The following is a 72,089-nucleotide window of genomic DNA, read 5'->3' on the forward strand; positions in this document are numbered from 1 at the left end:
AAAGAAGAAAAAAAACTAAAAAAGGTAAAAACTACAAAAAAAACTAAAAAGAAAATAAACTAAAAAAATAAAAAAGCTAAAAAACTAATTAAAAGTAAAAAACTAAAAAAGAAAAAAAAAACCTAAAAAATGTAAAAACTACAAAACTAAAAAAAACAACAAAAAATGTAAAAACTACAGAAAAAAACTAAAAATAAAGAGACTCCAAAAGGTAAAAACTACAAAAAAAAACTAAAAAGAAAAATGAAAAAAGGCAAAAACTACAAAAAAAACTAAAAACTAATAAAAAAAGTAAAAAATCTAAAAAACTAAAAAAACTAAAAAAACTAAAAAAAGGTAAAAAAATAAAAAAAAACTAAAAACAAGGAAAAAACTGAAAAATAAGCTAAAATAAAGGTAAAAACCAATAAAAAACTAAAAAGAAAAAAAGGAAAAAACTAAAAAAAAATTTCATCTAAAAAACTAAAAAAAACTAAAAAAGGTAAAAACTAAAAGAACTAAAAAAGAAAAAAATAAATGACGAAACTCAAAGAGAAAGCGACCAGGACAAAAGGAATGTTCGATTAGCAATCAACAAAGCACCGGGACACAGGGAGTATAAATGACGACCAGGACATAAGTAAAAAAAAAAAAACTATCTATATATATAAAAATAAGTTGTCTGTGGATCTGTGGATCGTGGATCAGGTGACGTCACCTGAAAAAACTGGATCAGGTGACGTCAAAACTGAAAAAACTAAAAAAGGCAAAAACTACAAAAAAAACTAAAAACTAATAAAAAAAATAAAAAAGCTAAAAAACTAAAAAAACTAAAAAAAGGCGAAAGCTACAAAAAAAACTAAAAACTAATAAAAAAGCTAAAAAACTAAAAAACTAAAAAAAGGCAAAAACTACAAAAAAAACTAAAAACTAATAAAAAATAAAAAAGCTAAAAAACTAAAAACTAAAAAAACTAAAAAAAGGTAAAAAACTAAAAAAACTAAAAACTAAAAAAAACTAAAAAAAAGGAAAAAACTGAAAAATAAGCTAAAATAAAGGTAAAAACCAATAAAAAACTAAAAAAAAAACTGAAAAAACTAAAAAAAGGCAAAAACTACAAAAAAACTAAAAACTAATAAAAAAAGTAAAAAAGCTAAAAAACTAAAAAAAACTAAAAAAACTAAAAAAACTAAAAAAAGGTAAAAAAATAAAAAAAATAAAAAATAAAAAAAACTAAAAAAAAAGGAAAAAACTGAAAAATAAGCTAACATAAAGGTAAAAACCAATAAAAAACTAAAAAGAAAAAAAGGAAAAAACTAGAAAAAATTTTCATCTAAAAAACTAAAAAAAAACTAAAAAAGGTAAAAACTAAAAGAACTAAAAAAGAAAAAAATAAATGACGACACTCAAAGAGAAAGCGACCAGGACAAAAGGAATGTTCGATTAGCAATCAACAAAGCACCGGGACACAGGGAGTATAAATGACGACCAGGACATAAGTAGAAAAAAAAATTAACAAAACTAAAAAGAAGTTAAAAACTACAAAAAAACTAAAAAAAAAAAAAAACTAAAAACTAATAAAAAATCTAAAAAATCTACAAATCTAAATAAACTAAAAAAGAAAAAAAAAAGGAAAAAAATAAAGGAGAAAAACAAAACTAAAAAACGAAAGTATATACAGACCGGTACACCGGGATACAAATGACGACCGGGACACAGGGAATATAAATGACGACCAGGACACAGGGACACAACTACAACGGGGACACCGGGGGAAACAGGGGGATATAAATGACGACCGGGACAAAAAAACTAAAAAGAAAAAAAAAAACTAAAAACTAATAAAAAAACTAAAAAATCTAAAAATCTAAATAAGCTAAAAAAGAAAAAAAAAGGAAAAAATAAAGGAGAAAAACAAAACTAAAAAACGAATGTATATACAGACCGGGACACCGGGATACAAATGACGACCGGGACACAGGGAATATAAATGACGACCGGGACACAGGGACACAACTACAACGGGGACACCGGGGGAAACAGGGGGATGTAAATGACGACCGGGACACCGGGACAGGGAATGGTCGATTAGCAATCACCATCAACAAAGCTCAAGGGCAATCATTAGAATCATGAGGTATAGATCTGAATACAGATTGTTTTCCCATGGACCATTATATGTTGCATGTTCAAGAGTCGGTAAACCTGACAATCTATTTATATGCAAAGACAATGGGACAGCAAAGAATGTTGTATATTCGCGAGTTTTATGTAGTTAAAACCATATATATATATATATATATATATATATATATATATATATATATATATTATATATATATATATATATATATATATATATATACATATATATCTATCTATATTCACAGGTGGGACATAGGGACACAACTACAATGGCGCGTAACTATTATGGCGCGTAACGACTTACGCGCGCGGGGGGGCTTGGGGGGGCGCGAAGCGCCCCCACTAACTAGGTGTTGGGGTGGCGCGAAGCGCCACCCCAACAGCTAGTATATATATATAAATAAGTTGTCTGTCTGTGGATCTGTCAGGTGACGTCATGTTTCTGTGTTGACTGACGTCATGTTTTCGACCGACGAAATTACAGACCGGGACATCGGGACACAAATGACGACCGGGACATGGGGAATATAAATGACGACCGGGACACTCAAAGAGAAAGCGACCGGGACGCAAGGAATGTTCGATTAGCAATCACCATCAACAAAGCACCGGGACACAAATGACGACCGGGACAAAGGGAATATAAATGACAACGACTGACGTCATGTTTGTCAACTGATGAAATTACATACCGGGACACCGGGACACAAATGACGACCGGGACACAGATAATATAAATGACGACCGGGAACCTCAAAGAGAAATTACAGACTGGGACACCCGGACACAAATCACGACCAGGACACAGGGAATATAAATGACGACCGGGACATAGGGACAAAACTACAACGGGGACGCCGGGGGCACAGGCGGGATATATAAATGACGACCGGGACACCGGGACACAGGGAATATAAATGACAACCGGGACACTCAAAGAGATATTACAAACTGGGACACCGGGACACAAATGACGACCGGGATACAGGGAATATAAATGACGACCGGGACACAGGGACATATCATTAGAATAATGAGGTATAGATCTGAATTCGGATTGTTTTTCCCATGGACAATTATATGTTGTATGTTCAAGAGTCAGTAAACCTGACAATCTATTTATATGCACAGACAATGGGACAGCGAAGAATGTTGTATGTTCGCACGTTTTACGTAGTTAAAAACTATATATATATATATATATATATATATATATATATATATATATATATATATATATATATATATATATATATATATATATATATATATATATATATATATATATCTATCTCTATTCACAGGTTGGACACAAGAACACAACTACAATGGCGCGTAACTAATATGGCGCGTAACGACTTACGCGCGCGGGGGGGGGCGCTTGGGGGGGCGCGAAGCGCCCCACCACCTAGGTGTTGGGGTAGCGCGATGCGCCACCCCAACAGCTATTATATATATATATATATATATATATATATATATATATATATATATATATATATATATATATATATATATATATACTAGCTGTTGGGGTGGCGCTTCGCGCCACCCCAACACCTAGTTGGTGGGGGCGCTTCGCGCCCCCCCCAAGCCCCCCCGCGCGCGTAAGTCGTTACGCGCCATAATAGTTACGCGCCATTGTAGTTGTGTCCCTATGTCCCACCTGTGAATATAGATATATATATATATATGGTTTTAACTACGTAAAACTTGCGAATATACAACATTCTTTGCTGTCCCATTGTCTTTGCATATAAATAGATTGTCAGGTTATCCCCCTGTTTCCCCCGGTGTCCCCGTTGTAGTTGTGTCCCTGTGTCCCGGTCGTCATTTATATTCCCTGTGTCCCGGGTCCCGGTCATCATTTGTATCCCGGTGTCCCGGTCTGTATATACATTCGTTTTTTAGTTTTGTTTTTCTCCTTTATTTTTTTCCTTTTTTTTTCTTTTTTAGCTTATTTAGATTTTTAGATTTTTTAGTTTTTTTTATTAGTTTTTAGTTGGTGGGGGCGCTTCGCGCCCCCCCCCAAGCCCCCCCGCGCGCGTAAGTCGTTACGCGCCATAATAGTTACGCGCCATTGTAGTTGTGTCCCTATGTCCCACCTGTGAATATAGATATATATATATATATGGTTTTAACTACGTAAAACTTGCGAATATACAACATTCTTTGCTGTCCCATTGTCTTTGCATATAAATAGATTGTCAGGTTATCCCCCTGTTTCCCCCGGTGTCCCCGTTGTAGTTGTGTCCCTGTGTCCCGGTCGTCATTTATATTCCCTGTGTCCCGGGTCCCGGTCATCATTTGTATCCCGGTGTCCCGGTCTGTATATACATTCGTTTTTTAGTTTTGTTTTTCTCCTTTATTTTTTTCCTTTTTTTTTCTTTTTTAGCTTATTTAGATTTTTAGATTTTTTAGTTTTTTTTATTAGTTTTTAGTTTTTATTTCTTTTTAGTTTTTTTGTCCCGGTCGTCATTTATATCCCCCTGTTTCCCCCGGTGTCCCCGTTGTAGTTGTGTCCCTGTGTCCCGGTCGTTATTTATTTTTTAGTTTTTTACCTTTTTTTAGTTTTTTTAGTTTTTTAGCTTTTTTATTTTTTTTATTAGTTTTTAGTTTTTTTGTAGTTTTTGCCTTTTTTTTAGTTTTTTTAGTTTTTTAGCTTTTTTATTAGTTTTTAGTTTTTTTTGTAGTTTTTGCCTTTTTTTAGTTTTTTTAGTTTTTTAGCTTTTTTATTTTTTTTATTAGTTTTTAGTTTTTTTTGTAGTTTTTGCCTTTTTTTAGTTTTTTCAGTTTTGACGTCACCTGATCCAGTTTTTTCAGGTGACGTCACCTGATCCACAGATCCACAGACAACTTATTTTTATATATATAGATAGTTTTTTTTTTTTTACTTATGTCCTGGTCGTCATTTATACTCCCTGTGTCCCGGTGCTTTGTTGATTGCTAATCGAACATTCCTTTTGTCCTGGTCACTTTCTCTTTGAGTGTCGTCATTTATTAGTTTTTTTCCTTTTTTTTTTAGTTTTTTATTGGTTTTTACCTTTATTTTAGCTTATTTTTCAGTTTTTTCCTTTTTTTTAGTTTTTTTTTATTTTTTATTTTTTTTAGTTTTTTACCTTTTTTTAGTTTTTTTAGTTTTTTTAGTTTTTTAGCTTTTTTACTTTTTTTATTAGTTTTTAGTTTTTTTTTGTAGTTTTTGCCTTTTTTTAGTTTTTTCAGTTTTTTTTTTAGTTTTTTATTGGTTTTTACCTTTATAGTTTTTTTAGTTTTTTAGCTTTTTTATTTTTTTTATTAGTTTTTAGTTTTTTTTTGTAGTTTTTGCCTTTTTTAGTTTTTTCAGTTTTGACGTCACCTAATCCAGTTTTTTCAGGTGACGTCACCTGACACATCCATCCACACATCCACAGACAGACAACTTATTTTTATATATATAGATATATATATATATATATATATATATATATATATATATATATCTATCTATATTCACAGGTGGGACATAGGGACACAACTACAATGGCGCGTAACTAATATGGCGCGTAACGACTTACGCGCCGTTACGACTTACGTAAGTCGTTACGCGCCATATTAGTTACGCGCCATTGTAGTCGTGTCCCTGTGTCCCACCTGTGAATAGAGACAGGTATATATATATATATATATATATATATATATATCACCCCAACACCTAGTTGGTGGGGGCGCTTCGCGCCACCCCAACACCGAGTTGGTGGGGGCGCTTCGCGCCCCCCCAAGCCCCCCCGCGCGCGTAAGTCGTTACGTGCCATATTAGTTACGCGCCATTGTAGTTGTGTCCCTATGTCCCACCTGTGAATATAGATAGATATATATATTATATATATATATATATATATATATATATATATATATATATATATATATATATATATATATATATATATATATATATATATATATATGTTTTTAACTACGTAAAACTTGCGAATATACAACATTCTTTGCTGTCCCATTGTCTGTGCATATAAATAGATTTTCAGGTTTACCGACTCTTGAACATGCAACATATAATGGTCCATGGGAAAACAATCCGTATTCAGATCTATACCTCATGATTCTAATGATTGCCCTTGAGCTTTGTTGATGGTGATTGCTAATCGACCATTCCCTGAGTCGCCATCTTATATTATATTTATATTTATCTTTTTTATAAAATTTTTTTTTTATTAATATTTTTTTAGTTTTCTTTTTCTCTTATTTTTCAGTTTTTTCCTTTTTTTTAGTTTTTTCTTTTTAGTTTTTTTTTGTTTTTTACCTTTTTTTAGTTTTTTTAGTTTTTTTAGTTTTTTAGCTTTTTTAGTTTTTTTATTAGTTTTTAGTTTTTTTTTAGTTTTTGCCTTTTTTTAGTTTTTTCAGTTTTTTAGCTTTTTTATTTTTTTTATTAGTTTTTAGTTTTTTTTGTAGTTTTTACCTTTTTTAGTTTTTTTTCTTCTTTTGTATTAGTGTGAAATAATTCAGACGTCATATGCGGACAAACACGACGTCACTCGACAGACAGACAGACAGACATAACCCACAAACAACTTATTTTTATATATATTTATTCATATTTTTTTAGTTTTCTTTTTCTCTTTTATTTTTCAGTTTTTTCCTTTTTTTTAGTTTTTTTCTTTTTTAGTTTTTAGTTTTTTTTAGTTTTTTACCTTTTTTAGTTTTTTTTAGTTTTTTTAGTTTTTTAGCTTTTTTAGTTTTTTTATTAGTTTTTATTTTTTTGTAGTTTTTGCCTTTTTTTATTTTTTTCAGTTTTTTTTTAGTTATTAGATTTTTACCTTTTTTTTAGTTTTTTTTTAGTTTTTTAGCTTTTTTAGTTTTTTTCTTTTTAGTTTGTTTTTGTAGTTTTTATTTTACCTTCTTTTTAGTTTTGTTAATTTTTTTTTTTACTTGTGTCCTGGTCGTCATTTATACTCCCTGTGTCCCGGTGCTTTGTTGATTGCTAATCGAACATTCCTTTTGTCCTGGTCGCTTTCTCTTTGAGTGTCGTCATTTATTTTTTTCTTTTTTAGTTCTTTTAGTTTTTACCTTTTTTAGTTTTTTTTTAGTTTTTAGTTTTTTTAGTTTTTTACCTTTTTTTAGTTTTTTTAGTTTTTTAGCTTTTTTATTTTTTTTATTAGTTTTTAGTTTTTTTGTAGTTTTTGCCTTTTTTTTTAGTTTTTTGTCCTGGTCGCTTTCTCTTTGAGTGTCGTCATTTATTAGTTTTTTCCTTTTTTTTTTTAGTTTTTTATTGGTTTTTACCTTTATTTTAGCTTATTTTTCAGTTTTTTCCTTTTTTTTAGTTTTTTTTTATTTTTTATTTTTTTTAGTTTTTTACCTTTTTTTAGTTTTTTTAGTTTTTTTAGTTTTTTAGCTTTTTTACTTTTTTTATTAGTTTTTAGTTTTTTTTTGTAGTTTTTGCCTTTTTTTAGTTTTTTCAGTTTTTTTTTTAGTTTTTTATTGGTTTTTACCTTTATAGTTTTTTTAGTTTTTTAGCTTTTTTATTTTTTTTATTAGTTTTTAGTTTTTTTTTGTAGTTTTTGCCTTTTTTTAGTTTTTTCAGTTTTGACGTCACCTAATCCAGTTTTTTCAGGTGACGTCACCTGACACATCCATCCACACATCCATCCATCCATCCATCCACAGACAACTTATTTTTATATATATAGATATATATATATAAGTTGTCTGTCTGTCTGTCGAGTGACGTCCGTGTTTGTCTGAATTATTTCATCATATACCAATTCAAAAACGAATGTATTCAAGCCGATGTAGCTAAATTGGTAGGGCCTTATGTTCAAGGTTCTAGGCTCAAGAGGTTCCAGGTTCGAAACTACAAGGTAAAAACTACAAAAAAAAAATAAAAAGAAAAAAACCGAAAAAACTAAAAAAGCTAAAAATCTAAAAAAACTAAAAAAGGCAAAAAACTAAAAACAAAAAAAGAAATAAAAACTAAAAAAACTGAAAAAAGGTAAAAAACTAAAAACTAAAAAAAAGAAAACTAAAAAAAACTAAAAAAATGTAAAAACTACAAAAAAAACTAAAATCCAAAAAAATAAGAAGGAAAAACGGAAAAAAACTAAAAAACATCATATACCAATTCAAAAATGAATGTGTAAACAGAGCGGGACACCGGGACACAAATGACGACCGGGACACCGGGACACAGGGAATATAAATGACGACCGGGACACAAATGACGACTGGGACATAGGGAATGTAAAAGACGACTGGGACACAGGGACACAACTACAACGGGGATGCCGAGGGATACAGGGGGATATTTTCTAATTTTTTATATAAATGACGACGGGGACACAGGGAATGTTCGATTAGCAATCACCATCAACAAAGCTCAAGGGCAATCATTAGAATCATGAGGTATAGATCTGAATACGGATTGTTTTTCTCATGGACAATTATATGTTGCAAGTTCAAGAGTCGGTAAACCTGACAATCTATTTATATGCACAGACAATGGGACAGGAAAGAATGTTGTATATTCGCAAGTTTTAAGTAGTTAAAAACATATATATATATATATATATATATATATATATATATATATATATATATATATATATATATATATATATATATATATATATATATATATATATATTTATATATATATATATTTATATATATATATATATATATATATATATATATATATATATATATATATATATATATATATATATATATATATAAGGACACAACTACAATTTCACGTAACTAATATAGCGCGTAAGGACTTACGCGCGCGGGGTGGCTTGAGGGGGCGTGAAGCGCCCCCACCAACTAGGTGCAGGAGGATAACTAATGCGGAGAGAGAAGAAAAAAAGTCAATAAATGAAGATCTGTAAGAGAATGAAGTAAGTAGAAATTTATGCAATTTTTAATGTCCTTGGTACTCTAAGGTTGTAAAAAACAACTAGTTGTCTATCTTTTGTGAGATTTTGTAAGAATTCCAAATTTCCATTATTGCACTAAGCTACTAGATATCTTCTAAATTGCTAGCCAAATTGGCTTCTATCTTGAACACAGAGGCTGACTAGCACACATCAAAATCTTAATTGTAAGTCCACAGTCCCAATTGTAATTAAAGTAAATCAAAATAATAATATCTAAGCAGGGTTTTTATTTGCAGGTCACGCGGTAGTTCATCTGTGACCGTTTTAGAAAGTTGGGTTAGGTGTCACTTAAGCCATTACTTGAGAATTTTCAATGAAAAGTATTCTGAAAAGTCAATTATCGTCAAAAATAATTAATTTTTGTGATTCTTTCGTCCCGCAATGAGAAGTCTTACTAAAACTAAACATAAGCAACAGAAAAGAAATGTATATTATCAGGTTTTTTGGAATGGAAATTGCACAAACAAAAACATATGATGGAGATGTCTAAAGGAGTAATATTTTGGCGACGAATAAATTTAGTGTCTACGCTGGTATATTCTTCCAAGGATTCTTCCAAAGTCAAAAATTTCTTTCAAATATTATATTATTACCGCCTCCTGTTGAAATCAAGCTTATTCAGAGCGTTTGATAGTTATAAAAACATTTCAAGAGAATTATATAATGCTTATGTTATGAGTATATAAATACAAATTTACTAGTGATTTTTCTTCTTTAAAAAAGATATAATGATAAAGAAATAGTTTTCTTTACTAATTAAAAAAAAATTGATCTTTCGCATATTCTGGATTATAACTTGGTGCCATTCGAGTTCAATTTTAGAGTATCCGAAAAAGAAATGCTTATTAGAGGCTGTAGTTGAAATATTTTTGGAAAACATATTAGTTAAAGATATTCATCCTGTTGCTGTTGAAAGATTGATAACAAAATTGGTGCATATTCGGGACAGTGATTAAGATGCAAGAGGAAACGCGTGAAACTCATCACTACAAGGACATATATTATTCTATTGTAAATTTAGATTATTCTTTCCGCTAAAATGAAAAAAAAAATCAAAAGAAAATTCAATTATGGTAAGATTGACCACAAAACTGGTTTACATTCTAGGCAGAGAGTAAAATGTGAGAGCAAACGCGTGCAACTCATCAGTAATAAGACATAAATTACGCTGTTGTATAACTGTTATTTTTTCCATAAAACAAATTTTTCTAAGAATTAGAGCTCCCAAGTCAAACTAACGAGTAAAAACAAGCCTGAATAGGGTCTACAACATCCAGGCAGCCTCAAGACCAGAATATAATTTGCACTTCACTGATAATAAAATAAATTATAAATATGTTCGCTTTTTCAACTTTAAGAAACAAAACTTTTAAGATCTTAAAGACTAAATATCAGTACACAAAAACTACACCAACAATCCACTGTCATTTTTTATTTCACTCTGAATTTGGAACCCGAATGCACTTCTGTAAATTAATGGCTTTTTTGGAGTGGCCAGGTTACAAGTACATGCTACTAGGCTTCATGCTTAATTTTGTTAGTTTTCTTGTGAATAAATTATGTCTTGATCAATATTTTTTTTTTTCAGTAATTGCAAATAATGTTCTTATCTTGAGAAAACATGAGGGTTGTCAACCCTACTTATGTTAACTTTTGCTTGTTTTGAGTTTAATTCGGTCATTTGTTGCAATTTCTTTTCCTTTTGGGTTTCATTGTTTTATTGATGGTGAATGGTGGTATTTTTACCCTTGGAAGGCTATTCGGCCTTGTTATGTAAATTTTTCTTCTGATGGATCATTTACTTTTCTTTGAAAAAAATTATATCGTGGAACATTTTTTTTCAAATCTGTTTCTAATTTGTACACTATTTTGTTGACCATTTTTTGTTGACACTATTTTTTATAGAAGAAAATAATAATTCATACCTATTCAATTTTTTTTGGGACGTGCTATAGTATGCTGCCTACGCAAAGAGTAGTGTAAGCATAAGTCATTATTATTAAGGGGCTAGACCGGAGTGATTTTTCCTAGAATCTTAGAAAGGGGCTCATTAATTGTAAATTGAAAGGCCTATTGCTCATTTTAATAGACGATAAGTTCCCTGTATAGAGGTCTCAGACAAGACGATTCTAATAGTGCAATTTGGTTGTTGATCTGGTTCATGTTTAAGGAGTTCTTGTCTATTTCATTTTTTGTTCCGGGGCATGATCGTCTCTTCGTAGGTTGTTAGATACCACTGCAACCAGGTTATCTTCTCTTATTAGGTTGCTAGCTACCGCTGCAACTTGGATATAACTACAGCCGTAATATTGATTTAACTTACATAGTTCCTATTTATAATTAAAAACAGGAAAAAGCAAACGGTTTACTCTTCTTTACAATATTAAGTGACAAACCTCATGGAACAAGGCAGCTAACTAAGTTCAATATATAGAATGGTTTGTTTATCGATTGCCTGTCTTTTAATGCAAAGTCCCTATTTATAGTGGACTATATCGACTGTAATAGTGTATAGCATACATATTAACTGTAATATAATATGTTGACTGTAATATTGTATATTATAAACTATACGTACGTTGCCCGGGCAAGGTGAAGTGTTTTGGCAACCTTTGTCTGCTTTGCCGACTAAAATGTTGCGAGAGCAACACTTTGGTTTTGGTTTTTAGCTATTGATCAGTAGTCACATGATCAAAGGCTATTCCTCAGCGTTGAAAAAACAACAACAAAATGGTATCGAAAGAAGGGACTAAATTGACTTTGTAGCCAGTTGGACTTTATCCTTTTCAATCGTAGACATCATGACGGATAAAAGCTTGGAACAACATCTTATATAATCTAGTTGGTATTATAAAGCTATCCATAATTTTTCAGGATTAAAATACCATAGGTGACACTAATTATTACGAAACTACCCTATTTTTTACGTTATCGTTTGTACCCGTTGCGTAAACACTTAATTCTATCAGATTTAAAGAGATCAAATACAATTTGCACCAATTTGTACAAATTTCTAGCCCATAGTGAACAGATTCTTACTTACAAGTCCCTCTCCCGTGTTAGACATCAAGCTTACCGGAAACAAACAAATGGGGTAGCTACACCAACTAGCAAAGGTTGCAAACCCTCATCGCTGAGGCTGATTGAAGCCCAACAGCCGATTATTACTTACAAGTCCCCTATATGTCTTACCACTGGAACCAAATTGGTTTAACCATCAAATACGTCGGAAACAAATGAAGGTACACCAACTAGCAAAAGTGGCAAGCCTTCATTGCCGAAGATTATTTTGACCTAACAACCGTTTCTCGCCCAAAGTGAACCGATTCTTACTTATAAGTCCCTCTCCTGTGATAGGCATCAAGTTCACCGGAAACAAATAAATTTGGAACACCAACTAGCTTAGTTGCAAACCCCTCATCGCTGAAGTTGACTTTAGCCTAACAGCAGACTACTACTTAAAAGTCCCCTACAAGTCTTACCATTGGAACCAAATTGGCTTTACCACCAAATACAGTAGAAGCAAATAATAGATTCACCAACTAGCAAAAGCTGCTAGACCCTCACTATTGAAGGTGATTATTACCTAACAGCCGACTGTTGCTTACAAGTCCTCTATATGTATCACAATTTGTATCGGCCTAGAGTTGGTTTCAGTTTGTACCTTACTACTGAAGTTGTCAACCCCTTAAAAAGTTCAAACTGGTATACCTCATACAGGAATGTTTTTACCAATAAATGAATGCCATATACTTTGATCAGCTCATCAAGAGCTATTGATTGCCGTCGAAAAAAATTATATCTGTCTTAGTTCAAAAGTAGATTTTTTTTGCCGTAGGCCAACTTTCTACCGTCACCACTTAGAAACAAGCAAAGGATAAGCTCCAATTTCTCTAGCAATGAATGAACTTTTAAAGTTTATTTGGCACATCTAATACCATTTCTCTACCGCAATCCCAAGTCCAAAAACTGAATGATAATCACGAACAGAAACGGGTAGAAACACTGGATGGTAGCACTTTCGGACCCGTGGGAAAATTCCACATTTTTGAATTTGTAAATTTTTCTATTTATCCCTCAAAGAAGATATTTTGGCTGTGGGGCCAGGTAACTGCCGCCTATATTTAACACTTATAAATTTTATTCCGTCTTCAATTTGAAAGTGGTGCCTGCCTGCTTGCTTACTAGAACGGAGCTTTCCACTCAAAAGCAGAAAAATGGTTTGATAAAACGAAAGCTTGGTTGCATATTTTCAGATACTCCTCTCTGACATAGGCTATGTAATTCGAAAAAATAAAAATGGTAAAAAACTAAAAAAAACTAAAAAAAAACTAAAAAAAAATAAAAAATTAAAAAAAGAAAAAAAGAAAAATCTTAAAAAGAAAAAACGTAAAAAAATAAAAAAGATAAAACTAAAAAAAACTAAAAAAAAGCTAAAAAACTAAAAAAAAAGAAAAAACAGAAAAAGCTGGGAATTGCACAAATATTTCAATATATTTTGACAATAGATTAAAATAATTCGAAAACCTTAAAAACAGATACCCCAAAATTTGAGGTTTAATATAAATTATTGGAGTTTTAGCATGCTTGGCACGTAAATATTTTTCCAAATGTCAATGTTAGAATGAACATTGACAAATTGAAGAAAACAAATCAATAAAAAGAAGAAACTAAAAAAAGGAAAAAACTAAAAAAGAAAAAAACTAAAGAAGAAACTCTATCTATATATATAAAAATAAGTTGTATATATGCATGTTTTGTTTGTTTGTGGGTTTGCATTTGACGTCATTATAAGTGTATAAGGCTTTGTATATGACGTCATTATAAGATGACACTACAGACCGGGACACCGGGACACAAATGACGACCGGGACACAGGGAATATAAATGACGACCGGGACACTCAAAGAGAAATTACAGACCGGGACACCGGGACAGAGGGAATACAAATGACGACCAGGACACTCAAAGAGAGATTACAGACTTGGATACCGGGACACAAATGACGACCGGGACACAGGAACACAACTACAACAGGGACGCTGGGGGCACAGGGGGATATATAAATGACAACGGGGACACAGGGAATGTTCGACTAACAATCACCATCAACAAAATTCAAGGGGAATCGTTAGAAAAATGCGGTATAGATCTGAACACGGATTGTTTTCCCATGGACAATTATTATGTTGCATGTTCAAGAGTTGGTAAACCTGACAATCTATTTATATGGACAGACAATCAGACAGCAAAGAATCTTGTATATTTGCATGTTTTACGTAGTTAAATATATATATATATATATATATATATATATATATATATATATATATATATATATATATATATATATATATACATATATATATATATATATATATATATATATATATATATATATATATATATATATATACATATATATATATATATATATATATATATATATATATATATATATATATATATATATATATATATATATATATATATAAAAATAAGTTGTCTGTCTGTGTGTCTGTCTGTCAGGTGACGTCATGTTTCTGTGTCGACTGACGTCATGAAGTTAGTTGTCGTCATTTTTGCTATGACGGTGACGTCATTAATGGTATTTAAGACATTTGTTCACGGAAAAATGTTTAATTGTAAAATGACTGAAGATCCTACAATGGCAACAGCCGAGGAAGCTGCTCAAAGAGTTTATGCCAAAAAACTTGCTGCTGATAGAGAAAGTAAGAAAAGAAAGCGTTCCGAGGAATCACAAGAACATCAAGAAAACAGGCTTGCAGCTGATAGAGAAAGTTTCGTCGATATGTACTTCATAGTGACGCTGAAAAATAAAGAAGAAAAAGAAAACTGAAAAAAGAAAAAAGGTAAAAAACTAAAAAAAAACTAAAAAGAAAAAACACTCAAAGAGAAATTACAGACCGGGACACAAATGACGACCGAGACAGAGGGAATATAAGTGACGACCGGGAACCTCAAAGAGAAATTACAGACTGGGACACCCGGACACAAATCACGACCGGGACACAGGGAATATAAATGACGACTGGGACACAGGGACACAACTACAACGGGGACGCCGGGGGCACAGGCGGGATATATAAATGACGACCGGGGCACAGAGATTGTTCGAATAGAAATTACAGACCGGGACACCGGGACACAAATGACGACCGGGACACCGGGACACAGGGAATATAAATGACGACCGGGACACTCAAAGAGAAATTACAAACTGGGACACCGGGACACAAATGACGACCGGGACACAGGGAATATAAATGACGACAGGGACACACCATTTGAATAATAAGGTATAGATCTGAATACGGATTGTTTTTCCCATGGACAATTATATGTTGCATGTTCAAGAGTCAGTAAACCTGACAATCTATTTATATGCACAGACAATGGGAGAGCGAATAATGTTGTATATTCGCATGTTTTACGTAGTTTAAAACATATATTTATATCTATCTCTATTCACAGGTGGGACACAGGGACACAACTACAATGGCGCGTAACTAATATGGCGCGTAACGACTTACGCGCGCGCGGGGGCTTGGGGGGGGGGCGAAGCGCCCCACCAACAGCTAGTATATATATATATATATATATATATATATATATATATATATATATATATATATATATATATATATATATATATATATATATATATATATATATATATATATATATATATATATATATGTATATATATATATATATATATATATATATATATATATATATATATATATATATATATATATATATATATATATATATATATATATATATATATATATATATATACATATATATTGTGTTGCATTAGTCGTGATTGCTGTGGTAGCGGTGCCCTAGTAAAAGACGAACATGTAAATTGGGACTATAAAAGTTTCGTTGGATGTGCTGAAACCTAGTAAGGAGTCTGGGTTGCAACAGTAGCTAGGAACCTACAAAGAGATGATAAAGTCCAATAGTAAAGAATAAAATAGCCCCTAGCCCCCAAAATAGAGTCAGATAAAAAAAAATGGTGTTCACTATTAGAAAGACCTGGTCCAATACACCTATGTGGGAAAGTAACTGTCTCTTGACTTGAGTAACATGGAAAACATATTGGTTTAAAAATCAAGAAAAGTGCCTGGGATCACAACATTCTGCTTTGAGGGCAAGCTTTTTTTTTCTTTTCCCTGGCAGATAGCTGGGACATGTAACGTCGTAGAAAGCTATTTAATGAATTATTTTATAGGAAATTTTATTTTAACGGACGAACCCTAGTCCATAGTGACTGAAATATTGAATTAAAATGAGATTTTTAATGTAATCATAGTTGCAGCAGTTGCTAAAACCTAGTAAAGGACGAAACACCGCCCATAGTAATCAAAGGTTCAAAAATGCGTTTTTAAAAAACTAGCTATTGAGAAAAAAATTTCCATCTTAGACTTATTAAGAAATGGTAACTATTTTTGGTTATTTTGGTTAGATATATTAAATGAAGACTCCAGGGGATCAGTGAGAAGAGTCAATCAAATGCTAAATCATACCAAATACAACACTATCTTTCATATGAAGATTTAGTTTTCACTTCAATTATGGGCTGCAGTGGTAGCTAACAACCTAGTTAGAACACTTCCTTCAAAATCTTTCTGGAATAACCAGGATCGAGCCCCGATTCCGTTTGTAGTTTCAATTTTAAAGTAGTGGATCAGAAATATTTGTCTCGTATGGTATTTTTTTTTTTAATGTGACTAAGATTGTTATTCGTTTTGGCCAATATGGTTTCAAAAGTCAGTTTACCCTCTTTGATCACGACATTTTCAATGTAGTCCTTAATACACTTTAAATTTTGGTTTTCTTTTTTGATTTTGACAAAGAACGAATATAAAGTTATTAAAAAGGGCACTTAGATAAAGGTAGATGAAGGATCTAAATAGTTCATTACAAATTGGGACTATGTAAGTTTCATCCAACATATCTAAAACATAGAAAACAAAAACCATAGGAAATAGGTATAAATGATAAAGAATGAACGTTGGCCTATAGTAAATAATATATTTTCTAGTGAATATCTGGACTCAAATAATTAGGAGCGAATTATAGCCAATTGTAAAATAAATAACAAACCTTAACTCATAGTAACTTTAATATTCCTTCATAGTAGAAACCTTAGATTTAGTGATAGTATTGTCGTCGGTAATTTAAAGACGAAAAAGATGTAGGCCTTATCCTGTCTATAATCAGGCTTTCCTAGTTGCAGCGGTAGCCTTCCTGAATAACCAGGATGGAAAAACCAGATCCTGGAATAACTAGGATCTAGGCCTATTTCCGTATGTAATTTCACTTTTAAAGCAGCGGATCAGAAATACTTGTCTAGTAAGATACCTTTTTTTATGTGACTAAGTTTGTTATTCGTTTTGGCCAATATGGTTTCAAAAGTCAATTTACCTTTTTTGCTCTCGACATTTCCAAAGTAGTGTTTACTAAGCTACAAAATTTTTCTTTTCTATTTTTGATCATAATAAAGAACGAATATACGCTTTTTTTAAAAGACACTTAGATAAAGCTAAATGAAGGATCTATATAGTTTACTATAAATTGGGGCTATGTTAGTTTCATCTGACATATCTAAAGCCTAAAAGAACTACTGCAAATGGGAACAAGAAATTAAAGATAATAAAAGGAATGATAAAGAATGAACTCTAGCCCATAGTAAATAATAAATTGTCTTGTGAAGATCCGGACTTAAGTAATTAGGATCGAATTAGGAACGCAATCTAACCAATAACACAATAAAGAACGAACTCTACTTAGTAGTAACTGGAATATTCCTTAATAATAGTAGCATTAGATTTAGTGGTAGTATTGTCGTCGGTAATTAAGAGACGAAAAAGACGTAGGCCTTAACCTGTCAGTAATCAGGCTTTCCTAGTTTCAGTGGTAGTCTTATATGCTTCAAACTTTGTTTTCTTTTTAAAATTTTTTGTACTGTTGTAATTCTTTTTTAAAATAAAGAAAAATATTTTTGCCATTACCAGTTTTTTGCTCTTTACCCAATTTAATGTCTTTTCGTAATAAATTTTTTTTCAAATTAACATTGAACAGAAAAGCATGTAGATATAATTATTCAAAATACAGAAATTCTCATAGGGTGTTAACAAAAAATCAAATTGTTGAATTGACACTAGAGTAATTCCTCACGAATTTAAATTAAACAATTTTATTTTTCAGTTGAAAGCTATAAATGTTTCTTGAAACCAAACTTTTATTGGCTTTAACTCCTAAAGTGCTCATCTCTGTAGCGTTGTGCTATATTTCATTAGCAAAAATAAATTTCAAAATATTTTTTCATTTTAGTTCTCAGTTTAGGATCAATAAATTTATTACGTAAACTGCAAAAACATTCATGGTGTCTGAGCAATAATTCTAATTTATAAATACGAACTAGAAAAACACAGAAAAATTTTAAAATTACATTTGCTTTTTGTTACTTTCTAGCTACTCGACATGTGTCAATGCGTCACTGATATTGAAAATAATAACATGGAAGATAATATATTATCTATTAATTTGACCAGGCTTATGAAACCTTATGAAATTGAGAAGTGTATCTCTGAAAACAAAAAGATCATAATAGAAAGAAATGAGGCAGCAGAAAAACATCTTAATGTGGAAAAAGAGTTGAAGAGAGAGATAGATAGAATAATCATGAACTTATGGCCTAGGGCCACAGAGCCTTCGACAGAAATAGGGGAGTTAATAAGAGAATATATCGAAGAAAATTTGCACAACCGCAATATACTGTTGAAATGGTAGAGTTGACGGAAGTGACAAATAAGAGGTTATTCTTTTTCCTCAATTCTGCTGTTATTTTAATCGGATTATATTTCTGAAGATTGCTGTGGTAACTAGCAAGCTAGAAAGAGATGATAGCTTCCAGTCCTAAGAAATACAATAACCCATTCCTCCTGTTTCAAATTGCACTTTGGAATTTTTTCGTTATAAACGTATGACTTCGGATCTTTTGATGTGCTCTTTCATGTTTTATTGTGTCTTTGTTAGCTTGGTTGCTGTTTCATAGTGTATTTTGGAAGTTCTTCAATTGAAATGAATGGCTTAGGATCTTTTGTTTTGCTCTATTTTGTTTTATCTTGTCTGTGATAGCTTTGTTGCTGTTTCAAAGTGTATTATGGAAGTTTATCATTTTAAATGTATGACTTAGGATCTTTTCTTGTTTTCTTTGATGTTTTACCGTGTTTGTGTTAGCTTTGTTGGTGTTTCAAAGTGTATTTTGGAAGTTTTTCTTTAGAGACATATGCCCTAGGATTTTTGTTGTGCTCTTTCATGAATTATCTTGTCTGTGTTAGCTTTGTTGGTGTTTCAAAGTGTATTTTCGAAACTTTTTGTTTGATACGTATGACTTATGATCTTTTTTTGCTCTTTCTTGTTTTATCTTGTCTGTGTTAGCTTTGTTGCTGTTTCAAAGTGTATTTTGGAAGTTTTTCGTTTGAAATGTATGACTTAGGATCTTTCGTTTCGCTATTTCTTGTTTTATCTTTTCTGTGTTAGCTTTTTTGCTGTTTCACAGTGTATTTTGGAAGTTTATCATTTGAAATGTATGAACTGGGATCTTTTTTGTGCTTTGTTGGTGTTTCAAAGTGTATTTTGGAAGTTTTTGTTTGGTATGTAAGACTTAGGATCTTTTGTTTTGCTCTATCTTGTTTTATCTTGTCTGTGTTAGATTTGTTGATGTTTCAAAGTGTATTTTGGAAGTATTTTATTTTAAACGTATGACAATTTTTGGTTTCACTCTTTCTTGTTTTATATTGTCCGAGTTGGCTTTGTTGCTATTTCGAATTGTATTTTGGAAGTTTTTTGTTTGATACGTATGACTTAGGATCTTTTGTATTGCTCTTTCATGCTCTATCTTGTCTGTATTAGCTCTTTTGATGTTTCAAAGTGTATTATGGAAGTTTTATGTTTGATTCATATGACTTAGGATCTTTTGTTTTGCTCTATCTTGTTTTATCTTGTCTTTGTTAGCTTTGTTTCTGTTTCAAAATGTATTTTGGAAGTTTTTCATTTGAAATGTTTGACTTAGTGTCTTTTGTTGTGCTCTTTCATGTTTTATCTTGTCTGTGTTAGCTTCATTTGTGTTTAAAAGTGTATTTTGGAAGTTTATCATTTGAAATGAATGGCTTAGGATCTTTTGTTTTGCTCTATCTTGTTTTATTTTGTGTGTGATAGCTTTGTTGCTGTTTCAAAGTGTATTTTGGAAGTTAATCATTTTAAATGTATGACTTGATCTTCTGTTGTGCTCTATTATGTTTTATCTTGTCTGTGTTAGATTTGTTGGTGTTTCAAAGTGTATTTTTGGAAGTTTTTCGTTTGAAACGTATGACTTAGGATCTTTTGTTTTGCTCTATCTTGTTTTATCTTGTTTGTCTGTTCATTTTCAATTATTGGTAATGTTGGTCTCTCGTCACTATATGAATATAAAGTAGACAAATCTTTGATAACTACAGCATTTCGATGCATTGGACATGAGGCTTTTACTTGTAGCCATTCCTTAATGCAATAACCACAAAATACATGCTTATATTCTGAAATCTGAAGAGGATCCTTCAGTTCATTTAAACAAATCGGGCAAAAGATTTCCATACTGTTCGATACTTCTTACAAGAATTAGCTTCATTGTGATTCGATTTAGCATTACTAATGGCTATAATTCGTTCTTTAATATAAAATTAAAGAGTTAATTAGAAAGAAAAAAGAGTTATTAAGAAAAGAGTTATAGTTAAGGAGAGAGAAACACGGAGCACTACAGCAAGATCTCGCTGAAATTGAAAAGTTGAAGAGAAAGAGAAATAGTATGTTATTCTCTATGCTCCGTTTTTCTGCTATTTCGATTGAACTAGGATGTTTTAAATCGACGGCATCTTTTTTTGTTGTGCTACATTTCAATATTATTAGAAATAAAATTTCAAACTATTTTTATCTTAGTTTTCAGTTCAGGATCGATAAATTTATTACATAAACTGCAAAAATATTTATAGTGTTTGAGCAATAATTCCAATTTTTACATTTAAACCAGAGAAATACCGGAAAATTTTAAAATTACTTTAGCTTTTCGTTAGTTTCTAGCTACTTGACACGTGGCGATGTGTCACTAATATTAAATGAAAAACATGAGTTTTACAAAATTAATAGAATATAAATTTAGGCAGTATTTGACAGAGACAACAGAGTTAAATAGAAAGAGAAATAAAGCAAATGAGCAACGTTATGCATTGATAGAAGACTCACAGAGAAGGTGCATAAAAGCATATGAGTACTATTATGCTAAGAGGGAAAAGTTTTTTGAAGATAAAAAAGAGTTATTAAGAAAAGAGTTAGAGTTTTTGAGAGAGAAAAACGGAGAAATACAGCTAGACCTCGCTGAAATTAAAAAGTTGATGAGAAAGATAATTGGTATGTTATTATTTTTGCTCTCTTTTGCTGCTATTTCATATCAACTGGGATATTTTGGATCGACGGCATCTTTTTTGTTTTTTTGGCAGCTTTTTATATACATCTTTTTGGATCAGCTAGTTGGACCGCAATTCATCCGAAAATTAATAGATTTTGTTTATGAGAAACAATGGGTGATATGAGTGAAACAATGGGAATGTGTTGCACCTCAGGAAAAGTTAAACTTCCTCAGCTGGCTACACCACCAGAGCCATTAAAGACTTTGCTTACTGTAACTAATTCAGAATCTAAGCGTTTTTTTCCAAACATTAGAAAATATAAATAATGTTTCCAAATGACGTCGTTTGGTGCCCAAATAGAAATTCAAGATCAATTTATGCCTAATTTCAAAGTAAAAGGGCAAATTTATCATAGAGCAGGGTCCCTTCTACTATTCTCAGGTGAGAATCATAAATTTTTACAACTGTACTTCATCAGTGATAGCAATTCTGAATTGAATTGTTTGTCTGAATTGAATGCAACGGAATTTATTTTCACCCCAATCGAATTTGGAACAGGAGCTGCTCCTCTGTAAGACCAGCAAAATTTACAGCCTTACATTGTGCTGCTAGAAAAGGCAATTTGGAGATTTGTCAACTACTAGTTTCAAAAGGTGTCACTATAGTTGCCTTAGATTCGGACAATAGGACATGACGCTGAGATTGAGAATCAAATACACGTGATTGAATATCTATTAGAGAAAGGGGTCTACCCAAATGCAAGGAGTCATAAGTGCGTAACAGTCTTACATTTTGCTGCTTTGAAAAGCAATTGGGAGATTTGTCAACTACTAGTTTCAAAAGGTGCCACTTTAGATGCCTTAGATTTGGACAAAAGAACAGCCTTACATCCTGCTGCTCGGAAAGGCAATTTGAAGATTTGTCAACTACTTGTTTCAAAAGATGCCACTCTAGATGCCTTAGATTCAGGCAATGTGACAGCCTTATATGATGCTGTGGGAGAGAGTCAAATGCACGTGATTGAATATCTACTAGAGAAAGGGGCCAACCCAAATACAAAGAATCATAAGGGCGTAACAGTTTTACATGATCCTGCTTTCATAGGCAAAAAGAAAAAAAAAGAAGGAGTGTCGAGGAATCACAAGAGCAATGTGAAAACAGGCTTGCGGCTTCAAGAGATAATGCCACATTAGGAATGTGCAATTTACGTCAACAAAAACGTGTCGAGGAACTACCAGAGCAACGCGAAACCAGACTTGCTGTTGAAAGAGAAAGTAAAAAAAGAAGGCGTGTCGAGGAATCAAAAGAGCAATGTGAAAACAGGTTTGCGGCTTCAAGAGATAATGCCAGATTAGGAATGTCCAATTTACGTCAACGAAGGCGTGTCGAGGAACTACCAGAGCAATGTAAAACCAGACTTGCTGCTGAAAGAGAAAGTAAAAAAAGAAGGCGTGCCGAGGAATCACAAGAACAGCAAGAAAACAAGCTTGCGACTTATAGAGAAAGCAAGAAAAGAAAGCATGCCGAGGAATCACAAGAGCAACCTTAAAATTATTGCCTGGCATTCAGGTACAGCCCAGTCGATGATTATAGTAGTTGTGTTCAAATCGGGACTATGTCTAAAATTTATCCCTATTGCAAGGCCTTGAAAATCAATGGTGAAACAATGGGAATGTGCTGTTCCTCAGGAAAAGCTAAACTTCCTCGATTGGCTGCACCACCAGAGCCATTGAAGACTTTGCTTACTGGAAATACGTCAGAATCTAAGCGTTTTTTATCACAGATCAGAAAATATAACTCATGTTTCCAAATGACGTCATTTGGTGCCCAAGACGAAAATCCAGATCAATTTATGCCTACTTTCAAAGTAAAAGGGCAAGTTTATCATAGAGCATGGTCCCTTCTACCTTTCTCAGGCAAGAATCATAAATTTTTACAATTGTACTTCATCAGTGATAGAAATTCTGAATTGAATACACGTTGCGAAATTTCTCCCAACATTGAAAGGACAATCGTTTCCCAATTGCAACATTGTTTCCAAGAAAATAATAATTTAGTGCGTCTGTTCAAAACAGCCATCGATTTTATGCCTACTGATACGCATAAAATTGTTATTTCCGCTGACAAAACGCCTCCTGGCCAACATTTGCGTACATACAATGCTCCAACTATCGACGAAGTGGCAATCGTTATGGCTGGTGAACAGTTTTTACCTCGAGATATTATTCTACATAAGCGAAACGCTCAGTTGGTAAGAAATGCTGAAACTCATCGATGCTACGATGCCTTACAATATCCTATCATTTTTCGGGATGGAGCCGACGGCTATCACTTTAATATTAAATTGATGAATCCAGCCACTATCAAAGAAATGAATAAGAAATGCAGTGCAATGCATTATCATTCCTATAGACTAATGATTCGGCAGGATGAAGACATTTATATTTTAAAATGCCGTCAATTGTTTCACCAATACGTTGTTGATATGTATGCAAAAATTGAATTAGAACGTTTGCTATTTATCCGTCTGAATCAGACCAAGCTCCGCTCTGAACAATACATTTATTTGTGAGACGCAGTTGTAAATGACGGTAATACCACAAAAGTTGGAAGATTGACGATTTTACCTTCGTCATATGCTGGCAGTCCCCGTCATATGCATGAATATGCTCAAGATGCTATTGCGTATGTTCGTCTCTATGGTCGTCCATATTTATTTATTACATTTACATGTAATCAATCTTGGGACGAGATGGAGCAGCTTTTACTTCAAGGACAATCGGCGGTTGATAGACATGACATTATGGCCCGTGTCTTCCGGCAAAAGTTGAAATCACTGATAAACTACATAGTAAAACTTGAAGTGTTTGGGTCAGTGCGATGCTGGATGTACTCAATGGAATGGCAAAAACGAGGTTTGCCACACGCACATATACTAATCTGGCTACATAATAAAATTACTTGTAACGAAATTGATGAGGTGATTTCCGCTGAAATACCTGATGAAAATGCCGATAAGGGGTTATATGATATTGTTGTAAAAAATATGATACACGGACCTTGCGGTGCACTGAACGGAAATTCACCATGCATGGCCAGAGGAAGGTACACGAAGCAATATCCTCGACTTTTAGTGTCCAACACAATTACTGGCAATTATGGTTACCCACAATATAGAAGAAGATCTACTGAAGATGGCGGTAAAACAGCAATAATAAAGAAACGTAACGGTACCACCATCGAAGTAGATAACCAGTGGGTTGTTCCATATTCCCCATTATTATCAAAAATATTTAATGCACACATAAACGTTGAATACTGTAACTCCGTAAAGGCAATCAAATACATATGTAAATACGTCAACAAAGGCAGTGGTATGGCAGTTTTTGGCTTGCAGTCCGAAATCAAAGATATCGACAAAATCGTACAATATCAGGCTGGAAGATACATAAGTAATAATGAAGCTGTTTGGTGAATTCTTTCATTTCCGATACATGAACGTAGTCCAGCAGTTGTTCACTTAGCGATACATTTATAAAATGGTCAACGTGTTTATTTTTCGGAATCCAACATGCAACAAAGAGCCCTGAATCCACCAGATACAAAGCTAACTGCTTTCTTTTCGCTATGCAAAAATGATTCTTTTGCAAAAAAACTGCTGTATGCTCAAGTGCCTTCGTATTACACCTGGAATATTAAAAATAAAGTATTTGAATGTCGAAAACAGGGTAAATCAGTCGACGGCCAACCTACCATCTTCAAAGATACCACGATATATATATATATATATATATATATATACATATATATATATATATATATATATATATATATATATATATATATATATATATATATATATATATATATATACCATATATATATATATATATATATATATACCTTATATATATATAATATATGGGTTGGGCATATATATAATATATGGGTTATATATATAATATATGGCTTGGGGGCGATTTGCGCCCCCCAAGCCCTCCCGGTCGCGTAAGTCGTTATTACGCGCCATATTAGTTACGCGCCATTGTAGTTGTGTCCCTGTGTACCACCTATGATTATAGATAGATTTATATGTGTTTTGAACTACGTAAAATACTATCAATAAAACTAAAATGGACAGTTTTTCAAAATTGTCCCAGCATCCTTACCTCAGCGAAGTTCAACCAGGACTCTATTTATACTCTTATGAAAGTAACGCCGATTTTCGACAATACTTATGGAAGCCTGAATTGTTCTTGCATTAGAACTTGGCCTTTTTTTCGTGTAAATAAAACGTATATAAAGATTGGGAAAGTCTTCCCAGATTAGTACCATTGAGGCCCATCCCAATCCAAAGGATTTACTGCACTAAGAGTCGAACCTTTGTTTCTAGAATATCTAGTCTAGCAGGCCATCTTATTGGCTAGAATGGCTTCTAACAAGCTGGAAATGATGCTTCCAAGATCAAGAAATGGTACTATTTATTGTAATTTATCCTGTACCCTAAGGTTTTACGAGTGATCCTATGGTCCTACATATCTCCACGATACCATCCCCTCGGAAACGAGCAACGCTACCTAGAATAAGGTGAATATATATAAGGTTTTGATCTTTTAAGAATGTTGGAGAGGAAGAACTGAGTCAGTAGTAAGCCCTCCGATGCTTTACATACCCATTTTTATTTCCAAAACCTACCACTACAAGAGCTCATGGCGCTAGTGTTGCTAGTATTTATTGTACCTTATTTTTCGGGGACATACTGCAATATTTTCTTGTATGTGTTTCCCTACATAGCATTTTCTTGTTTCTATGAGATTACTGAGTGTTTACGGATTCAGAAACTTTAAATATTTTTCAGAAACCCTTTCTTGGACATCAATCCTTATGGAAGAAAAATAATATTAGATGTTTATTTAAAAAATATAAAGATGAGAATCCCCTAAAGTTTCATCTTACCCCTTCGTCTAAAATGCACACGTACTATTGGTCTAAAGATTTTGTTTTGTCTTTTTGCTCTAAGATTAGTATTATGGTAATCTTAACTTATAATTACAAATTCACATTTCCATAGGGCCTACTATTTAAGAAATCCGGCCTTTTAAACTATTATTTTAAGCTTGAGCTTGCTTTAATAAACTTGTATTTTCCCAAATTAAAACAGTTTAAGGTGGCCAAGCCCTTTGGGTTAAATTTCCCTAATATCTCAGTTTAGTTCCACAATCTCTCAATATTTATCTAATATGAAAAATTTTATTATTATTTTTTTTAATCTCACTCTACAAAATTTTCAAACTTATTACAAGCTATAACATTTAGGCTTTTGATATTCTTCATTTTAAGGTATTTAGGTTTTTCACAGCCTTGAATTTAAGCGTTTGGGTAGCAAATTAAGTGTTTAGCTGCATTAAAATTCACTGTTTGGGTTTTGATTGTATTGTAATTCAGGCATTTGCATTTTTGACATCCCTTTATTTAAGGCCGTGATTAAGTGCACTTGGAAACATCGAGATTCAAAATTGAAGTTAGGGTAGCTTTGTGTCTCTCAATTCTCTGGAGACCGTCGATTGTCATAAACCTTTCAAATAGCACTTATTCATTGGCGGAAATAGCAGGTTAATTATACCAGCTTGTCAATCTGGTCTCTAGGGATGTTACCGACGATCTGAAACAATTCTTTTTGGCAAAAACTTGTCAAATTTCAGGTGGATGAAAATATTCTTTGGGACTGTTTGAAAACAGGAAAATACATCGAAAAATGGTTGCAATCATCTTACAGGTTATTGTCTTCTGCTCATGATAGTACCGATTTTGTTCTAAAAGCAATATACTTCATAGAGTACATTTGTGAAAAAGAGCTAGACATTTTCTAAGATTTCTAAGCAATTAAAGGAAATGGAGCAAAATCCTAGCAAACATTTTGTAGCATCTTCAAGAAGCTACAGCCTGATATTAAAAGCGGTGTCTTCCACGAATAAATACTTGAGTACTTTTTAAACATAAATTTTCAATTTTAACATGGGACTTTCGAGTTCCATCAGTTAAATTAATCACGGCTTTCAGCCATTAATTTTTTGCTATGGACTTACGCCTTTAGGCTTTCGGATTTTGGTTAGAAAAAAACTGGGTACTTATAAATTAAACGAAACACACTCAAAAATTACACTTCGATTAGATCTGAGAAAACTAACGATGAAGAACACACTGCCTTTCCATCACAAACACCAAAAACAAGAAGAACAATACGGAATTTCTCACCTGGTTGAACTTCGCTGAGGTAAGGATGGTGGGACTGTTTTGAAAACTGTTCATTTTAGTTTAATTGATTTTATCCTCTTAAAAGTTGTTTTTTATAATGTATTTTTGTATTGCTGAGGACGGCCCTTGGACACAGGGCCGAAATATTCATTCTAATTTGTTTCTCCCTGTCTTGAGAAATTCCCTATTGTTCTTCTTGTTTTTGGTGTTTGTGATGGAAAGGCAGTGTGGTCTTCGTCGTTATATACGTCTCGCTTATGGGGATCAGTTGACCAATTATATATTTTACTTCCATAGCTTAGGCAAAAAAACGCTAATAATATTAACCAACAAAAATTCTTGGAATCTTGCAAATTTGAAAATCTTATTCCCAAGTCCTCAAGATTCAGATTACACTTAAATACCCGAAAAGAAGAGCGATTTGCTCATACATTACAATTAAAAATATTATTACACATTATTAAAGATAAAAAACAAAAAAGATACATTATTTCCTCTGGAAGGAAATCTCTAGAAAAGTTTTTATTCGAAAATCTGTCTTCTGCTGGCTTTAACCAAGTTGCTGGATTGGAAAGAAATTTATTTAGTCAGGATATCCGCTTATCAAGGGAACGACTTATTAAAAAATTGGAAAACCTACGAAATGAATCATCAATGAATAACCCAATTTATGCTCCAAGATTCACTCATGGACCGACCTTGGTTAATTTATCCTTTAAAACACTTGAACCATTGGAAATTCAAACTCTCGAAAAAGGTCCAAAATTCTCTTTTCTCCCGAAACAAATTCCTGTGGCGGATTTGATTTCCTCTAGAGTCTTCTTTGCAAAAATTTTGTTCATCTATTTCCTACCCGGACGAAGTTAGGGCTAGTCTTATTGATACACTTTACAATAATTAAAAAAAAGGCTAATCCTCCCGCCAATATAAACCAGATAATTTGCTTCACCTAGAATTCTTCCGCAAGACCCGTCCATTATTATAACTAAAGCAGATAAAAGAAATTCTTTGGTTGTCATGGATACGAAAGATTACGACACAAAACTTTCTACACATCTAAATGACAAAACTACATATAAAACTATAACCCACGATCATACTGATCAGTTTGCTAACAAAAGTATAAAAGAACTAAAATATCTAAAACAAAATGGTAAAATTTCTCCACAATTATATAATAAATTTTTCCCCCGAGGCAGCTTTTGTCCAAAATTTTATGGTCTACCAAAATTACATAAGCATGTCATTCCTTTAAGACAAATTGTAGTTTGTACGAAAGCCCCCACCTCCAACATTGGAAAATGGTTATGTACGGCCTTCAAACTTTTGCTTTTTTCTCAAAAATTTTATATGTGTAATTCAGTTGATTTAGTTGAAAAACTTAAAAACGTAAATTTTCAGAAAATACATTTATCAGTAGCCTTGACATTGTGTCTATGTATACAAATATTAATGTAGCAGAATCCGAGAAACTATTAGAAAATAATAAGAGCTTCAAGCCTGCGAAAATTAACCTTACTTTCAAAAAAAGGAAGAAACACCCCATAAAAGTCATTGAACGTTAATAAAAATTACACCATCAGAATCAGCGTATCGGAAAACCCTAATTCAAGCTCCTGTCTGCAAAAATGTGGAATTTTGTATCTTTTGCCAGAATCGACCCCGCGGTCCTAGAATGTTGTTAGAGGGCTCTTTTTAAGGATAATTAAAAGTTCTAGTGCCCTTTTTAATTAACCAAACAATTGGAGGGCAAGTAGATCTTCTCCCATGCTCATTGATTTCTCAATGGTCACCGGATCAAAATTTGATATTGCCATTTTACTCAGTATAGTCGAAAAATCTAATAACTATGTCTTTGATGACGAACTAATCCCCCTCAGTCCCAGGGGAAGGGCTACAAGTTATGACTTTTGCCTATTATTTACATATAGTATTGGTTATTGGGAAGTATACTGATATTTTCAGGGGCGATTTTTCCTGGTGGTGGGGGATTGGGGGAGGGAGCTGCGCGGAATGATCTTTCCATGGAGGAATTCACCATGAGGGAAGACAATTTCCAGGAAGGGGGCGCTAGATTTTCAAGTGTTACTTAAAAACAAACAACGAGAAATTAAATAAGGGAATAAACTTTTTGACTTATAATAAGGAGCAACATTAAAACTTAAAACAAACAGAAAATTATTACGCATATGATGGGGGTTTGTTCCCTCTTCAATACCTTGCTCTTTACGCTAAAGTATTTTTAGTAATTTCAAAAGAGCTATTTATTCAATTTAAACGGTCTTTGGGATTCAGGGGTCATTCTTAAGGAATTGGAACAAAATTCGAACTTTAGTGTAAATAGCAAGGTATTGACGAAGGGTCAAACCCCCTCACATATGTAATAAAAATATGCGGGTATAGAAGTGCGTTACGTGAGTTAGTTTGTAAGTTAAGTATATTCATTACTAATAAAATACTAATATAATACACTCTTTACGCTGAATTTTTTTTATTGTTTTAAAAAGTAGAATTATGAGAAAGAATCAAACTTTAGCGTAATGAAAGGGGCGTTGAGGAGGGGGCAGCCCCTCAAGAATGCCTTAAGAATGGGCCCTGAATCCCATAGGCCGTTTATTTGGAATAAATAGCTCTTTTGAAATTGATAAAAAATACCTTACCGTAAAGAACGAGGTACTGAGGAGAGGACAAATCCCCTGATTTACGGTGATTCCTGTTCGCTTCAAGTTTTAATTTTGCTCCTTACTTTCAGTTTCAAAAACTTGTTTCTATTTAAATTCTGAAAGTTTTTCAATTAATGGAGGTTTTGATTTTGACTCACCGTACATGAATATTTAAAACAAAATTTTCACATTAATTTTACTTTTTTAGGCTAATGTCTTTCTCAAAGTTTTGGTCAGACGATTTTGAGTAAAAATGGGGCAAGGGAGGGGGCTTAGCTGCCCTCCAATTGTTTGGTTGCTTATAAATGCGTGTGTCTAATCATATGGCCATTAAAAATAAATTTAACAATGGGTTACCAAAGAAAATCTCAAGAAAAACGTTGTCTCTATATATTACGTTTTCGTTCAAAGTGATGGTTGAATATATTTCAAAGGGAAATGATGTTACCCGTTTGTATTTATTCCGTATATGTTATTAATTAAAAGTGTTAGTTTTATCACTATTTAGCCTATATTGTAAGCCTAGTAAAATATATGGGGTTTAGTTGAATCGAATGTAAAGCATAACATTCATGAAATATTCATATATATTGAGCCAGTACAAGTATTAAACAGTGGATGACAACAAACTATAACTGAGGAGGGACTCGGTCGAATAGTAACTACACTTTTAAGGTCCTAGGGCGTGATGGTATCGAACTTATCAAATCAATATTCCTAGAAGATAGAAAGAGGGTTCGTTCAAGCAGATATTAAAGCATTCTTTGACCTTTTTAAGTGACCAGAAACATCGAATTCAGCTTGCCTCCCTTCCAAACCATTCTCCCCCAAAGACATCCAATGAAAATTTTGAAAAAGACATATGGCATAGTATAGTAGAAAAGTCCAACAATTATGTCTCTGAGGATTATAATATGACTCCTCCCACCTTTCCACAGCCATTGGGAAAGGAAACGTGAAATCTGTCCAGTGTATATTTGAACATATAGGAAATTTGTACATATAGGGTTCGCTATTGGGAAATATATAAACGTTTCAAGCGGATAGAGGTTGATTTTCAGTGAGTGGCAATTTGCTAAAGGGAGAATTTTCCGTTTGGAGGGATGTTTCCGAGAGAATTTTCCATTGAAAACTTATTGTGTTGGAAACGTCTTTGACGGCTACATTTTACATAATAATAACTTTGATTGCCTATGGAGCACAAAGACAAGGATAAAAAAAAACCAGCAAAACAATCACACTTGCATAGATATATGCAACAATTAAATATATAAAAATTGAACCAATTATCATTAACAATTAAACAATTAACAATATATAACAATTAAAACAATTACATTGAAAAAAAAACTGTGGTTTTGATCAAGTGAATCAAACAGTTCGTGGTAGCGAACTGTGGTAAAGAGCGACCTGGCTCAATAGTAACCGAAGCTGCAACAAAATGGAAATTTTGATAACAACAGTTACATAAAAAATTACATTTTAATGCTGATTTTAAATATGAAACTTTCATCAAGATTAGTCTTACCTATCAAAAGTTAAGAGCCTGAGAAAATTTGCCTCATTTTACAAAATAGGAAGAAACATACCCTAAAAGTCATATCATCTTAACGAAAATCATACCGTCACATTCAGCGTATCAGAGAACCTTACTGTGGCAGTTTCAAGTTCCTATCTACAAAAATGTGGAATTTCGAATTTTTTGCCATAAGACAAATCACGGATGCGTGTTTATTTGTTTTTTTGTTTGTTTTTTGTTGTTTTTTTCCCCCAGGGGTAGTTGTATAGACCCAGTGGTCCTAGAACGTCCCGAGAGGGCTCATTCTAACGGGAATTAAAAATTCTAGCGCCCTTTTTAAGGGACCAAAAAAATTAGAGGGCACCTAGGCCCCCTCCCACGCTCATTTTTCCCCAAAGTCACCGAATCAAAATTCTGAGATAGCCTTTTTATTAACCATAGTCGAAAAACTTAATAACGATGTCTTTGGGGACGACTTCCTCCCCTGCAGTCCCCGTGGGAGGGGTTACAAGTTACAAACTTTGACCTGTGTTTACATATAGTAATGGTTACTAGGAAGTGTACGGACGTTTTCAGGGGGATTTTTTTGGTTTGGGGAGAAGAGCTGAGGTGGAAGGATTCTACATGGGAGGATCTTTCCATAGAAGAACTTCTCATGGGGGAAGAGAAGGCGCCCCCTTTCAAGGAAGGGGGCGCAGGATTTTCTAGCATTATTCAAAAAAACAATGAAAAAACAAATATGAAAAGTTTTTTTCTACTTAAAGTGAGGAGCAGCATTAAAACTTAAAACGAGCAGAAATTATTACACATATGGGGGGTCTACCTACTCGTAATACCTCACTCTTTACGCTAAAGTATTTTTAGTAATTTCAACTATTTATTCTACGGCCTTTGTGATTCAAGGGTCATTCTTATGGAATTAGGATAAATTTTAAGCTTTAGTGTAAAGAGCGAGGTATCGACGAGGGGTGAACCCCCTCATATACGCAATAAAAACAAACGAATTAAGAAGTTCGTTACGTAAGTTAATTCGTAAATTACGTATATTTTTTACTAATGAAAATTTTCGTAAAAAATTAAAGTTCTAGTTGCCTTTTAAGTAATCAAAAAATTGGAGGGCAACTAGGCTTCCTCCCTCGCTCCTTTTTTCTCAAAATCTTCCGATTAAAACTATGAGAAAGCCATTTAGCCAATAAGAATGAATATACAAATTTCGTTTTAATTACATATGTGCAGAGAGCCAAGATCAAAACATGCATAAATTCAAAATCGTCCAGAAATCAACTAAAAAAAATAAGTTTTTTAAATGAAAGTAAGGAGCGAGATTAAAACTTAAAACGAACAGAAATTACTCCGTATATGAAAGAGGCTTTTCCTCTTCTACGCCCCGCTCTCCATGCTAAATCTTTTTTAAATTTTTAAGAAGTCGAGTTAAGAGAAAGAGTCAAACTTTAGCGTAAAGAGCGAGGCGTTGAAGAGGAAAAGCCCCTTTCATATACGGAGTAATTTCTGTTCGTTTTAAGTTTTAATGTCGCTCCTTACTTTCATTAAAAAAAAACTTGTTTTTTTTTTTATTTAATTACGAAAAGGTACTGATCGTTCGGATGCGACAAGACTTGTGTTAGCTATTGCACATTTACGGGTAATAATAATAATAAATAAAAATAATAAAAAAAATTCAACTGAAAATAAGTGGCAACATTAAAACTTAACACGAACAGAAAACATCAAACAGTTCGTGGTAACGAACTGTAGTAAGGAGCGACCCGGCTCAATATTAAACGAAACTCTGAAAAACAGAACTTCGATGTAAAAAAATACATAAAAAGAATCGAATTTTTATGCTGATTAAGTTTCATCAAATTTAGCCTTTGTCATCAAAAGTTACGAGCCTGAGAAAATTTGCCTTATTTTGGGAAATAGGGGGAAATACCGCTCTAAAAGTCATAGAATCTTAACAAAAATCACACCATTGCATTCAGAATATCAGAGACCCCGTTAGCAAAAATTTCAAGCTCCTATCTACAAAAATGTAGAATTTCGTATTATTTGCCAGAAAACAGATCACGGGTGCTCGTTTCTATTTTCCAGGGGTCATCGTATTGACCAAGTGGTCCTAGAATGTCGCAAAAGGGCTCATTCTAACGGAAATGAAAAGTTTTAGTGCTCTTTTTAAGTGACCAAAAAAAATTGGAGGGCATAATTAATAGTCAAAAACCATAATAACTATGTCTTTGGGGATGACTTACTCCCCCACAGTCCCTGGGGGAGGGGCTGCAAGTTAAAAAATTTGACCAGTATTTACATACAGTAATGGTTATTGGGAAGTGTACAGACGTTTTCAGGAGGATTTTTTTGTTTTGGGGCGGGGTTGAGGGGAGGAGGCTATGTGGGAGGATCTTTCCTTGGAGGAATATGTCGTGGGGGAAGAGAAATTCAGTGGAAAGGGCGCAGGATTTTCTAGCATTACTATAAAAAAAACAATAAAAAATAAACATAAAGAAGTTTTTTTCAATTGAAAGTAAGGAAAAGCATTAAAACTTAAAGCGAACACAGATTATTACGAATATGAGGGTTCTAAAAATACTTTAGCATAAAGAGCGAGGAGATAAATACCTGGATCTTTATGCAAAAGTATTTTTAATAGTTTCAACTATTTATTCTACGGCCTTTCTGATTCAGGGGTCGTTCTTAAAGAATACGGGCAAAACTTAAGATTTAGTGTAAAGACCGAGGTATTAACGAGGGGACAAAACCCCTCATATACATAACAAAAATATAAGAATATAAAGTTTGTTACGTAAGTTAATTCTTAAGTTACGTTTATTTTTTACTAATAAAAATGTTCGCTAAAAATTAAAGTTCTAGTTGCCTCTTTAAGTAACCGAAAAATTTTGGCAACTAGGCCTCCTTCCCCACCCCTTATTTCTCAAAATTGTCTGATCAAAACTAAGACAAAGCCATTTAGCCAAAAAAGAATTAATATACAAATTTCATTTAATAATTTATGTGTGGAGAGCCAAAATCAAACATAATTCAAAACGTTCAGAAATTAAATAAAAAAGCTATTTTTTTTAGCTGAAAGTAAGGAGCTACATTAAAACTTAAAGCGAAGATAAATTACTCTGTATATGAAATGGGTTGTCTCCCCCGCAATCCCTCACCCTTTACGCTAAATTTTGACTGTTTGCCACAATTTCACTTTTTTTAAAAAATAAAAAAACTTTAGCGTAAAGAGCCTGGCCATGAGAAGGGGTTGGCCCCCATCATATACGGCATAATTTCTGTAGGTTTTTGTGTTTTAATGTCACTCCTTCTTTCAGTTAAAAAAATCTGTTGTTTTTATTATTTAATATTAAGTGAAGAAAAATCCTGAGATATTTGGAAGAATCAAACCAAGAAAACTTTTTCTCAATAAAAGTAGGCTGTAGATTTTCTCCGTGATTATAAAAAATTTAACGCGTTTTTGTTTTCTTTTTTTTTTCAGTCCATGCCTTGGCTGACTTTTTAGATCCTTATCTATGCACGTGTAAAGGTATAGTTTACACAAGAAATATAAATAAAATACAAATTTATTTATAAACAAATCCTAAATAACAACTAAACATTAATTAACTCCAAATTTTGAGAACAAGGCACAATGGTAGCCAAAGTTAACTAAGATTCTTTTCTAATAAGTTTTCTAGTAACTACAAATCTAAGAAACATACAATATTTACAAGTCTTACTCCCAGATATAAGCAGTGCCAGAACCAGAATAAACAAGTTCTTGGGGAGACAGAAACCGGCGTCCTCCTATTTTTTCATATATGATATTTTTTATATATTTTTTTATAATATTTTTTATAATATTTATTATTTATAATTTATTATTATAAATAATATATTATTATTTTATTATATATTATATTATTATTATATTATTAAAATTATATATTATTATAATAATATAATTCATTATATATCTATTATTTAATTTTTTTTAATATTTTTTCTATATTTTTCAAAAAGGACAAGCTAGCCACAGAGCCGCTTAAGGAAAAGGTTATCATTGTGTCTTGTAAAAATGCTAGATAACTTAAAATTCAATGTAGATTAATTATATTTAGAATTCGCCCTTTTTATTGGATGTTTTCTTTTCTGTTTTTATTGCAATATCTGCTAAAAAGTCTGGCTTTGAATGCGTTATTTCTGAAGTAACTGGAATCTAAAATAGCAAATAAATATTAAAAGGATATCATTTGGTGGATGGATCAAGCTGAATGTCATATAAGGAGTGATAGCCTAGTTGCCGTTCACTTAAAAGTCAAGATAAATTAATTATATTGAGAATTCACCCTTTTTATTGGATATGTTCTCTTATGTTTTTCTTGCAATATCTGTTAAAAAGTCTTGCTTTGAATACGTTATTTCTGAAGTAACTGGAATCTAAAATTGCAAATAAATTTTAAAAGGATATCATTTGGAGGATGGATCAAGCTGAATGTCATGTAAGGAATGATAGCCCATTTGTCTTTCACTAATAATTCAAAATAAATTAATTATATTGAAAATTCGCCCTTTTGTTGGATATGTCCTTTTCTGTTTTTTTAACAATATCTGCTAAAAAGTCTTGCCCTGAATGCTGTATTTCAGAAGTAACTTGAACTTACAATAGCAAATAAAATTTAAAAGGAAATTATGTTGTAGATGAATAAAGCTGAATGTCATATAATGAATGATAGCCCAGTTGTATTTCACTAAAAAATTAAGATAAATTAAATATATTGAGGATTTTCCCTTTTTGTTGGATGTGCTTTTTTCTCTGGTTTTTGCAATATCTGCTAAAAAGTCTTGCTCTGAATGCATAATATCTGAAGTAAGTTGAATCTAAAATTGCAAATATGTTTTAAAAGGATATTATATTGTGGATGGATAAAGCTGAATATTATTTAAAGAATGATAGCACAGTTGTCATTCACTTTAAAGTCAAGATAAATCAATTATATTGAGAATTCGCCCTTTTTATTTGATATGTCCTTTTCTTCTTTTTTCTTAGCAATATCTGCTAAAAAGTTTTGCCCTGAATGCTTTATTTCGGAAGTATTTTGAACTTATAATAGCAAATAAAATTTAAAAGGAAATTATGTTGTAGAGGAATAAAGCTGAATGTCATCTAAGTAATGATAGCTAAGTTGTCTTTCACTTTAAAGTCAAGATAAATTAAATATATTGAAAATTTGCCCTTTTTATTGGATAAGTTCTTTTCTCTGTTTTTCGCAGTATCTGCTAAAAGGTCTTGCTCTGAATGCATAATATCTGAAGTAACTTGAATCTAAAATTTCAAATAAATTTTAAGAGGATATTATATGGTGGATGGATAAAGCTAAATGTTATCTAAAGAATTATAGCCCAGTTGTCGTTTACTTAAAAGTCAAGATTAATTAATTCTATTGAGAATTTTCCCTTTTACTTGGATGTGTCCTCGTCTTTTTTTGCAATGTCTGCTAAAAAGTCTTGCCTTGAAAGGCGTTATTTCTTAATTAACAAATATTGGAGATATATTGTAGATATTGCTTTTAAGTGGATGTTGCTAAAAAACAGAAAAGGAAATATTCAACAAAAGGGCAGATTCTCAATATAATTAATTTATCTTGACTTTTAAGTGAACAGAAGCTGGGCTATCATTCTTTAGATAACATTCAGCTTTTACCATCCACCAAATAATATCCTTTTAAAATTTATTGACAATTTTAGATTCAAGTTACTTCAGAAATAACGCATTCAGGGCAAGACTTTTTAGCAGATTTTGCTAAAAAAAAAAAAAAAAACAGAAATAGACATATCGAATGAAAGGGCAGATTCTCGATATAATTAATTTCCCTTTACTTTTAAGTGAACAGCAGCTGGGATATCATTCCTTAGATAACATTCAGCTTTATGCATGAACCAAATAATATAATTTAAAAATCTATTTGCAATTTTAAATTCAAGTTACTTAAGAAATAACGCATTCAGGGCAAGACTTTTTAGCAGATATTGCGAAAAAAAGACGAGGAAACATCCAATTAAAAGGGCAAATTGTCTATACAATTAATTTATCTTGACTTTTAAGTAAACGACACCTGGGCTATCATTCTTTAGATAACATTTTGACGAGAACATTTGATTTCTCGTTACCTTAAAGTTCTAAAATCTAATAAGTTTTTTCGTGATTTTCAATTTGGTTTCCGAATGAAGCACTTCAATGAGCATGCCTGTATGACCCTTTTGAATTTTCTACATTCTGCATTGGATTCGGGATTTTTCCGGCTGCTATATTCCTGGATATTCGCAAGACATTCAATTCCTCTATTGAAGATGTCTCGTTTTGGCATTAGGGTTAAAGAATTTTCTTGGTTTCGATCTTAATTGAATGATAGGTAAATTTTCCGTTCACCCTCACAAGTGATTTTTGGCGTCCCTCAAGGATCAGTTTAAGGGCAAGTGGTATTTTTGATTTATGTAAATGATCTTTTTTATGCAGTGAAAACTATAGTTCGCCATCTTCTGATGTCCTTGTTTGTTTTGCAGATGATACCACACTTGGCCCTTCAGGAAATTGTGAATCCAAGCTTCGATTAAATTTGAAAAATTTGTTTGAAAGAGTAATTTAATGGCTTGATGCTAATTATCTTACCCTAAATTATTCCAAGTCCAGTTTTATGACATTTTCGTATGTTTCTCAGATTTATTCCCAGTTATCAGAAATTCATCAGCCAAATGGGATAATTCATAGATCTAAAGATTGATATGTTCGTTTTTTGGGTATTCTTGTTGAATAAAACTTGTATTTCAAATGCCACATTGATTGAATTAAAATGATGATATACAGGAGTCTCGGTATTTTAAGGAAACTTGAACATATTTTTCCCTGGATCAATTTTGGAAATCCTTTTTCACTCCTTGATACGATCTTACGTTTCTTACTGTCCAATACTATGGATATTAACCTTTCCTTCATTGTTAAAACCACTTTCTAAGGTTTACAATAAAGCTAGAAACCTCATTAAGGAAATTAACTGTTCAAGAGTTTTCCCATTACTTGATCTCGAGTCACTGTATATTCTTTCGTGTGCATGTTTTAATTTTTCTCAGCTTCATGTTTCGTGATGAATAAATCTTATCTTGTCTTATCACGGTGCCTTTGATTTATTTTAAAGCAACACTTAGTTTTAAAGCATGGGCCAATTGTATGATTATAAGGGGTTGAAATGCTTAATATCCCTAAAGACGTAGTTGCTGGACCGTTCTACTATGTTGAACCAAATGGTTGTGTAAAAATTCTGACTGGATGCGTTTGGAAAATGAATGATTATAATTACAACTATAATTCATTGACACCCTCTCTACAAAAAATGCATCATAGAGGAGTAATGAGAAAAAAGAAAAAAAAAAGAAAAGCAAAAAACACTCATGTAACAACACAAAAAGAGATAAACATGAACTATAGATCGGACACTATTGATATATATTTAGTTCTGAATGCACGCAAGAGGATAATCAACAATTCTGTCGCAACACTCTCGGAATTTGGTGGCGAGGATATCCATTTTTTCACATATTTCAAACACTCCATAGCGCCTAGAAATGTAACTGTTTTGCATGCAAATGGGTATACATAGAAAATATTTGCAAAACGGAAAAAATGCTGAACAGATCTGTTTACGCTCACTTTGAGAAAATAATCGCCACACTTGTATTAAGAAAAATACATGCGGTGCAAAAAATGAATTGTATAGCCGACCCAGTGCTCTTTTATCAAATTGGCCTTTTACCCTAGCAAGCGAACCATAGGATTTTCTCAGTTTCTCCTTCAGAGAATTTATAATAAGTGCTCTCGTAGCTTTAATAGAGCTCCTAAACGGGAGACCAAGATAACTGAGTGAAGAAGACGCTAATACAGTGATAGGGCCAACTTGAATAGGTGCATTTGGGGATTGTTGGGAACCCAAACCGAAAACAAGAGAATATGTTTTAGAAGTGGCAACTGAAAGTCCGATTCCGTTCAAGGCTGTAAAAACACTATCTACAGCCTTCTGTAGCCCTTGGAGGTCATCATACAGAAGAAGAATATCATCTGCATGTGACAAATGACTTGCATCTACATATGGCTCGATTAGATATGGCGGTAAATGACGAGTAGCCAAACGAATAGCATTATTTTAAATCACCGGGCTTAGCACTGAACCTTGTTTTACTCCACGACGAACATTAATACGGTTACTCACAAGGCCTCCTATTCGCACTCGAATTAAAGCTTTTCGATACCATGTCCACAGACATGCACATATGAATGGGTCCACACCACTTCTTAGTAGAGATAAAATCCCTTGGGAATGTAAAATCTTATCACAGGCTTTAGATATGTCAGTAGCACAAACGTAAAGATTCCTTTTCCAATGCTTATGACGTTCAAAAATCGCAAGAAAAGCTGCGTGGGCATTTTGGACACCAGGACCTTCACAAAACCCAAACTGTTGGTCCTCGTGGTCACACTTATGACAAATTTTTCTATATAATATCTTTTCAAATAGTTTTCCTAAAACTGAGCACACTGTAATTGGTCAATATGAATCACAAGATTTTGGATCTTTATTTTTCTTTGGAACACACGATACTATACCTTCACACTATGCATCCGGTACATATTGTTAACAACTAATGCGTGAAACAATATTGCAAGGTGTTCAAATAGTCTAGGGTTTCCATGAATCAAATTTTTGGGCTGAAGACCATCAGACCCTGGTGTTTTTCTACTCTTCAGAAACCGAATCAGAGCCTCAATTCGCGATGGAGTGATTGTAACCAGATTACGAGTGTGGTCAAGTTTTGAAAGATGGTTTTCTAGGATTTCTCGAAACCTAGTATCCGATGGTGGGGGATCATCAGAAAGTAAAGAATAAAAATATTTTTCCCATGACAATATATTAACTGAATTAGGCTATGAAGAAGGCGAAGAAATAAATTTAAATACATATTTCCAAATCTGTTGTGGATTATTACGGATATCATTTGATAGACTAGAAACTTGCCTCTGCTTCCATCGGTGGATAGCCTTCCTATATTCAACCTCAGTAGACTTAACAACACGAAAAATATATCTTGTCTTGGGACGATCACAGTCAACCCAAATTCTGAACCAAGGCTTATGGCGGTGTTTAGCCTTTTGCAACTCCTCATCTTGACTCCATCCTTTCTTTCAGGTCCCAGCACAAATGATTGTACAAGGTGCCCAGGAAGCAGAATAAACTTCCAGCGAATGCGCGACTTCTGCTAGGTAAAAATCTAGATCAAAATTGTAATCTCTTCCATTTTTTGATAATAGATGGAACAACATTTTAATTTTAGAAAGCATAAAATCAAGGCTACGTTGGTAAACCGGGAAATTTATCCTATCCCAGTGGCTTCTCCCAAACCACTTAAGCATTCAATTATTTAATTGAAAAGGCAGATCTATATGAATTTCAAACTCAGGTGGTCACTTAGTAATAAATCACTAGAAACTTCAAAAATTACGCGCTGTAATTCAGGAAAATTTGCTAAAACGAAATCTTAATCAGAAGTAGATCCAGAATTATGCACTAAACTTGATTGTGCCCGTACAGTCACGTGTTAAGTAACCAAAACCTTGGTAGTTATGGCATAGTTTAGGCTTTTCAATGGGCATGGTAACTCGAAACAAACAGTACTCTATTTTGACACCGTACTTAATTGCTAGGTCCAAAGCTTCTTTTGATCTAAATTTTAGCTGAACCACTAGAGAATTTCCAAAACGTCTAGCACATATAACACTATCAATAAGGCCCGGGATTTGAGAAACGTCGAATTCAGTATCCATTTTAACAATGCCAAAATGTTCTGATTTAATGACTTTAGTGCGAATTTTCAGTGAACTAGGTATTACAGCGATATCTCCTACAGCGGACTGCTATATCCGACATATGCACGACAATCTATCCCTGCGAGGTGTAAAGTGTTTTACCAAGCCAAAGCTTTTGAATTAATTAGCGTTGTTTCGTAAGATTCTGCACGTTTAATCCTTCAGGAATATTCATCAATACTAGAGGGAAAGTTTCGGACTGAGGAGTTGGCGCTGAGCGCAAGGCTACTAAATTTGGAGTTTGTGCTGTAATTTCCTGTTTTTCCATCAGAAAGTTCGACATTTTCTTGCAATCATTAAGGCGCGAAGCTACGATTGTATTTGGGTTTTTAGGAATGGAAGGTACATCATATAAGTCTACAATCACGAAAAGCGGCAATTGGACATCACGCTCTACACGGCTACTGATCAAACCAAAAAATCGCTCAAAAAAGTGGCAACAGGATAAGTACCTCTGCGTTTATCAAGGACGTCAAGGTCCAAAGCAGTTTTGCACACTTCTATCGCCTCTTTGATCTCCTCTTTCCCAAAAAACTTTGTAGGTATTTTTATCGCTGTGTCTTTGTCCTTCGCTATTTTTCGCTGTAAAAAGTCAAGCACAGGGCACACGTAAATAGAATCCATCATTGCGTAACCACACAACTTTAAACTCTGATTTCGTGACGAAGATCCTGCTGCAATTAAAATCTATGGGAAGTGTTTATACTAAAATCACCTATCCCCAGCAATTTAAGGATTTAAAAATCCAGCCGGCACTTGACGTTCGATATCGCTCCCTTCTGCGCAGTCTATCTCTGACAATCAGTCTATCTCTGACTATATGAATAACTTCAGCATCAAACTTATAATAAAGTGTTTACCTTTAAGTGAGGTCAGCCTACCTTCAAATCTGCGCGGAACTTAACAGTGCGCTTCACGCGCAGATTCTTATCAAATAGTCCAAAAAAGATAAATCTTTTTGACTAACGAGAACTTGGCAAAAAGCCGTACAGGTTATTCTGTGCTATTAAAATCATTAACCGTAGAATAAAAAGACATTCTTGTAAAATCGAAGAAGATGATTCACAATTTTAGGCTCTTGATAAGCCCTCAAATATTGTCTATCTTCCGTATATCCCAAAGATCACAACAAAATTAAAAAATATTTGCACAAAAAATAATCTGTACGTATGTTTTTACTAATAATTTTAAAATCATCAATTTCTTAAATTCGGGTAGAGATAAGACCCCAGTTACTCGCCAAAGAGGGATCTATCAAATACTTTGCGATTGTGGAAATTACTATGTAGGCAGGATCCATCAGAATCTAGACAAACGGCTACAACAGCATAAAAATGACATAGACAAGGCCTTAATTTCACATAGTTCCAACAACTCCTTTGATTCTGCTTTAGGTTAGCATATATTTAATAATCCGTCCCAGATGATACTTTTTGAAAACTCTTCACTCATCAGTAATGATTTGGGAATAAAACAGGTGGCTCGAGAATCAATCGAAATTAATCTCAAAATAAATACTAATATTTCTTTGAACAGGGACTTAGGGGAATACTCACTAAATTCTTTATACTCAATTTTAATTAAAAATGATCTAACAAAATATTTTACTAAGCCAATTTATAATAGTACTGAACCAACTACAAAAAGGTCTTTGAGACAGGCTGCTAAACAAATAAGATTACCTTTAAGAAATCGCATCTAATCATTTTGTTCTCTTTAATTTGAATGAGCTTATATTCTTATTTCATTCTTTTCGCCAGTCCTGGATGAATTTCGTTGAAGTAAGGATGCTAGAGTTATTTAAAAAAAAGTTTTAAAAAGTGTTTTTAATTATTTAGTTTTAATCCTCACAATTTGATGTCACTTCATTTATATATATATATATATATATATATATATATATATATATATATATATATATATATATATATATATATATATATATATATATATATATATATATATATATATATATAGTTTCTCTCTAATTCTTGTATTGTGCTGAAGACGGCCCTTGGACATAGGGCCGAAATATCCACAGAACTAATTTTCACTGTCTTGAAAAGATTTTCCCTATTGTCTCTACCTTGTAGTTTTTTGTTATATATATATATATATACATATATATATATATATATATATATATATATATATATATATATATATATATATATATATATATATATATATATATCTATATATATATATATATATATATATATATATATATATGTATATATATACATACATATATATATATATATATATATATATATATATATATATATATATATATATTATATATATATATAACAAATAAGCTCATAAGCATATAAGCTTCAAGCCGAGGCTAGTTAGACCTGTTGCTCTAGCAGTAAGCTTTTGCTATAGGCACAGACCAACACCATATTCCTCTTTCATAGGGTATTTCATTGAACCTATGTTTGCCGCTTAAAGCACGAATCCTTAAAGCCGTCAATGGTTAGACCATTGCTCAAGTGGTAGTAACCATCCGCTTTACATATACCAACAATATACTCATTCTCATATGGGGTTCCCATCTAGCCCATGTCTACTCCACTTTTTGTAGTCAATTACAGACAGTTGAATTTTTTGTTTCTGGCCCAAATCCCTTGGCTTATAATTGCAAGTTCACTTGCATAAGAGTCGAGGCAGATTGCAGGAGGCCCTTGTAGGCCTTGAATTGGACTCTTATTTCCATTCATATTCATTTCTTTGGCGGTAATCAGTTATAAATAGATTGCCAAATTTGTCAATATACTGATTCCCCCTTCCTCGACCGTGAATTAACCTGAGAGAGAACCTCAAACAGGTTGAACCCAACCCACCGTGAATTAGCATTCACACATACCAACAATATACTCATTCTCATATGGGGTTCCCATCTAGCCCATATCTACTCCACTTTTTGTAGTCAATTACAGACAGTTGGAGTTTTTGTTTCTGGCCCAAATCCCTTGGCTTATAATTGCAAGTTCACTTGCATAAGAGTCGAGGCAGATTGCAGGAGGCCCTTGTAGGCCTTCAATTGGACTCTTATTTCCATTCATGTTCATTTCATTGGCGGTATTCAGTTGTAAATAGATTGCCAAATTTGTCAATATACTGATTCCCCCTTCCTCGACCGTGAATTAACCTGAGAGAGAACCTCCAACAGGTTGAACCCAACCCACCGTGAATTAGCATGAGAGGGTTGACTCCAGTTCAGCATTGTCGAGTGATAGCCATGAGAGGAAAATTTTCAAGTAAGTCAACTCGTAGTCAACCTGCATGTGTTCCCCAGCGAGAACCTCCAGCAGGTACGACTCTAGTTCGGCATTGTGAAGGGACACGCATGCACGGAGAGGTGTAGCATAAATGGGAGACAGTAACAACGGCCATCAAAGGGGTAAAATTAACCTTGACTGGGCTGCCCACTTAATTGAACAATCTGTCTTGGCTTTTTTCTACAATTGGCCATGACTTTGACTTTTTCCACAACTATTCCCTTTTTTTAAATTCACAAATCTTCGTTATGCAAGAATTTGTAGTAATTACATTGATTTTAAAAATAGATGTAAAATCTTAAGCCAAAAATTGATATCAAGAGGTTTTTCTGCAAATAAATTAACTTGGCAATTTAAAAAATTTAGTTTTCATTATAACAAACTTTTAAATAAATATCAAAAGAATTATCTGGAAATACTTAAGGAAATTTTCAACTAATTTCGGAGGTTCGACAAATGATGATGCAGCGCCATTTATTTTGAATTGTGTTTCTAATAGAGCGGATTTTTTTTTAAATAGCCACATGGTAAAGATGAATTCTATAATTGTTTAGTTCATTAAATTTTTTTTTTTTGCAATGTGCTAATATTTGTGATTTGGTAAATTTTATCATATTTAGTTCACCTATTGTTGCTAAAAAGAGGGATATATTAACAGGATAAGCTTGTTTTGGTGTTACTTGGTTGTTTTACATTTGTTGTTTTTTTTTCATAGGCATGTATTTTGGGGGTGATACCTGACATGGGGATGCCATGGATATTCTATGGTAGCCACAACACTTGGCTGGGTAGAGAATTTAAAGTGGCGAAACCCTATAGGCCAGTGTATTCTCCTGATGAGCCCTTGTGTTGGGTTGTTGCCTCTGAATTATTGGTCTTTATTATTTTTTCTATTGTTTGGTAAATGACGACTTATACTTATTGACAACATGACTGCCTGTCCATGGATTATTCTTTATGGTTGATTGTGTTTGGCTATGCTGTTTGACCTATGTGATTGTATGGATGAGTAGGGTTAAGGCCTCATTCAAGTGCTGGTCTATATTAATCACTAATTTAGGAAAACAGTCTTCCTTTTCTCCTTCTGTCTTTTTTTTCTTATGTGTTTGTGCTGTTGCATTGGTGATTTCTCCTCTCGGCATTGAAAGAAAAGCTTAGAAAATCGTATGGGCTACTTGCTCGAGTTAAAGGCCAGTTTCACAAAATAGCCTAGGGCAGACTTTACAGGTTTTTTTTGCACCACATACGTTTTTCTTGGTCCCTTTTTGGAGTTTTTTCAAAATATCTGTGCAGAGGAAAATCAAGTCTATATTCTTCTGTTTTTAGCAAGTATCTTCTACAATTACAACTCTGGACTCGCAACCGGCACATTTCGAGTAGATAAGGCATTTTCAAAGTTTCCTTAATGGACCAGCTTGTGAATAGGTTCCACAAATGTCGAGACAAAATTGTCGACTTTCCACTTAATTGTCCTTTTTCAATGTAGTGCGAATGTAACTGAGATGTTGTTTGTTTTTTTCTTTTGCAAGTTTTTTCTTGTTTATTGTTTCCATTTTATTTTATTTTACTTTATTTTTTTATTCCTCTAAGTGCATTTTATGTATCTAAACAGGGGTTTAAATAAATTATATATATATATATATATATATATATATATATATATATATATATATATATATATATATATATATATATATATATATATATATATATATATGTATATTTATATATATATATATATATATATATATATATATATATATATATATATATATATATATATATATATTTATTTATTTATATATATATATATATATATATATATATATTCCTGAAAAAATTTTCCTGGGGGAATTGTCGGAGGAACAAAAATTTTAAAGGGGGGGGTCCATGTTAAAATACAAAACGTTGTAGTAATTTTAGTCTTTTTTGGTGTCTAGGTAAAAAAAATGTACGCCAAAACCTTCTGATAATCAACGAAGAAAGCAAAGAGTTCCACCCACACGCAAAAGAACGAAACAGGACTTTGATGATGACGACAATGAATTCCTAGCACCCAAGCCTAAAGCAAAAAAAGCTGTTTAGCCAATAGAAGACACTCAAAAGTTTGTCAAAGAACGTCTTTCTCCGCATGTAGCGGCCGAAATGGTGATCAAGGCCATGGTGGATTCCCTTTTCTATTGATTTCGACGTAACTTTAATATGTAGCCTTGCACCATAGCTTCCCTCTCTCTCTTTCTCTCTCTCTTTCTCCATCTATCTCTCAAACATCCCTCTTTCTTCTCCTTCTACACCCCTCCCCTGTTTTTTCCTTTTTCTATCTGTTATTTTGTCTCTCTACTTCTCTTTCTCTGTCTACTCCTCCTCCCACTCTCTCTTCTCTTCTCTTTTTTAATTCCATTGTGTTTTGCTTCTTCATTTCACAGCATTTTTAAGAACTGATATATAAAGAAAACTATTAGTTTTGAAACTAAATCTATTAGAATAATAAACGAGTATCAAACCATGTAATTTTGTTCAGTTACTGGATAAATAGTCCTTGGATTTCTCAATCCACTCCTGGGCCATCCCTGAGTCACTTGAACAGAAATTGTAAATTATTTTTGTTGTGCACAACTAAAAAAGAAAACAACATTAAAACATTAAAACGAGGATTTCCTGATTTTATTCTATCTAAAGAAGAAGAAGAATATAAGATACAAGCAATAATAAAAACATATTACTAGGGGACCGAACTTCGCTTGGTGATAAGAGAAACAGTTTTCAATCTCTTTCGTAGAATTACTTTCAATTTATTTTATTTTCAGCGGAAGCTTTTTTGAATATCAAACAGTTTATGGTAACGAACAGTAGTAAGGAGCGACCTGCCTAAATAGTAACCAAAACTCTAAAAAATAGAATTTTGAAACCAATAGCTAAATTAAAAGAATTGCATTTGAATGCTGATTGGAAATATATAAGTTTCATCAAGTTTAGTTTTACCCATCAAAAGTTACGAGCCTGAGAAAATTTGCCTTATTTTAGAAAATAGGGGCAAACACCCCCTAAGAGTCATAGAATCTAAGCGAAAATTACACCATCAGATTCAACGTATCAGAGAACCCTATTGTAAAAGTTTCAATTGCCTATCTATAAAAATGTGGAATTTTGTATTTTTTGCCAGAAGGCAGATCACGGATGCGTGTTTATTTGTTTGTTTTTTTGTTTTTTCCCCCAGGGGTGATTGCATCGATTCAGTTGTCCTAGAATGTTGCGAAAGGGCTCATTCTAAAGGAAATGAAAAGTTCTAGTGCTTTTGAGTGACCAAAAAAATTGGAGGGCAACTAGGCCCCCTCCCACGGTAATTATTTACCCAAGGTCAACAGATCGAAATTCTGAGATAGCCATTTTACTCAGAGTAGTCTAAAAATCTTAGAACTATGTCTTTGGGGACCACTTACTCCCCCACAGTCCCCGTGGGAGGGGCTACAAGTTACAAACTTTGACCAGTGCTTACATATAGTAATGGTTATTGGGAAGTGTACAGACGTTTTCAGGGGGATATTTTGGTTGGGAGGAGGTGTTGAGAAGAGGGGGGTATGTTGGGGGAAATATTTGGGGAACTTTCAATCGAGGAATTTGTCATGGGGGAGAAAATTTCCATGATGGGAGCGCAGGACTTTCTAGCATTATTTAAAAAAAAAACACAATGAAAAAATAAATATGAACATTTTTTTCAACTGGAAGTAAGGAGCAGCATTAAAACTTAAAACGAACAGAAACTATTAAGCATATGAGACATAATAAAAGTATATGTCTTGTTCCTTTGACTTTTCTTCAGATTCAAATTTTGAAATATTTAATTTGTAGGGTATTAAAAACTTACATACTTTTTGTATTGTATATAGTATAGTATGCATATAATTTCTTGTTACAAATTAAAGAATAAGAAAACAATTTTTTTTTTACTGAAAGTAAAGAGCGATATTAAAACTTAAAACGAACAGAAATTACTTTGTATATGACAGGGGCTGCTTCCTCATCAACATCTCGCTCTTTACGCTAAAGTTTTTTACTGTTTTAAAAAGTAGAGTTGAGAGCAAGAGCCGAACTTTTTACGCTAAAGTTTTTACAGTTTTAAAAAGTAGAGTTGAGAGAAAGAGTCAAACTTTAGTGCAAAGAGCAAGGCATTGAAGAAGGAGCAGTCCCTTTCATATACGGGGTAGTTTCTGTTCGTTTTATGTTTTAATGTCGCTCCTTACTTTCATTTAAAAAACTTGTTTTTTTATTTAATGTCATGTAGAAGTAAGATGGCTGTCAAGAGGTCAAAGTTTAAAAAGGTTATCAAACAGTTCGTGGTAACGAACTGTAGTAAGGAGTGATCCAGCTCCATAGTAACCAAAACTCTAAAAAACGGAATATTGATACCAATGGCTACATCAAAAGAATCGCATTTTAATGTTGATTTTAAATATACAAGTTTCATCAACTTTAGTTTTATCGACCCAGTGGTCCTAGAATCTTGCAAGAGGGGTCATTCTAACGAAAATTTAAAATTCTAGTGACCTTTTCAAGTGACCAATGAAATTGGAGGGCACCTAGGCCCCCTCCCACGGTAATTGTTTTCCCAAAATCAACAGATCAAAATTCTGAGATAGCCATTTTATTCAACGTAGTCGAAAAATCTTATAACTATGTATTTTGGGACGACTTACTCCCCCACAGTCCCCATGGAAGGGGCTACAAGTTACAAACTTTGACCAGTGCTTACATATAGTAATGCTTATTTGGAAGTGTACAGACGTTTTCAGGGAGATTTTTTGGTTTGGGGGAGGGGTTGAAAAGAGGGGGATATGTTGGGGGAACTCTCCATCGGGAAATTTGTCATGGGGGAAGAATATTTCCCCGAAGGGAGCGCAGGATTTTCTAGCATTATTGAAAAAAAAATAAACATAAATTTTTTTTCAACTGGAAGTAAGGAGCAGCATTAAAACTTAAAATGAACAGAAATTATTACGCATATGAGAGGCTGATCTCCTCCTAATATCTCGCTCTTTACGCTAAATTATTTTTAGTGATTTCAACTATTTACTCTACGGCTTTTGTGATTCAGGGGTCATTCTTAATGAATTGGAACAAATCTAATCTTTAGTTTAAAGAACGAGGTACTGACGAGGGTGTGAACCCCTCATATATGTAATAAAAAGATGAGATTACAAAAGTTCGTTACGTTGGCTAATTTATAAGTTACGTTTATCGTTTACTAATAAAAACATTCGTAAAAAATTAAAAGTTCTAGTGGCCCTTTTTAAGTAACTAAAAAATTGTAGGACAACTGGGCTTCCTCCACCGTTCTTTTTTTTTCTAAAATCATTTGATCAAAACTATGAGAAAGCCATTTAGCAAAAAAACTTGCAAATTTCGTGTTAATTATTCCTCTGTGGAGAGCCAAAATCAAAACATGCATTGATTCAAAAACGTTCAGAAATTAAATAAAAAAACAATTTTTTTTTAGCTGAAAGTAAGGAGCGCCATTAAAACTTAAAACGAACAGAAATTACTTCGTATATGAAAGGGGCTGCTTCCTCATCAAAGCCTCGCTCTTTACGCTAATTTTTTTTACTGTTTTAAAAAGCAGAGTTGAGAGAAAGAGTCAAACTTTAGCGTACAGAGCGGGGCATTGATGAGGAAGCAGCCCCTTTCATATACGAAGTAATTTCTGTTCGTTTTAAGTTTTAATGTCGCTCCTTACTTTCAGCTAAAATACTTGTTTTTTTATTATTATTAAAGGACGAGGTCGAAATACTTTAAATGAACGGAAATGTGAATTTGCTGCTTTTTTTCAAAATGACTTGTGACTACCCAAGCTGTGTTATTTGTCAGATATTTTTGTGAAGTCAAACAATCTAAACTTGCCTCTTCAAGGAAAAAATTGCAATCTATTTACTTCAAACGATAAAATTGAAAGTTTTATTAAAAAGATCAGCATTTGGAAAAGTAGAATCGAAAAAAAATAGTTCGAAATTTTTTCCAGTGTCGACAATTTTGTATTTGTGAAAATTCATTTATTTCAAAAGCTATTGTAGATCACTTAAAAGCGCTAGAAATACACTTCCGGACATATTTTATATTAAATGTTGATCTAAAAAAAAAAGTTTGGATTCAAAAGCCGTTTTGGATTGGCTTAAGTGAGATTGATCATCTACCACTTAAAGCTCAAGAGGAATTTGCTGAGGTTTCGTGTGACTCAAACTTAAGACTACAATTTCAAAAAAGCTATTGACTGAATTCTGGCTCGGAACTAGAACTGAATTTCCCACAATCGCCGGTATGGCGTTAAATGTACTTTTGCCATTCAACACCACATGTTTATGTGAAGTTACTTTTTCAGCTTTAACACACATTAAATACCAATATCGTTCACCGATAAGAAATGTTGAAGTGGTCTTACGTCCAGCAGTTTCAAACATTATACCAAGATTTGATTTGTTATGCAATAAAAACAGGCATATCCATCTCATTAAATTTTTAACGTGAACTTTAATTTAATATTTACCACGCAACTGTTTGATATATTCGAGAGAATTAAGACGGTCAGAATCTACATTTGCTTTTGAAACTATAATAAAAACATTCCTATAACATTTTGGGCAAATTTCAATTTTAGATTTTTATATGTTTCAAAACGAATTCTAAATTTATATATTTGCATTTGCATATGTATATTGTTACCTAATAAATATATCATCAAAAAATATTAATTTATTTTTCTTTTATATTTGTTGGGGTTGTTAAGAAACTCGCAACCATAAATGGGGTTGGGAATTACCAAATTTTAAGAAGCCCTGCTCTAATACAATATTTATACCAGAGATCTTTACTAAAGTCATGTTACTTATTTGGCAATTTTAAAAACGAAAAAGCACACAGATGAAAATAATAAATATATTTTTTTTCTTATACCTGTCGTCAGTAAGCATTTTGACTAGTTTAAGAATAAGGTTAAAAACAAAAAAAAAATGCAAAAATAACGACTGCATACCATATACTGCGGTGCCAACTCTGAAAAATGTTCAGGGAAAGAGCAAAATTTATTATTCAAAATTTAAACCCTTTTTTTAAGTGCAAAAAAATTTGTTTAAATGCATTTTAGTACATTTTAAAAGTCAGACGTCTCTTGGATTTTTTTTTTTTCTAACTTTGCAATTTCGTTTTTTTTTCAGAAACTGGGTCTTGGCTCTTAATAATACACTACTTATGCTACACCAAAGCAATCTAGATAAATTAACCAGTAGTGATATAACCAATAATGCTTGGATACCACATTCTCGGCACGTATGAAAAGCTCCTTCCATTTATTATCCCATCAACAATCCAGTGCATATTGGTCTTTCATTGAATAATGGCTGCTTAATTGTTGGACAATGCTTGGCTAATTGTTGGTTAGTAGCTACAAAAATAGAGACAACTGCAAGCTATTCCTTGACCAGGGAGATATTTTTGTTGACTTCCTTTATTAGAAAAAAGTGACATACCATATGTGAAACTGGTTGGGTTTACCACGGCTCACTAAAGCAATAAGCCTTCTGGTGGAAGAAGAAAATGAAATATCTGACAGCCTTGAAAATTGTCCTTTTATATTCATTGTTGGTTTTGCTGTTAAGAAGCTTCTTGCTTGACACAAACGTCCGATACGTGCTTCAAAGCTAATTCAAGGCGATAGTAAAGTCTCCGACGAAACTTATTCTTTTATGGCAGATAAGTTCTAGGAGGAGTCAAGTCTGCATTTATCAACTCCTTCAATATGTGTTGTTTCATTTTTGCAAGACTATAACTCCACTTTTCTCAAACATTATAAAAATTCCTGCAGCCAGGACTAATCCATCGAATTTGGCTTGAGCGTAAAGACCTGAACTGGGAAGCTGACTGCAAGGACTTCCTCCTTGAACAATTCATACGATATTTTTGCGCACAAGTGCATATTATGAAGGGAAATTTAAGAATTGTAAAATGAAAAGAAATCTCTATCAAGGAGAATAAACTAGCAAGCAAGTATTTTAGTTTCAGTAGTTTAAATATTTGATTGTCTCCTTAATGAGCTCCTTAGTACTACAGACAATATAAATCGAACCAATACCAATAAACATATATGAAACAAAAGAAGTGACAAAATTTAATTTAGCTGCGAATCTGCATTCTTGCCGATCACATAATTTCCCTTTGAGGAAAATTTGACAAAACTATGGAACAGATATGAATTTAAAAAAAGGGAATAGTTTTGGGAAAAGTCAAAGTCATGGCCAATTGTAGAAAAAAAGCCAAGACAGATTGTCCAATTAAGTGGGAAGCCCAGTCAAGGTTAATTTTACCCCTTTGATTGCCTTTGTTACTGTCTCCCATTTATGCTACACCTCTCCGTGCATGCGTGTCCCTTCACAATGCCGAACTAGAGTCGTACCTGTTGGAGGTTCTCGCTGGGGAACACACGCAGGTTGACTACGGGTTGACTTACTTGAAAATTTTCCTCTCATGCATGTCACTCCACAATGCACAAAACCATCAGCAAGCCCAGTCATCACGGGCAGATGGGACATGGGTCTCCCATTCGATTCAATACCACTGAGATAACTAGAAACTTGGGTCGCTCATCAAAATTAGATTGGCTTACCGATAAAACCTCTATACTGTACGTTAGACTGGGCATCGTAATGCCGTAGCTGGTGCGTAGTAGAGTCTAGAATGAACCATCGTAACTTTCAGGCTTAGAACAATGCCCCTCTTTTGCAGAGATAGCCTTCATGAGTTTGATTCTCCGCTGTACCAATCACGCAATTTGGAAATTCTTGGTTTCCAACAGTCGCACTATTTGAGCCTGAAATAATCAAATGCTGATATGACTCATATTCACAACTGAAAATTAATAATTTTTGTATTTATTTCTTTCAAAATTGAGGAGTATAAAACACATATAAATGAAATCCCAAAAGAAAAATGAAAAACTTCAACAAATGGAACAAAGCATAGATGTAAAATAGACTTAATAAAATAACTGAATAGAATACGTAAGAAAAACACAACAGCGAAAAGTAAAAAATAATCAAATTCTGAAAAAATGGGGAAGGTTGTACATAAAAAGAAAATTTTTAGACTTGCGATAAAAATTTTCCGAATTATGAAAAAAAATTCACTCTTAATTCTAGCTAATTCCAACGGCTCTTTAATTTTAAATCACAAACGAATTCAGTGTTTTTACTCATAATCAACTTATAATCAATCAATTATACTCAAGAAATGATTAAGAGCTTGAGAATGAAGGCTTTAAATATAATTTTGTAATTTTATCGCTGATTTTATTAAAAAAAAATTAATGATTTTTCACAAAATAAATTCTTACTCTTGACAGCGTTAAACCCAGGTGATGGGAGTGGGAGGTGCCCCCACCCCTCCCCGCTAGTGTAGTGGAGGATCTGGGGTTGCGACTGTTTGCTCTGGTTGGTGTTGGAATAAAAATCAATTTTTCTTGTAATTGGTTTTTAATAATTGAGTTATTCATAAGTTTTTAATTGTTAAGACAGTATTTTTGCAAACAAGTTTAGATAGATAAGATTTTATTTTCACCAAAATTTTCAGGGCACAGCCAAATGTCTTAATATAGTATAGTCACATTAAAAAGTGACGCAAAAAAAAATAAGAAAAAAAGAAAGTAAAACACTTATCAATCTTCCTGATTATCGTTATACATTTTTACAAAACTAGGTATAAAACTCTTCGCTAACCGCTGATGGGCATAGCGTACCGGCTGAAGTTAGTCAAAAGGCACCGCAACCCTGCGTGGGAGTTTGTTGTGGATTTAGGGGGGAAAGGGTTTTGTGAATCGGGGGTGAATCAAAGATTTTCTTCCGAAATCCATGCAGTTTCTCTCTTCTTTTTTTCAAGAGTTTCCATTTCAAGCTTTGTCAGCGGCTCTTCATACAACATTTCTGCCAGCTTCAAAACTATCATTAGAGCTCTTTTCTGAACTCTTTTGAGCCGGGCGCTTTGCTCAGCCGTCAGTCCAAAATGCTATATAGGAGCTGCATATTCCAGAATTGGGAGAATAAAATATGTAAATATTCGGAGGAGGTGATCTGGAGGGGCACTATGTTTCAACATAAGCTTGGGCATCTGCATCCCAGTATTACCCCTTTTTACTAGACTAGGTGTGTTTGCTTCCCATTTTAAATCACTGGTTATAATATAGCTGTTGTATAGCTGTATACAGCTGTTGGTTAATTACCAACTACCTAGTTGTTGGGGCGCTTCGCGCCCTCCCCAAGCCCTCTCGTGTGCGTAAGTCGTTACGCGCCATATTAGTTACGTGCCATTGTAGTTGTGTCCCTGTGTCCCACCTGTGAATATAGATAGATATATATATATTTTTTAACTACATAAAACTTGCGAATATACAACATTCTTGGCTGTCCCATTGCCTGAGCATATAAATAGATTGTCAGGTTTACCGACTCTTGAACATGCAAAATATAATTGTCCATGGGAAAAACAATCTGTATTCAGATCTAGACCTCATTATTCTAATGATTGCCCTTGAGCTTTTTTGATGGTGATTGCTAATCGAACATTCCCTGAGTCAAAAATTGAAGAAAAATACACCCAGACTTCCCAGTAGACTGATGAGATACGAGAAATTGCAAGGTAAAAAACCTTCTGCCATCATGAAGCACAACAAGGAAAAATGAATATTATTGTAAAAAATTTACCGGAACAAGAAGGAGCTGATGATGTAACTCAAGTGAGGCAAATAATTCAAAACCAGCTGCAACTTCCTGTGACAACAGTCTTGAAGACAACCAGCCTGGGGGAGAAAAAATCCAAACATCAGAACTCTGTTACAAGATACCAACTCCTTCTAATTCAGCTGACAGAATCAGAAATTGCTCTGAAAAGACAGATTGTGCAAATGTCCTCTGTGAAAAGAAAAAGCCTACAAACATTCTTTCTCAATGATGTACCCAAACGGTTCAGAACAGCTGGTAGTATTAGTGAACTTCTCTCAAGAGGACCAAAAAATACTTGAGCAGGTGACCAGGAGCAGCAACTCTATTACTGTCAAAGGGAGAGAAAACCCAGCTAGGAAAATGTTTGTCAATAACCCTAGTGTGATACGTCACTCCTCCTACTCATTTCCTAGAATCCTTCTTGCGAATGTAAGGTCACTAGTAAATAAAATGGAGGAACTACTAATTATTCTTGACCAAAACCGGATTGATATTGCTTGCCTTACAGAAACGTGGTCTGCTACAGAAGATTTTTACTCGACTCCTAATTATGACTCCCATTTTAAGCCTGGATTGGACAAAGATGGTATTCTTCTATCTCATGGTGGAGGAGTGGCTTTTTTGTCAGTGTACCCAACCAAATCAGATTCTTTCATTTTCTGAAATAGAGTACAACTCCAAAACTGAAGTTTTATGGTTCAGGACCAGACCCAAAAACCTCCCAAAAGACATAACTTGCATGATTCTTTGTATTATTTATCTGCAACTTTATACTGACAGAATTCGCCTCAAGTACCCTTATGCTGCAATTACACTATGTGGTGATTTTAATGAGCTAGACCAAAAGTGGCTTAGCGCTGCTCTAAGTCTTGACCTGGTAGTCAAGTCGCATACGCGCAGTGATAAAACCCTAGAATTGATTTTTACCAACATCGAAGATTACTACTGTGCCCCATAAATAGCCCCTCCATTAGGGGCAAGTGACCGTCTATATAACTTTTGGACCCCTTTATCATCCTTTCCCCGAAAAGCATTGATTAGTTATTCATAGAGACCAATTACTGACGATAAGATTGCCCATTTCAAAGTGAAACTTAGCTCCAAACCCTGGGACAATATCCTATTTCTTACTAATGGTGATGAAATGGCTTCTAAGTTTACAGCAGAACTTTTCCAGTTAAACTGTGACACCTTTCCAGTGAAAAAAGTCAATCACTAACCCAATTGTAAGCCATGGATAAATGAAAAAATTTTGTGCCTAATAAATGAACGTGATAGACCATTTAAGGAAGGATTTTTGCAAGAATCTCGAAAACTTCGAAACATTGTCATTAGTGAAATCTGGTAAACAGGAAAAGAGCAAGGTGCTCACGTGCTCAATAAGTTACTGTATTCTAACCCTGAGAATTTCCACAAATGTATCAAAGATCTCATGGGGAAGGTCTCTTCAAAGTTTCTATGACTGGATAGCAATGGTGACCCAGTGAGTACAGACATCATGAATGATTATTTTGCTTCAATTTGTAAAACTCACCCGCCACTCCAAAATATGCCGGCCAAAAGAGCACTGAGTGATTGAAATATATCAGACCCAGCTTAGACTAGAAAATCTTGACACATATAAATCAGTATACCCAGCTGATATCCCTACCGAATTGATTATGAAACGTGCCCATTATTTAAGTGTACCTCTAACTACAATTTTTAAGCAATGTTTTGTAGATGGTATTTTTCTAGTGTGTTTTAAGCGAGCTATTATATTACCTATACCAAACAAAAGACCCCAAAAGTTCCCTCCTACTTGAGACCAATAAAAAAAAACTACTTTTTCTCTAAATTTTTTGAAGGTTCTATTTACAATTTCCTCTTTGACGACATTCAAGATCAAATTAATCCAAATCAGTTTGGCTTTTGGCCGAATCATAGCACCACGCATTGTTTATATTGCATACTTGATACTGTTTTCAAAATCTTGAGTTAAGTGGTTCCCACGTTGAGGCTGTTTTTGCTGATATTAGCAAAGCCTTTGAAAACTTGGATCAACAGACAGTTATTGATAATGCAAGGGCTTTAGGCGTCAAGAATTTTGTTTTACGTATGGTAGCTAGTTTTTGTCTTATCGTGAGCAATGTGTAGTTCTCCCTAATGGAGATTCATCAGGTTTTACCTCGATTCCCTGTGGAGCAGCCCAAGGGACTAAATTGGGTCCTTCAGCATTTTTAATTGTTTTTAACAATGTTTTACCAAACTTTTACAATACTTATAAATTTTGCGGATGATTTAACATTTCTTAACCTTTGTCAAACCTCTAATACTTTGGTCGTTAAACTTGACTCACTCATTAACAACTTAATGAATGATCTTGACAATGTTAAACTCAACCTAAGCATACCGAAAAGCAGTTTAATGCTATTCTCTTTTATTTAAAAATATACCCCAATCAATAATTACCCTTGCACACCAAATTTAAACTTGGTGCTGCTTGGTGTGCACTTGGACAAGGACCTTAAATGGAAGTCTCACTCTTTTCACTTATTTAAATCAGGTGATTTTCACCTTAAATCCTTCTCCCTTCTCTAACGGTTCTCGATATCAATGCAGAACCTTAAAATAATTTATTGTTCTTATATAAGACCTTGTCTTGAATATGCTTGCCCTGTCTGGCACCCTTGGTTAACCAACGCCCAATGCTCTAAAATTGAAAGCATTCAAAAAGAGGTATAAAAATTATACTAGGGACGTTCTATACTACTTACGATGAAGATTTGGCTAGACTTGAACTTACTACATTGGAATCACGACGTCACTTACTTACCGTGATCATTTGTCACAAGTTGCTTAGTTCTGACTATCACCGTCGTCTTCTTCTTATTTTCAAAGAAAAACCCCCATTCCTTCTTAATACAAGACTTAATGCTCGTAGAGCTCCAAATACCCAACTTGACATGTGTTCCAAAATGTTGACCATGAGGTACAAAAATGCTTTCGTACCCTATTTTGTTTCGCATTTTAATAATTGATTTAACTGTGTAATTATGTTTATCCCTTAACGTTTATCTTATCATTGTATTTGTTCTGACGTGCTTATGCTTGTGTGCTATTTTAGCCAATAAATCATATTCTATTCTGTTTTGTTACGGAGCATTTCCTATTTTCCCTTCTTTTCTTAGTTGAATTTTTAACCGAATTAAATCTTTAATTTCTTGGGTTATGTAAGGACGATCTGTGTTTCACTGCTTGGAAGTTTTCTCAGGAAAGCATTCTTCATATTTGATTCTTAATTTATCTTGCAGAAATTTATCTTTTTCATTAAAGGACTCTAAAATTGCTGACTCATCCCAGGACTCGGATGTAATCCAATGTTCAAATTCCAAGAGACCCCTGTCCGAAAGAGGTCGGTAGAAAACTTTCTCAACTACATATTTTACTTTATACGAAGGTATTGAGGCCCACTTTATCATGTAGTTATAGCTACCACCAAGGGGAGGTAGGTCTTGAGGTTCATTATAATGTTCTCACAAATTTGTTGCAAATTACCTGGAGTATCGTATTACCTTTAGTAGTCGGACACTTTACTATCTGCTTGAGTCCTAGACTTATAAGGAAGCTTTCAAATCTTAGATTGTTCTTATCACCAGTAAAGCAAATTTCAACGTTCGGCACTTAGAAGAAATAAAATCAACACACAAATCTAACTTTTCAGTAAAGACCATTTTTTGGAAAGATTCCATACTGGGTGAGCTATAAAGTACTCCAACAGCAATACCAGTTACAGATCTTGGAAGCTTTTTTTATCGAATCATAATCCAAATCATTTCATCATCATCATCAATATGAGGAATCTGTCTTAGCCACGGCGCCAACTGGTCATGTGCAAAACACGCTACGTCGCCACCTTTCTTACCAAACGGATGGTTCTGATGTCTTAAGTTAACAAATTGTTTGAAACCTTGTATTGTAAGATGTTTAGGACTGCTTATGTACTTCTGTAACTGTAATAATATCAGCTCAGGTTAGTTGAACATAACCCTCAAGTTCACCCATTTTATCAACGTTGACACTTTCGACGTTTAAGTTAACAGAGAAGTAAAATGAAGAGGTGATTGAGGGACTTCTTTTTCAACAACTTTACATTTGTTTACTTATGTCTGTTTTGGGAGGGTCTTTTTGGGCGGGAGAAAAACTTCAGGCTCATCTAATACAATAAGTGGGCTATCTGATTCATCATGAAGGGCTGCAAAACTGTTACGAGACGGAAACGGTGACAAAGAGGAAGAAAATTTATTAGCGTTCGTCTCACTATTTGAAGTTTTGGAAACTCTGCATGGAGCTAATACGCGTGGATCATTCTGCCTTCTATCTGAAAATTTCGAAAAAGTTTATGCCAAGGCATGGTGGGAAAAAGTGGGGGAAAGTGCTTATGGGAGGGGGAGGGAAACTAAAAGGGAATACTAAAGTAGAGGTATTCAGGGAGGGGGCTTTGGGGATTGAATTCTGGTGATTGAAAGCTTGGCATAGATTGGAAACTATTTTTTGCCTGATATTCGAAAGATTGTCACTGACACCGATAAGGATGTCCATCAGGGAGCGATAATAGCGAGCTTGTTGGCACACGCCCACTTGTTTTCCGAAAGTCACGAGTGACATTAGCGAAAACGCAATCTCTGTTGGTTAAAGTTAAAACACTACACTAATCTACGTGGTCAAAACTGCAATCATTTTAGTTGCAGCATTTCGATCCGAAATTTAAGCATATATGCAAAACCAACACTTTTTCCTCAGTCTGCAAAACCCTCGTTCAAAGAACTGGCAAAGCGTGTTGTATTTACGAGTGGTATTGTCTGTTTTATCGTCATACGTTCTTATGTCACTTTTCTCTACGAGCGTCGGGGAGGGAGGGGGGGGGGGGTTGCACTAGCTGATGACGTATTTCCAGGATTCATTTCGTATGATAAGATCGCACAGTCATGGGCCACGCTTAGGCTAGATGTTATATTTTGTAATTCATTATCAAGAGGTGCATATCGGTTAGCTTTTTTGACTTGACTTTGTTAAACAAGAAACGATATACATAAATCTTATACAAAGTTAGCAACAGTGATATCTTTGTCTGTTTGCGTTGACTGGGTAACTTGGGCGGGTTTCGATAGCCACCGAGAGTTCTTGTTTCAGCTGGGCTACAAGAAACTCATTAACCTCCAAATGACCTGTCATTACTTTAATTTGATTGTTCTTTTCCTCCATTTCTGACAGAAACGTTGAGTGCCTTGTCCAGATTTCTAGATTTTCTGCTTAGCATGCCGATAAGATTGCTTCCAGTGTCTTAATTTTCTCATTTAGACGGATTGATTTGGATTCATAGTTGGGAATGTCAACACTTACCGCAGATGGTTTAGTCCCTTTCGGTAGTTCAGAGTTGGTTTTAGGTCCCGTAGCAGTTTGTGGTGAAGAGGTGCTGATTCCTCTTCCTCTGACAGGTCTTTTCGCACTAGGTTTTTATGGGGGTTGAGATGCTTGCGACTTCGGAGTCAAGGGGATTTTTTTGCAAGACAGTCCATGCATAACTATTCGCTGGAATAGTCCTTTAGCCCGATTTGGGCGTATTTATTAACGCCAACGTGGTACCAGCGGCCACATCCTGACACGCCTTGGACAGAATTTGTGGTTACCAGCAGTCGGCACTCGGGACAATAGTTTTTTGGTTTCGACATATTGCAATAGCTCCAGTGGGACTCGAGTCAAGCAGCAGCAACACTGGACAGGGAGAGTCAAGCAGTGGCAACAGCAGTGGCAAGGAATGAAGGAATTACTCAATTTCAGTTTAAGTAAGTCACATGTGCAATCTTGAATGGAATTAAATCACACCTCAGTCACTTAGATGTTTTCACAAGGTTCTTATCCGATTAATTAGTTGTCAAATAATTCAAGTTCTGATTATAGAAATATTTTCAGTAAAAGTCCAATGGGAGATCAAATAACTAAATAATGAAAGTTCAGATATTTTCAAGTTCGAGGCTGATTAAGAGAAGTCCATAGGGAATCACGATTGAGCCTTACTGTATAATGAGATTATATCCAGATTGTATCCAATAAAGGTGTTTACTCTATGAATTCTAAAACAAGACTGAACAAGGCTGCAGCTACCTTGTGTAGTCTCTGTTAGCTTTTATAAATTACACATACTTCCTAAAAGTATTTAATTATATTTAGATTTATCAAGGGAGTTTGTCCATATTACCGCAAAAGCCAACTGGGAGGCGAAAATCTTCATTTCGCCATAACAAGAAGGGGAAATTTAAAATCCTAACTTCTTTAAAATATCATAAAATATTTTTATTGGCTGTCATAGAATATGTGTTTACTTTTTTTTGCAAAGGTTTTTATAACATTGTCGTTTTATAGGGTATTTGTATAATAGAAAGTAAATGTATGAGAAGTGAAAAGATATTATTAATTTATGTTTTGGATTTCAGTGATCAAATGCTGGCCAGTTCACTGCTTATTTTCACCTAACTAAGGCTCTGCGTTTTATGACATATCATTCCTCCCTTGTTCATCCTTAAACATTAAAATAAAAGCCGAACTCCTAATAAATATCTGAACATTAATGAAGGTTGGTATAAGTGTACACTTAAAACTAAGTATATGATTCGAAACACTTCTTAAAGGTCAGAGTAATCATTTAAGATAAAAAGATTTGAAAAAAATATTAATAAAAGAAGGCAAAAAATTTTTTTTTATATCTATCCGGTATAGATAAGTCTCTAAATTCTCAGTTTGAATCTGTAGAATGGCTTAGATTTTTTTTAAACATTTACTAATAAAATATTGAATAGAAGTGGAAATTCACACCACTTAAGTTAACCACAATAACAAAATTCAACAACAATGTTACTTCAGAATTTCTCACCTTGTCAATACCAACCAGTCACAGAAAAAAAGTTATGTTTTGTAAGGGGATAGCATATATTTGTCTGTAAAATTGTATAGACAACTACATAATAATCGCTGGGGATTCTTATGCTTATTTTGGTACATGGCTTCCAATCATGTTTCCTCGATTAGATCTTTATAAATCAAATTTTTACAGGACAATTCTCTTACTTAATGCTAAATGCTAAAAGTATTTCTTATTATAAAAAAAAAAAAAAATTATATTTTTGTGCTCAAGAGACATATCGAGATTTAGACGTTTGAATTGAATATCTGAAAATCTCGAAATTAAAAAAAAAAAAAAAAAAAAAAAATCTACCTTAGCTTGATGCCCTGAGAATTCACCAATTTAGAAGCTTCAATTACAAACACATAACTTTTTTTTAAAGGAGTATTCCGACTCGTATACTTAGTTTGAATCACATACCTACATGCATCATTATTAGAGTTCATATTTTTCTGACGATTTTGGTCTTTATTCAATTATTTTAGGATGAATAAAAGAGGAAATACTAATGAAGAGCTCTAAACTCACAGGATTAACTATTATAAACACTCAACTAATTGTCAAAGTAGACGTCAATCATGTGCACTATTTAGATTATAATTATAATTAGATATAGTTTATAATAATAATTAGATGTAATTATAATTAGTTATAATTAGATATAGTGGGATTAGAAATAAAGATATATAGACGTTTTCTTGTAAAAGTATGAACTCTGTAATTTAAGCAAATTATCAAACCTTAAAAAGTGAAAAGAAGCGCTGCGTTGCTATGAAAAGTGAAATTATGATATGTAAATTTTTCATATTTGTCAAAGCTGACACTGTCTATTAAAATTCTATTTAGAAAAATAAATATGGCGGGAGAAGAAATAGAGGAATAGACTTTTTATTATAAAACTGTGAATTCTGTATTTTAAGCAAAATATTGTGAACTTTAAAATGCGGAAAGTTACACTAAGTTATTATGAAAAGTAAAATTTTGATTAGTAAATTTTTGAGATTTTGTCAAAGTTGACATTGTTTATCAAAACACTATTTTTAAAAAGGAACAGTGACTAGTTATTGCTTTTCTGCCTATACATAAAACCCTCGTTTTAAATGTATTCTATGTATTCCTATCTCTTTGTACAATTTCCTTGTTAAACTCTTAAAAAAAACTAGTATTTAATGTTTAATACATATTTACGAATATACAAGTTATATCTTAATCTTCTTTCATACTCTTTATTACTATCATACTTACTTAGCGATGACAATAAGTTAGGCGTAATGCCAAATGGTTTGACCTATAAAAATAATTACAATGATTGCAATACCCCAAAAGATAGTTCAAGGCCATGTTTTTTTCGGGGGGGGGGGGAATAGAGAGCTTAAGTCATTCACTATAGTGGTCAGAAGTGCAAAGACAAACAATTATGCAGAAAACATTAAATATCATTTGTATTTATAGATGATGTACAGGTTTTTATTTTTTTTTATGTCAAGGTGGATTTTATAACATAATAATTTTTGTATCAATATTTCTATATCATTTTAATTTTAACTGAGTTATTGGAACTTCAACCTTTATCAGGTTTTAGATAAAATATACGACTATTTCCAGTACCTACTTACAACGCATAATTGTCGATTTTCTCTTTAAATTACTGGTATTTATTTGTTCCCAAATTTATCGAAGCAACCCATTATGCACCCCCTCTCCTAAATAAAATCCTAGATCCACCCCTTATTCTTGTTACCATGCAACCATGCAACATGTAACACTTTGCAACGATATCTTTTAAAACTTGAGTGATATTTTCAACTGTCGGCTTTGAATAGACAATTGAAAAGACTTTACACAAAAAACACAAATGGTGTCATTTTTTTTCAACACAATTTTTGATTTGAAGCCTTTTCTCATTCTCAAAGTTAACAATTCCTGTGGTGGTAGAGACGAAAAAAAGAAAAAAAAATTTGTGATTTCCTACACCAAGCGACTAGAATGATATTTAAAGGAAAATTATAAACATTTCCCATATAATTTTTTAAAATGAACGAAGACATGGTTTTTCCATACTCCCCACTTGATTTTGAAATATAATTTTTGAAAACAACACAAATCCAACCTTAACGCAACAGAAAAACATATCTTAAGAGTCATCCCCGGACACATAGACAGCGTATGATTAGAATATATGGATCGTTCCAACTATATTCCTTTTTTACTTTAAAAGTATCTCCTACTAGACGAAAGAAACAGTCTTGCATACAACATACACACACACACACAATTTCGGCGAAATTTGTAATACTGTATCTGTCACAAGCTGTTACGTGACAAAAGATAAAATAGTGATAAAAGCCAGTTTTACTGGTTCTTCTTTAACCTTTGGTCATGTTTTAGGGCTCCCCTGTACCTAATAACAGCCCTTTCTTCTACTTTGAGCTTAGAGGCACCATAGCAGAGCGTATAGTAAACTGGACCGGCAATATAGTCCTGTGTCCTTTAGGATTTGGGTTCATATACTGGTGTGCTAATACCAAAGTTTTAACTTTTCATGGGACTATTGGTGTGACTAAAAATTCCACCCGTTTGGGCGAAGAAGTACTGCGCCTTTAAAACCTAAGTCTCCATCCAGTTGGATGCACGCAAACATAAAAGTGAGCTGCCAGGATGTTAAGATAGTCAAGTAGGTCACCTAAGTTTATACAATTATGAGCTCAATTGGTAAGCTGAGAGGAGAGATATCAGCAAGGGCAGCAAAATCGAATGCGGTCTTCAGCCGACTTCTCAGAATATTTCTCTCACCACAGATCAGTCATAGAGGAAAGAGGAGGACGAGTCTATTGCACCTCAGTGGCTATCATTACGCTGTACTCGTCAGAGTCTTGGCCCAAGACTCAGACAATGACTATAGATGCTATCCAGACGAAACTATTGCTGCACTGGTGCGATCATCCACTATGTCTTCCTTTTCAAACACCCGTTCAACTTATTATTGACGACATAGATTCAACTGCAAACGACTGGAAGTGTAACCACACACACAAAAGACAGATGTCATCTACGGCAGACACACTACCTGGAGTAACAACCCTAATTAAGCTAAACTCTTACCTTGGACAGACTGCTCAACAGACGACAAACAGCACTGATTTTTGGTTTCTTTTACACTGGCAACGCTGCCAATCAAGACCTTTAAGTCAGAATAAGTCAAGTATATAAATTTATGATCGCCAAGTACGTCAAAAAACAAAGAAGACAACTTATTCTTATCTTTTTCATTTTTAGGTGCTACTGTCATAAACTTGAGAGATACCGAAAGTGTATAAATTTTTGGAGAGATACAATTAACAATAGCTGATTGACAAGAACCGCAATATAGAAGAAATAACATAGTTTACCAAGTCCAAAATGGTTAATATATTAAGAAAGAAAAGAAGAATCTTCAGCACAAAAAATAATACAAAGTTGAACAAACAAAAAAAATGATTAGTAATATCACCGATAAATTATTTCAATAAGGAATGCATTTTTATCAATTGTAGCAGTAAGTGAAGACTGAAAGGCTGAGAAATTTTATTTTATTTTTGCGTATAAAAAATTTACCTGATGAACGACATCCAAGAAAAGCAAAAACACAGGAGTGAATACGCTTTTTTGAGTTGAGCCATCCTGTCCACTCCTATGAGCAAAGCGATGACCAAATGGAAGCCACTCCCTTTCAATCAAATATCTGAATCCATCGAATGTACGATAATATGGCTCCAAGCATAGCTGTGCAATTAAAGTTATCTGAAATGGATAAAATCATTGTACAAACTTTAAATTTCAGGAAGCTCAAGTTCACTTTTTTAATTATCCTTTCTTTTAAATTGTATCTTCGATGACATGGATTACATTTTCTTTTTACATTTATTCGGATTCTTCGGAAGATAAAATAAACAAACGAAAAATCGACAAACGAAACTTAAAAAAGTATCATTAATATTTTTTTTTAGTGTGGATTTAATTCATTGGTATTAAAACTGATAGGATTATTCAAGGCCATATCCAGGGGGAGGTTTTGAACCCTTCCCCCCAAAAAATATTTGCCCGACTCACAAAAACGAAGCAAAAAGGAATATAAACAAAATTTTGATGCTTTTTTTATAGTCGGACTTTTGAAGCGTCTGCATATAAGCATTATGCTGGTACTGCTGTAGCTTCCAAAATTCTGATTTGGGATCGCAGGTTTTTCTTACTGAAATTCAAAATCTTTTTATGGGACTTGGTATTAACCAAGTGACATATAGCAATCGCATATTCTGTTGGTCTGTCGGTCTGTCTGTCGGTCCCGGTTTTGCTACTTTAGGTACTCCCAGGTAAGCTAGGACGATGAAATTAGGCAAACGTATGAGGGATCGAACAAAATTAAATTAAAAATAGTCGTTTTCCCGATTTTACTATCTGGTAAAAAGTATTTTTAGCTTACGAACGGTTGATCAGATCTTAATAAAATTTGATGTTTGGAAGGATATTGTGTCTCAGAGCTGTTATTTTTTATCCTGACTGGATCTGGTGACATTTGGGGGGGGGGGGCTGGTAGAGAAAAACCTAAAATCTTGGAAAACACTTAGAGTGGAGGGATCGGGATGAAACTTGGGAAAAATAAGCACAAGTGCTAGATACATGATTGATATAACCAGAACGCATTCGCTCTCCTTGGTGTAGTTGGGGGGGGGGGGGTAGTTCTGAAAACTTAGAAAATATTAGGTATTTTTTGCTTACGAACGGGTAATCGGATCTCAATGAAATTTGATATTTAGAAAGATATCGTGTCTCAAAGCTCTTAATTTAAATCCCGACCAGATCTGGCGAGATTTGGAGGACTTTGGGGGGAGGAAACCTAAAATCATGGAAAACGCTTAGATTTGAGGGATCAGGATAAACCTTGGTGGGAAAAATAAGCAGAAGTCTTAGAAACGTCATTGACATAATTAGAACAGATCCGCTCTATTGGGAGGGGGGGGAACTCTGAAAAATTAGAAAAAATGACGTATTTTTAACTTACGGAGGAGTTACGGGATCTTCATATTTAGAAAGTATAGAGATCTGAGTTGTAACTATGGTCTCTTGTTTTAAATCTAAACCGGATCCAGCGTCATTGGTGCGGGAGGCACTTGGAGGGAAGCAGCAATCTTAGAAAATACTTAAAGCGGAGAGATCAGGATGAAACTGGATGAAAAGAATAAAAACCTGTCTAAGGTACATGACTGAGATAACCGTACCGGATCCGCTCTCTTTGGTGGAGTTGGGGGGGGGGGGTGATTCGGAAAAATTAAGTATTTGTAACTTACGAACGGGTGACCAGATTTTAGTGGAATTTGATATTTAAAATGATCTTGTGCTTTAAAGCTCTATTTTTGAATTCCGACCAGATCCTGTGACGTTGGGGGGAGTTGGAGGGGAAAATCGGAATTCTTAATGAAAATTGATATGTATAGAAGGATTTTATGTCTCAAGTGCTCCATTTTTGACTCGAATTGGATCCGGGAACATAGGGGGTTGGAGGAGGGAAATAAAAATCTTGGAAAACACTTAGAGTGGAGAGATCAGGATAAAACTTAATGGGAAGAATAAGTACGAGTTCCAGATACGTGATTGAAATAATTGGAACGGATCTGTTCTCTCTGGAGGATCTGGGGTGGGGGGGTGGGTGGTTTTTGTTAATTTGGAAAAATTAGAAAATTTAAGGTATTTTTATCTTAAGAACACGATACCGGATCTTATATAAATTTGATATTTAGAAGGATTTCATGTCTCAGAGCTATTATTTCAAATCTCAAAAAGATCTGTAGGCACTCGGGGGAGTTGAAGGGGGAAATTGGAAATCCTGGAAAACGCTTGGAGTAGAGGAATCGGGATGAGGCTTGGTGAATAGAATAAGCAAATGTCCATGATACGTGATTGACGTAACCGTACTGGACTCACTCTCTTTGGGGGAGTTTGGGGTAGGGGTTCAGTGATTTGGTGTGCTTGGTACTCCTGGACGTGCTAGGACGATGTGAATTAGTAGGCGTGTCAGGGAGCTGCACAAATGGACTTGATAAAGTCGTTTTCCCAGATTCGACCATCTGGGGGCTAAAGGGAGAGGGAAAATTAGAAAAAATGAGGTATTCATCTCTTACGAGTGGGTGATCGGATTTTAATGAATTTTGATATTTAGAAGGATATCGTGACTCAGAGCTCTTATTTTAAATATGACTCAGAGCTCTTATCAATCTATTGATTCTTAGAATTTTGTTAGAGCTCATACCATATTAGCTCTTGGCTCTTAGCTCTTCTTGCCTCGTCACAAGTGCCATATGAGCTCTTAGCTCTTGTTCAACGATGTAGAAACGCTGTGGGCCTCGGCTATTCCGCTTCAAAAGAAAAGCACATGTCCCGAAAAGATTAACAATCATCTTATCCATAAGGTACTATATTTTTTTTTGTTAAACACATATTTGAGTAATAAAACAGGTGAATAATTCAGTTTCAAATCAGGAGGCTTCTATCAAAGTAAAGAAGAAAAAGCCACTTTCTTCCCTTTTTAAGGGAAAAAAGAAACAAAAACTAGACTAAACAAAAGCTGAAACAACATAAACGTTAACCAAAAGAGAAAGACGAGAAACTCAAATTTAAATAAAAATATAAAATCACACAAGCAAGCCCAAGACCAGATTGGCTGCTATTAACATTATATTAACGTTATTATTAACATTAAGTATATTAACATTATTATTAACGCATTAATATTAAATCTCGAGAGTAGTTCAGGGCTTTTAAACAAAATTGGAAAGTTAGTTAAACATATAAGACATTCGGAACAAGAAATTGATAAAAATGAACAATTAATATACTTCTCTATGTCTCTAATAGAATACAAGAGAATTTAGCATCCTCATGTCATTTATGTCAACATGTCAAAAATATCAGTATCATTTAACAATTTCCAAGAAAATTGGGTTGAACTAGTTTGAATTACATTCCCCTAAAAATGTGTGCTGAACTGAAAAAAAAAATACTGAAAAAAAACTGACAATAAACAATGAAAAAGGGCTGAACAAGAGCTCCAACACATTAAAACACCCGGGACTTTAAATTTCCAGATACCATGCTATACCTACCATTTATTTACTGTACATACTGTACTAACTATACCGTACTATACTTTAATTTAGGCTCTAGGTTGTAAGATACCATACTATACTACCATTTTTTGATTTATCACAACAAGGATTTCATCACGACAATGAATGGGAAGAATCTCTATCATAATACAAACTAAAAGGATTTGATTCTTAAGTCACTATACCAATTTCATAATTTTTATAATATATTATTATATATTGTAATCATACTTATTTTAGTATATTATGATTTTTTAATTTTTTTTAGTAAATTGAGAATATTTAGTAAATTGTTCAATTTCATTCCAATATTGTCCCCCATTTGTTGCTTTACCTCCAGGTATGAAAGGATCTGTGTCCCCTTCATTACAAAACAAAAATCCCACCAGCTTTCTTCTTTTATTGTTTGGTACTGATGTTGCCTAAGTGTGTATTTCCTTGGCTGGCTTCGTTCTCTCTTTTTTATATGTCCCTTTAAAAGTCTTTTTTAAATGCACATATTATCAAATTTGGTATTGAATGATCTACGCCCTACCTAATGTTCTTCTAATATGTTTTCTGACGCTCAATATTAATGAAATATTTCCACGTATGATAAAATTTATTACTTTAGAAAAAATATTGGGTTAAATATTTGCAAATTAGGGGGGTGGGGGTAAAGTATAACGGGTCTGCATATCTACTGTGTTAGGTAAAATCTTTATGCATATTATGTAGTAAGAATTGTTTTCGGTAAAATTATAGTTAATTGACTTCTTACTATCTCGGAAAGGGTTTAGGTTAGGAAAACAAAACTTTCAGGGATGGGTTTACAGGCTAAAGAATGTCCCGGGGAGGTATTTTAAAGTACTCACCTCCACTCCTTCTCTCTCTAAGAGGGCCCTGAAATTTGCCTACATAACAGGTCTATACCTATTGAAATTTTGACCAAACAACATTCTACCTTAATTTTCAGTTTACTAGTTACTTTTTCCCTGCCTTTAGTTCTGAAAATGCAATTCCTGTTATTTGAGTAGAATTTTGAACCATATCAATGCTTTTTTTTCAAAATTTACGAAATGTATTTGCATATCTTTAAAACCTTATAAAATGGAATTGAGCAGTTATGAAGTTGAAAACAATTTTGTTGTACTTCATTCAAGCAGAGGGTCTATTTTGCAAGGTTTTACTTTTATAACACACATATTTTTAAAGGTCATCAAAGGTCGGGGCCCTCTAGAGGGAGAAGGAGTAGAGATAGTTGCTTCAAAACACTTTCCCGGGACATACTTTAGTCTGTAGATTCATTCCTGAAAGTTTCATTTTCCTAACCTAAACCCTTTCTGAGATAGCAAGAAGTCAATGAACTAGAATTTTACCATTATTCTCTCTAAAATGAAGATAACTAAGCAGGAAAATCAGCAGGAAAATCAGCAAACTAGGAAAATCAACTCTTTTGTGTAAATCCAAGGAAATCGTACAAGATTTTGATATTGCTTAAACTATAGCACACGTTCTCGGAATTGTTTTCAAACCTATGGATTCATCCTTGAAATGTTCAACGACTTAGCTAAAGCATCTTTCAAGAAAGCGAAAAGTCCCTCACTTACAGTTTTAGACTAATTTACTTTTTGAATTTAAAAGGTTTCGATTTTGAATACTGGTTTATAAGGACAGTTCTCTCTAAAATGAATATAACTAAGATGCAGCTTTAAATTTCTGTATTATTTATTAAATAAAAAAAACAAGTTTTTTTTTAATTGAAAGTAAGGAGCGACATTAAAACTTAAAACGAACAGAAATTACTTCGCATATGAAAGAGGCTGCTTCCTCATCAACACCCCGCTCTTTACGCTAAAGTTTGACTCTGTTTCTCTATTCTTCTTTTTAAAACAGTAAAAAACTTTAGCGTAAAGAGCGGGGCGCTGATGAGGAAGCAGCCTCTTTCATATACGAAGTAATATCTGTTCGTTTTAAGTTTTAATGTCGCTCCTTACTTTCAGTTAAAAAAACTTTTTTTTTTATTTAATTTCTGAACGTTTTTGAATCAATGCATGTTTTGATTTTGGCTCTCCGCAGAGGAATAATTGAAACGAAATTTGTATTTTTTTATTTTA

Source organism: Artemia franciscana, chromosome 13, assembly GCF_032884065.1.
Source record: "Artemia franciscana chromosome 13, ASM3288406v1, whole genome shotgun sequence".
NCBI classification, from domain to species: domain Eukaryota; kingdom Metazoa; phylum Arthropoda; class Branchiopoda; order Anostraca; family Artemiidae; genus Artemia; species Artemia franciscana.